Below are 71259 nucleotides of genomic sequence, written 5' to 3'. Positions count from 1 at the left end.
AGAGCCCTCCTAGCAAAGCTAAATTCCACTGCCAGCTGACATTTGTTTCTTTTTATCTATACATTTGTCTAATTAAGAAGATATAATGCTGTTTTAATTTTCATATAAACTCTTAGCTTCAATGGGGATCCATTCTGCAAACCAAACAAGGATTTATTAAGACAATAAAGCAAGCACTTCATAAAAATTTAAATGCCTGCTACGAGCATCTTTTTCGTGGAACTGAGAGGCTGAGAAAATCTTTTCAACTGGGGGAGGGATCTGCAGTAGTAAACAGCTTGAGCAAGCCCATGCCCCAGCGCATGTGTGAAGTTCATGTGTGCAGGGGTGGCTTCCCATATCTGAGGCCACTCACCCCCCCAACACTGAGACTTCAGCAGGATCTTAGCTGTGTGCCAGCTTTGCACCTTTTCGAGCACAGGGGTGCACTGGTTGAAATTAATTGATTCATTTACAAGGACCTGGGCTAGGGGGGAAAGCATATTAGTTTCCCTTGCTTGTGCTGCATCGTCTGTTTGTAACAACATAGTTAATCAAAGGAAGGGGAGATGAACATCTTTTTTTGCCGGTGTGGCAGGAAAGACCGTGAAGCTTTAATTGACCCCTCGAGAGAAAAAGTGAAAAGCTTGTGGAATGAGTTAAATTTTTAACACAAAGGCACGTTTTCCTATCAGTTCTGCTCTGGAGACTAAAAGAAAGGGTCGCGCTCCCAGCTCCCGGCCATCTGGGGTGCAGCTGCTGTACCACCTCCTTACCTGAACCATTTCAGAAGCAATGCAGATATTAATACCTCAGGGTAATGACTCACAATAATCCCTTAAACCCCATAATTGAAAAAAATGGCCACTGCTGACTAATGATTTTGGTGGCTGGGGAATAATGAATTGAGTTCTGCATAAGATGCCTGAGGATTGTACAGTGATCAGTAGCTCTGCCTTACTTGTCTGGGCTATGCAAGGTGTTCCCAAAAGCAACACATCCTGGGGCAGCCGGGCAAAATGTATCCAGGTCCTCCAAGACCAGGACTGCGAGGGACCAAGGGTGCTGTCCCAGAAGCCACCTCCTCCATGTCCTCCCCGTACATGGAGACACCAAGGTGGATTTAGCAGTCACAGCACTGCAGCAGGCTCCCAGCAGGGTGGGTGAGGAGGGATGACGGCCCTTGTGGCTGAAGGAAAATTCTATAAAATGGAAGAGATTGAGAGAAGGGAGAGTATCTCACACCTTTTTTTTTTTTTTTTTTTTTTCGAGGAGGAGGTAAAAATTCCAAATGCAGCATTTAGAATGGTTGGGGAAGGGGAAAGAATTCTCAGAAATACTCAAAATGTGATGAAAGTTCCTGCAGAGACCTGGTGAAGTACTCCTGCTCTCTTTTAGATTCCATAGGCTTTTACCTGACAAACTGTTCCAGTTATCTCTATCAAATCAGATTTTCCACCCTCCTCTTTAGTTCTGGGGGAGAGAGAAAGACCAAGAGACTGAAAATATATGTTACAGCACAGGCCAGAAAAGGACAAGTTTCCTACTCACTCCTCCTCCCCTGGCCATGACCTACAGCAAGATTGCATAAAACTGAGGACAGGCAGAGATTAGCTGGCTGGCCAGATGAGGAAAATGTGCTCAGGGGTTGTTCGTGATAGCAAGACTTGATAATGTTTGCCCTACATAAAGTGTGCTGCCACATCTGGAAGGATGGACATCAGGTTCCAGTGGCGAGGGTTGCTGAGGATTGCTACAGTTTGCTCCCAATGCTGCACGTGAGCTCTGCATCTCCTGTCTTTCCTCTCTCCCGGTAAACCTGAAGCACACACACAGCAGTTTCCTTAGAGGACCTGGTAGTCAATAGGTTCCCACAAGTCCCAGTCAATAATCAGTGGTTTAACACGTGGAATTTCCTGGAGGACATAAGCCTACAGCTTACAAACGCTGTAGTGAACAATTCTTCTAGCCAAAAAAGCAGATTATACGCTTGCAACTTGCATGATCACTCCCCAGGTGTGGACACCTATGTGGCAACAATGAAAAAAGGGTTTTTAGGTAGTGGCTATAGCTTTTGTTACAACTAAAAGCTATTACTTCTCCGTACAAAAATCATTTTGCCCTTCTCCTTATACCGCTGCAGCTCCAACGTGCTGTCATAAATAATGAACATACTTGACCGTGTAGCAAGAAAATCTAAACACCACCATAGCTGCTACTCACTTAACTTAAAATATTCTAGTCGGATTTCCTCTCTGCTGTAACAAACATTATGTTTTCCCTCTTCTTCTCAAACAACTGTGACACTCACGACTAGATTGCAAGAAAGTTCCCTGCAAGCCCCCAGCATTATGCAGCCTCATTAGCAGCTTTGATTATTTATTTGGCACATCTCCAGCTTGCCCGAGTGGCTGTAAGACTGTCAGTCCTGCGCACTGATTCTTATTGCTAGTGGTTAATACAGTTCAAGTGCCAAAGGCAAGCCAAAGGGCAAAGCCAAAAATAGGTAGTAGCATCAGCTGGGAGAAGCAACCAATTCACATAATGTCAGTGACCCCGTGATGACCCTGTTGAGCTGGTGTTTAATAGAAGGCATTGAAAACAAAGACTTCATGCCTAAGGACATACTGATAACCTCATGGAAATGACCATAACCCAGCACTGTTCTTCCGTGAGTCGTTTTTTTAATGATTGCTAATCTTGTTTAAGAGAAGAAAAACTGCGGTTTACTTGAATGTTCTGGGTCTACAGGGAGGTTTCATTTCATTCTTCCTTTCCTTTCTCTGAAGCACCAGATGCTAGACAGGATTAGAGAGCAGTTTGAACTAGAATGCAAAAAAATAGCCTTAAGAAACATTTGCATTGCCTTAAAAATTCTGGAACCAGACATCCAGATCCTGGTCCTCATTTGAACCAGCTTTTTTTTCCTTCACTGCAGTAGTATTAAGGAGGTTGACCGAAAGTTAGCAAAGTTGTCTTACATATAATGCCACCGGGACGACTGAGCAACGGCCCATTGACCATCTCCAGTTTTTAGTCAGCAGGGCAGGAACATACCTCCAGTATTGTCTGAAGATGCCCAGTTCTGACCTCTTTATCTTATACTGGAGGAAAAAGCCATCCCAAACTTCTCTTCATTTTGTGGGAATCAGTTTCTTTAGAAGCGTTTCCTCTGAAGCGTTTCCTCTGACTTTCCAAATGAAATTGTCACCTAGAAATTATTCACATCACTATACCAAAATGCAAGTGATGAGTATTATTGCCAAAGGAAGCAACGTCTGAATAAAAAGTAGCTTTATTTTTAACTTATCCCTTAAAAGGCGTAATGACCCCAGAGCTGTCCCACAGGAGTTATCCTTTATCACCACTGGATGAATAGAGATTTTTCTGGTTCGCAAAGCCCAAATCATACATATTCATGCCAAACACATAGAGTTCCTGTCAAAAAGGCTTTAATCAGACACAAGGCAGAATGTAGGTTACTCTTGCACCAATAGCTCCTGATACGGTGATCTACAAAGTGTCATAGCAACCAGTCCTGCAATGGGCTGAATTTTCCCTGAGTCATGCCAACAACTCAAACCACATCTTGGGATGCAGGACAGAGCGAGGAACCAGCCCCAGGGACTGCCAGCACCCTCCTCTACAAGCTGCCAAGTTCCTGGGTTGACTTATATGAAGAAAAAAAGATATGACATGAAAAAACAGAAGGAATTTGGACTGCAAAACGTTCTTTCCACTGGAATTAAGCAGTACACAGAAGTTGAAGCATTATGTTCAAGAGCCAACCATTGAGAAGGCAGGTTCTCCACTCCATGGAAGTTGCTGGGATGGGATCTGGCTCCAGACATGACATTCTTCTTAGCTGTCAGTCTTGCCAGCAGCCTTAGAGAATAGCTGGCTGTGCTGTGACCTTCACAGCATACTGGCTTGTAACAGGAGAGATACATCTAGCCTCAGCTACACTCCTCCAGCCCACCAAAGCTCGTGAGGGACCAGCACTAGAGAACTCTGCACCCTGGAGGGTCATGACCTGGACATTTCGGGAGCACTAGAAATGCTTGTGCTGCTTGTAACTCATACAGCACAGCGTGGCCATGACGTGGCCTCAGACACGGAAGCCCAGATGTTGTCCAGCCACAAAGCATCCCACCGCAAGGCACAGTGTTATGGCTCCCACCATGTCTTCAGAGACCACTCTGGGACTCCACTGCCCTACGGCAGGCAGCTCCAGCAGCCAGGTAAAGCATCTTTTCCCAAATTGTTTTACCCTGTGTTTCCTCCCAATTCTACCATTCACGCTGCAATCAGCCTCCAGACACCCCTCATCTCCTTGAGACTCACATTCCCATCCCTTCACATGCACACCATGTGCTTCTGGTACTCTGCTGGGGACAAGGAGAAAAGGGGAAGGGGTCATATCCCCCTTCAGGAAATGCTGATTGGATTATTTCAACCTGCTCCCTTCAAAATGTACCGTTATGGACCAACAAATAGCACAGCCAGAGGTGACATTCCCCAAATAAACGATTACTTAAGGATTAGTCACGCAGCTGTACTGAAGGCGTACGGCTGGCTTTGCAGGAAGGATTATTGCAGCGAAGATGAATACAGATGACTGAAGCAGCCGGGGCAGGGAGCTGTCCTTCCACCTCGGCTGGGCAGAAAGCTTCTGGCTCAAGGTCTGTCTACCCCTATTTGGTGTCTCCTAGACGCAGCGCTGCATTTGGTAATCAGGAAAGGAAGGAAATCCTTTGCAAAAAGAACAGAGTGACGAACACAAACAAGTGTCTGATTTCCCAAAAAAAATCTTGATCGATGCACTAAAAAGTCTTCCCCCTCCAGCTGCCGGTTTCTGAAGGACAGCAGAAAGACAGGAACTTTCTGAAGCACTTTCAGTTGCAGAATCCATAGGGGTACCCAGGGAGCTCTTGGCGCAGCGCGAGCACGCAGCCGTCGTGCTGCACCGCAAGCGCAGACACTCAGCAGGCTCCCCTCCAAAGGGCCACTGCCTGCCAGCGAGCTGAGGCCAGGGAGTTCGTGTCTTTCAAACCCAGGAGCTGCGCTCGCTTTGAGGAAAACTGTTCTCTGCAAGGCCCTAATCCAAATTTTAGCCCTGATAAGGGTGAAAAAAATGCTACAGCTGACTTCACTCAAGTTTCAAATCAACCCTGTTGTCTGTTACATTAATAATTGCAGCTTTTAGCATACTGGAGCCCAGCAGTTTCTTAGGAAGTAGCAGATGCCCTTTGGTTGCTCTGCTTTTTTCCTATTGCTAATTCATTACCCTCATGACTCTGTCAAGAAAAATCCATGGGGCGTTTCTTTCTTTTTGGAGGGAGAAGACAGAGGAGGGGGTGACACTCACTGCCTAATGCTGAGTCACCAGCATATGTAGAGGCATATGATGTCCCCCAAGAAAAGAGACCAAACTCCTGCTCTCACCTAAAACCACACTGTCGTGGTTTAGCCCCAGCCAGCAGCTAAGCACCACGCAGCCGCTCGCTCACCCCCCTGCCCCGATGGGATGGGGGAGAGAATCGGAGGAGTAAGAGTGAGAAACACTCCTGGGGTGAGATAAGAACAGTTTAAGAATTGAAAGAAAGTAAAATAGTAATGGTAATAATAACAATATAATAATGATAATAATAATAACAATATACAAAGCAAGGGATGCACAATGCAATTGCTCACCACCCGCCCACTGATACTCAGACAGTTCCCGAGCAGCGATCGCTGCTCCCCAGCCAACCCCCCCCAGTTTCTATACTGAGCATGACGTCATATGGTATGGAATAGCCCTTTGGGCAGTTTGGGTCAGCTGTCCTGGCTGTGCCCCCTCCCAGTTTCTTGTGTACCTGGCAGAGCATTGGAAGCTGAAAAGTCCTTGACTAGCATAAGCAGTACTCAGCAACAACTAAATCAGTGTGTTATCAACATTCTTCTCCTACTAAATCCAAACCACAGCACTGTGCCTGCTACTAGGAAGAAAATTAACTCTATCCCAGCCGAAACCAGGACACACACATAATCACCCCCTATTTGTGTATTAGTGCCCACAAAATCACGAACAAGACTATCACAGAACAAGTCTGGTAGCAACGGGCCTTAATTTTATGAAGGCTCCTCTACCTTCAGAATTTCAAATGCTTGTCAGCAGGACAAAAGTGCCAAGCAAACCAGAGGTGACCGGAAAGCCGTGATTATTCTCTTCTTCCTTTTTTTCTGCGCCCCCCCCCCCCCCCAATCTTTTTCCCTTTAGCCATAGCTGTTTTCCACCCCGCCTCCGCACGGCGGGGAGCGGGCGGGCCACGCTGGGTCCCTGCAAAGCTCCCGACACGTTGCACCGCCCTTGACTACCAGCGGGCTTGCCCAGTGGCCACCGCGGGGGGGGGGGGGGCCGGCTCGTCTGACAGCTCCCCGCCCAGCCTGCTGGCTCTGTTGGCTCCTGTCACCCCCTTTTGTAGCGTGACTGAGCCCGAGCTTGGAGGCCTTTCTGGGAGGCGCGGGCGGGCCGGGCCGCGGGGCCGCACCCCCGCCCAGGCAGCGCTGTCCCCGCCGCGGGGTCCCTCTGCCGATGGCAAGCGGCGGCGGCGAGCGGCCAGGGGCTGCTCCCGCCCGTTCCCGACGGAGCACTCGCCGCCCGGCGACCCCCGCCGGGCCCGGCCCCCGGGGCGCCCCGCCCGGCCCCAGCGCCCTTCCCCGGGCCGCCCCCCACCGCCGCCCGGCCGGCGGGGAGCCGGGCAGGGGCACCCCCGCAGGGGAGCGGGCCCGTGGCGGTGCGCGGCCGGCAGCCGGCAAACCCCGCGGCGGGGCCCGGGCTCCTCGCCCCTGCAGCAGCGCGGGGGCCCGGCACCCCGGGACCCCCCCCCGGGCTTCAGCCCCCGCCGGCGGCCAGGAGTGGAGGAGCAGGAGCAGGAGCAGGAGCGAGAAACACCCCTGGGTTGAGATACGGACAGTTTAATAATTGAAAGAAAGTAAAACAGTACTAATAACAGTATAATAATAATAGTAATAACAATATACAAAGCAAGGGATGCACAATGCAATTGCTCACCACCTGCCCACCGATACCCAGACAGCTCCCGAGCAGCGATCGCTGCTCCCCAGCCAACCCCCCCAGTTTCTATACTGGGCACGACACCATATGGTATGAAATAGCCCTTTGGGCAGTTTGGGTCAACTATTCTGGCTGTGCCCCCTCCCAGTTTCTTGTGCACCTGGCAGAGCATGGGAAGCTGAAAAGTCCTTGACTAGCATAAGCAGTACTCAGCAACAACTAAAAACATCAGTGTGTTATCAACATTCTTCTCCTACTAAATCCAAAACACAGCACTATGCGAGCTACTAGGAAGAAAATTAACTCTATCCCAGCCGCAACCAGGCCACGTCCACCTCAGGGCAGGGAGAGGGTCGGCAGGTCACATCCAAATGGCAAAATGAGGCACGGCCTGCACCCAGGGTTTTTTCAGACTGCCAGATATTCTGTCTTTTAAGAGAGTCAGAACTCCTATGAACAAGAAATACTATTCCTCCCTGGGCTTAAGGAAATGAATCAGTAGTCCCTCCCCTCAACATGGAAAGCAGGGACACAGTCACATAGCCCAAACTCCCACATGTGCAGCATTTTGGGGAGAAAAGGCAGAACAGGGACAGGATGGATGATCTTAGTGCAATGGGCAGAGGATGGACCAAAAGTGGGTTTTTTTCTGACCACTGCAGTTGAGCAGCTAGTACCCAATGAATTGGCTTCAAATACCTTTCTCACAAATCACCTACAGCATGTTCCCACTGCTGTAGTCCAAAATAATGAAATCTGCTTTAGAAATTGAAATCCAGCCACTATTTGTATTCCAAGTGTCCCAAACCACTAGACTGAAGATATGGCTGATTCACCATCTCTAATGACCTGCCAAACCTGGGGGAAGGGGGCCAGATCCATAGAGGTTTTTCTAGGGCCCCCTGGGCTCAGGTGAAACCATAGCAGCTCTGCTAAGTGGAAAATAATGTGATGCTGGTCCCAGTCCTCCTTTCACACCCATTTAACCAGATGTGATGCTGTCAATAGCGGTGGCAATGCATTACTTTAACACTGGTGTAATTTAGCAGAGGGTCATGTCTGCTTTTTTCCCTAAAGAGCCTTTAAAAAAAGCAATCTGCCAGATCTTCCTATTCAGGTCATTCCCAAGTCATGTTCTGCAATACAGTCATAGAGAAAAATGCAGAGTGTTTTCACTTTAAAGTGTGATGATAAAAGAATACCTGGTAGCCAACAGGAATTTCAAGGGGTGAGAGCAGTCCTTCCAACTCCTCTGGGGGTCTGACATTATGTACTCCTCAGGCAAGTAAGTTATTAACTTGCTTCATTCATGCCCTTCAGCGGGAAGCCGAACTAAGTGCAAATCCAAGTCCTAACTATTGCAAATTTCGTGCCTAGTTTGGAATCTTAGTTTTTCCAGCTCTCATAAGTGGGTGTTTATCATCTGAGAAGCTCAGCTTTAATGGATGAAGAACAGATTGCCTCTTAGTCCTCCTGTTTGCAGAATGCAGGTGTTTCCAGCTGCACCCTTCCAGAGGGCAGTGTGCGAGCTTTCTGCCAGTGCTACGAGGCGGTAGCAAGGTGGCTTATAAAGCAGTGCGGATGGTGGCTCAGCAATCTCAGCTGGAGCATCTCTCGTTCAGACCACACAAAGGGACCTGCTTGTGTTTCAGCGCTGACGCACTCTAGGAAGGTCCTGTCTGAATATCCCGGATGGTGGCAATGCTCCCTCTTTCTCACTGGCACCTGGACTCTCGAAGAGCTCAGTCTTGTCACCTGATGCGGGACTGGGTACTTTTGCTCCACGACAGCTATTTTCAGTATGTTCATAGCTAACAGGCAGAGCTGGCCTCATGACCAAGCATCTCAGTCTGCTGCAGAACACGGCCATCTCATCCTACGAGCAGTTTTCTTTGCAAAGGCACTCACACACTCCATATGCCATTTCTAGTCTAACAGCGAGGAGTTACAGGTGCCATCCAGCAAATGCTTTGCTCTTCTTATTACTTACCAGGAGAAGGTATTACTGCAGTCTTAGAGCTCTGTTGCCCATTCAGTGCGCTCGTGCTTAGTGCTTCCTCTGCCTGGAAAAAGAGCATTAAGAAGAAACTTCATGCTGCAATTTATTCCTGTTTTACTTTCTTCACATTAAAACTGCATCCAGTCCTGCTTATAATGATAGCCTTATTCCCTAGCAAGGCAATCCCCATGCCTGCAGAGATGCCCTTCCCTCCACAATTCTCATAGTTAGTAATGAAACCCTCCGCCTGCTTGGCACCGTTAACCACCAAGCACTTTGGAGGAGCCAGCCAGTGCCACTGAAGCAGACAGACAGACAGACTGACTTTGATTCTGATGGGTTTGAATTAGGCTACAGGTTCAGCCCCAAACTGTGTAGCTCCATCTGCGATGGACCCAGGCTCCTTGCCTGATTTGCAGAGGACAAAAGCATCCACACAGCTTCTTGCAAGAAGATTTGAAGATCTAAGTGTGAAATCAGTATTATGGACTGACACCAGCTTTTACCCAACAGTGTTTTAATTGCCCGTTCTCCCTCCTCCCAGTCCTGGCTGGGAAAGAAGAACTGAAGTTTGTTTCACAAGCACTGCCATGCCAAAGCTGCAGCAGCATTTCAGAAGCTGTCTGGCAGCTTTGGTGCTACCAAGAAACTTTGAGGGACACGTTCACCAAGTTCAGCACATCACAATGTGTTGCACAAGAAGCTGTAAACTTTTCTGCATCTGACTCAGACAAGCAAAACATTTGATCCATACCCCTTTCAGATCCACCAAAATTCTCCTATTAGCCTAGCTGTGGTTTGAGTTGGGCCCAGAGACAATTTGCTGAAGAGTCAGCTAGCTTTTGCCAAGGTCCAGCAGGTAAGGAGGTGAGGTGTTTGTTTCTGCTTTGAGGATTTAAGACGTGCCTGTTGTATAAATAACAGCGACATCCACCCTTGTGATTTCCAATTGCCAGGAGTGGGAGGACATGGCTGGAAGGGAGGGGAGCAGTGGCTGGATGCGTCTCTCCACCCAAATGGCAGACAGATCTCGCCACCCCCTGGCCCTGCCAGCCAGCTGGTGAAGCTCCTTTGTGGCACCCAGGTAAAGGTCAAGCGTTGCAAAGTCGCACCCTACTATAGCTCTTGGAGGATGATTTTTCCCATACACATGGAGGAAGACAATATGCCCAAAACAAAAATTAGGATATAAATATATGAAGTGTGAAGCTGAAGGCTTATGGTACCTTTATGATGCCTCAAACTCCATTAACAAGTTGGTTTGTTTTCCATAAGTGTTCAACCCTGTTTCACACTTAGGGAAAGGGGCGGGGGGGGGTCGGGGGGACGACACACACACGTTCACAGCACTTCAGGTTTCCTTGAGAAACCTCTGTCTTTCTCTCCCCATGGGAAGCAAAGGCAGGCAAGGACTCCCACCTCTCCAGCACAGACGGATGAATTGGTGCCCAGGTGCCCAGAGATGGCATTTACACAGTTTGTCACCTTTGGGTCTGAAAAGAGTAAAATTTGACCCTGCCTAATTTTGGCAGAGTGGTGGGGGGATACTCATCCTGTCCAAAAAAAACAAATATAGCTGTGAGCACACCAGGACATCCCAGACTAAGCACACCCATGGCAGGCAAAATTAGTGGGTAGTGCACAATATTAATTCGGCTCCTTATCCATGTGCACCAGGATGCTGCTTTTAATTAAATTAGCATAAGCTATCTCTTTGACATTCTGATTTAATGTTATAGACTTGAGGTTTTATCCCAGTAAATGCATAAAATGCAAAGGCATCCGAGAGTAATTTTTTCATGTTTCTCTGTACACTCACTGTTTCTATTGTCTTAATGATCTAGTTTGTCTTTGCCAGATGGGGGGGTGTGTTACAGACCAAGCCAATGTTTGGTTCTCAAAAGGGGAGAGCAAATCACTGCAGCGGCTTCTTTATTGCCGGGTTGTGGGGGCTCCCCAGTGAGACAGAGGAGCCTTACGGCTGTCATCTTCCCAAAAGTCATCCTGAGCCTGGGGGACAGGTGTTAATTGAAAGCAATTTGTGCTGGGCTTGAATCTGCTCCCGCCCCATTCACCAGGGCAGAGCTCGCGTAGGTCCCTTGACTGTTCTCCAGCAAACGAGGAAGGCTGTGGCAAGGCTCTTCTCCCTGGGCTGCTTCCTGTCTTTTATAAGCACTTTCTCACTGTCAAGTGGTGTGAAAATGTCACAGATAGCTGAGAGTCTTATTCAGTGTGCAATGTACAGAGCAGGGATAGATCGTGCTGCCTTGCTCGTGCAAGGAGCACCCTTGCGCTCTCGTTGGGTAGCATTTGTTTCAGGCCTCTTGCACATGAAGTCTCCAGACCACACTGACCCACCTGGCCAGGATCTCATGCCCCACTCACTGCCCACCGCCAGCCGTAGGTCTCCCTCCTTGCTGGGTTTCTGCCACCCAGGTAGCTGAGTGCCAGCCCAAAACCCATCCTGGATGCCCCACTGGTACCAGCACTTTTGCTTCAGACTATGTTCTCTGCCCCTGGGCACAGAAGGCTTGCTGGGAGGTGGTGAACCCAGGGAAACCAAGGAACCACACTGGGTCTGCAGCACATGGTTTCTCTGCCTCTATCCGGCCTTCACATTTGCATGTTCCTGAATTACTCACTTTAAATTAACGCTTGGTGATTTTCTCATGTCAATAAATGCACTAAATGCAAAACAATATCATCCTTACAGTGACTATTTCTAGCTCTACAGCAGATTAAAACTAAATTTGCTGATGTTTCAAAACTGGCAAAATCATGCATCTGCGGTACAATTTTTAACGCTAGGCAGACTGTTATTAATGGTGGGATGGCTTATGTTAAAAACTCTAAGATTATGAATTGCACTTTTAAATGCTCCACTGTAGCAGCATAAAGCTCACTTGCTTTGTTCTTTAAAAGTGATGGGAACCTGCTCTACTACAGGGTCATTATTGGGTTAGTTGTGACTGCTGCTTTTCTGGCGCCACTGCATGTCTTCTCTTGATTCAGCAGCTGGATCTGTTCTGGATTTTTACAATTCTTCCACCCTACTTTGGGACCCCATCCTCTTCCCCTGCTGTAGGTCTAACTCTGTCCCAGGTATTTCAACCTACAAAGACTACCTGACTTGTGAACAAGAGAGTGCTGTCCCTCTGCACACAGAGCACTGAATAAATGGAGCCAGAATGCCTTTTTCTAGAGAGCCTCCTCCATACTGTTATTCGTACTTTTCTGCCCTTGCAGAAAAGTCTCCCACTTTTTCAGGAGCTTTAACCATTTATCCAGATCATGCACAACAGCCTGTGATCACACACGTTACAGCGTAACTCTGTATCTTCGGGCTCAGGGGAAGATGGGTGTCCCTGCTCTTCGTAAGAGGGCTCACACCACTCGGGAGGAAGACTACAGGTGGGCGAGCCCTGCCCTGGAGCCCGTCCTCCACCCCAGGCCAGGAGTGCTTGTACCACATTGATACCAGTAGGGTTGTTCCTGGGCAAGGCTGTTTCATGGGGACCGCCCGCACTTTGACGCTGCCAACATCCCTCGCTAGAGTGTTGGATTCACATAACCTCCATCTTTCAGCCCACGTCGCGTTTAATGAGCCAGACAGGCATTACACCATCCTCTTCAAGGCAGAAGCAGAGCGCAGTGCGCTCAGCCAATAATTAAAGCAAGGTTCGTGTGATTTTACAGCTAGGCCTGGTAGGATTCAAGGTTTATTTTTACTGAGAGTTGACAGTTAAAAAGCAACATTAATTTATGGTTGTCAGCTTTTACTGTCACTTACCGTTCCTGCTCTCCACCCCTGCCTCGGGGCCTGCAGTGCCCCCTCTTTAAAGCCGGCACCTCCCTGGTGCTCAGCTGGGGTTGCTCGCAGAATCCAGAGTTGATAAGAAATTATAACCGGTGCTGCAGGAGCGAGAGGCAGCACGCAAAAAAAGCTGTTTCTGTTGATATTTCACAATTAAAAATTGAGTCCTACTGAGCCTCCTTGTAGCTATGCCGAGCCTTTAATATAAAATGGGTTCGCAGCTTTTGGTGGGAAGACCCTGTGAGGAAGGGCGAGGGAGCTGGGTGTCTCTCCATCAGGCTGCTCACACTATCACAGCAATGCTTTCAGGGGAGCTTTTTGCAGGAGACATTACATCTCAGCCTGGCTTCACAAGGGGCTGGTTATCCCACAGTAGAGGCAGTCTTACCTATTGCTTCCTGCCCAGGAAGGAGCTTGTGTCGCTGACTCGCTGGTTGCTGCGAGGCAAACACATGATGTTTGCATTACGGTGATATGGAAACAGTCAACTTTGCTCCTGTGGTAATACTAAAAAGCATCTTTAAAGAGTGCTTTTGTGGAAAGGGGCTATTTTTGAAGCAACAGCCCAGGCCCCTGCATCCTGTCTCCTTTGCTCTGCGGCAGAAGCAGGGCGATGCCATCTGACTAGCGAGCAGCGAGGAGCACTTAACTCCACGAGACACCCTTATCACATGCCCTGCACTGCAAGGTGCGCGGGTACCGTTACTCACAGCCTTCAGCGAAGGAAATGCAAAAGCATCAATGCCCAGGGTTATTTGCTTTGCCAAGTGGAAACCCTTGTTCTCATTCCCCTGGGGGAAACCCAGAGATGGTAGCTGCACCCGACATCTCTGCCCCAGGTGGTGAGCCCTTTTGAACTGCCTTGCCGTGATCTAGACAAGAGGTTGGAATAAACACGTGTTACAGCTCGGCTGTGGGTAGCAGAGGTGGGATGCAGTTTGCTCGCTAGTCTGTACTGGTGTATGGTGCTGCCTGCCCCCGGATGCCACGGCAAGTCTCCGCATCAGCGAGGATGCCCAAATGGCCACTAGCCACGAGTGTCATCCACCAAGCTGCTCAGCCCATGCTTACCGTGGCATTGCTCATCCAGCTGTGTTCAAAATCTGTTTGATTCAGAGCTGCCCAGTGCCATCATTTTGTATTTGAAACATTTTTTAAATCTGAATAGTTGAGAACTTCGGAAGCGATAACACAGCATCGCTCCCAGAGGGGTGTTGGTGAAGGTCTTCCGTGGGAAGCATTGCCCAAAGTGAAGGAGAGGTCTGCACGTCAGTCCCGAGTCTTGTCACTTGAACACAGGTTTATTTATTCCACCTTGCTGTAACCACGTGCCTGAGATGGCCGAGAGAGAAGCCTTGTCTGCTTGTCAAGTCAATGGAGAAGGCAATAACCCCAAAAGGACGCCAGAACTCACAAGTATGCCGCCTCATTTCTGGGGTTACCTATCTCTCTCCGCAGACTACGGAAAGCAAACACAAGGTATTAGCTCTGTTTGATAGGATGAACACACAGCTCCATGCGTCTTAGCTGCTACTCCTGTTTCTTGGGAGTAGTGTAATCGCTGCAGCAGGAATTTTTCAGCAAAATGTTTGACTTTGGGTTTTTTTTATGGTTTTGTGTTTCTTATCTGGAAAATTCAAGTTCTTCAAAATTCAGCCTGCACAGGGGATTAGGGCCAGGTTTCATGAGGTTTATGTCAAAAAATATTTTAATACAGTTTCAAAAAATTGTCAGACTGCCTTGTTCCAACAAGTTCTAAATGGAAAACTCCCAGCTTCTACTTAATTTTTTTTTTTTTTCTTTAAAAATTAATCCAATCTTTTAAGTTTAATTAGAATTGCCAGTATTTACAAAACATCTTTGAAAAAAATGAAAACTAAATGGTTTGATGGATGTCACTTTTCTGGCTCAATAGTTTTTCCCTGCTTTTGGTTAGCAAAACTTTTCACGGTCTTGTCATGGCCTTATCATCTCACCCTAGAATAGAATAACCCTACCAAATATTTTCACAAGGCAGAAAAAAAATTTCTTCTTTGTCTCTTGTTTTGACCAACTCAAATTGCAGTGATTGCTGCAGTGTTGAGCTCCCACAGGCGCTCAAGCTCCTGAAGGGAGAAAGGGAATGTTAATTCCATTGTTGGCTTTACTTAATTAAATAAAAAGAATATTTGGGCAAATAAAATAGAATTCTTCCCAGACCCTGCCCTGATCAAGCTGTGCTCAGAAACATGCGATCTGATTATCCTCATTTTAGCAAACTGACTGTCAGTCTTTGCGACTCAGCAGGAAGACGGGCTATTAACAAGTCAGGTATTTATAGCACAGATGTCAATAATTTGGAGTATTTAATCACAGCATACTTCAATTTGTCCACAGCTCAGACAAATGAGCTGGCTGTGCCAAGGGTCATGGATGTGTATGGAGCTGGTCCGGGTCTATCTAATATCATTAGATGTCTCCTCGTTCTTGTATAAAAAAAGAAGTAATGGACCCAACCTCTCATCAAGCCGTGCTGGATTATCCCATCTCCAGCCAAGGCCAGATCCTGTACATCTACTAAGGCTCAGCTCTGTGTGGCCTTAAAGAAGCTGTGGGTGGGGATGGGGAAGATTTGCTTTTCCTCGCTAATGGCATGGCATATATTTTGCTTGCAAAAGGCCTCTCAGATATGAAATTTCACAAATCTTATGAAAAGGTCTTTTCTGAGTGCCCAGAGAAGGTGCACAAGCTAATCCTGTAGCACTGAGATGATAAAAGCACACCCTGAAGGAATGAATAATTGAAGCCTAGCCCTAAATATTAATAGCATACAAGGGGAAGAGGATACTTTCCTCAACTTTGCACTTACCAAGCTGCCTGTTTGGATTTGAGCAGAGATATTCTCACCACCACTCCAAGCTCCTTAAACCCCCTCCTAGAAGACTGTGGCGCTCCGAACTAAGGCTACCTTCGTCTGAAATTCCCCAGCTCGTTTTGTATTTAAACCTCAAGAGGAACATGGTGGTACTTATCGGAAGATGTGCTCCAAATGCAAATGGAAATGAAGGACGCTCGCCGAGTGCCCTGCCACGGCCGAGGGGGGAGCAGCATCTGCGGCGGGGGCGAGGATGCACAGAGGGATGGTGCACAGCGAGCCGGGGCTTGCTCCAGCTCCGGAGGTGCCCAGCCAGGGCTGCCCGGCACGATACTGGGGTGACGGGGGGTACTCAAGGCTTATGGTAGATCCTCTACAGTTGGTTAATGCTCCGTTTTGGGAGATGTTTACAACAACGCTGGCCCCAGCCTGGTTTTTAAGCAGCTGTCCAATGTAGCTCTGTGCGTGGCAGCCACAGGGACCAGGCTCTGCGTTCGCCAGGTTGCCAGCCCATACAAACAATGGGCTCAAGCTGCGCCAGGGGAGGTTTAGACTGGAAATTAGGAAAAATTTCTTTACAGAAAGGGTGGTCAAGCATTGGAACAGGCTGCCCAGAGAGGTGGTGGAGTCACCATCCCTGGAAGTGTTCAAAAAACGGGTAGATGTGGCACTTCGGGATATGGTTTAGTCTAGTCTACCCTTGATTGGTTTAGAGTAGACTTGGTAGTGTAGGTTAATGGTTGGAGACTGGATGATCTTAAAGGTCTTTTCCAACCTAGACGATTCTATGATTCTATGATTCTAAACGCCCCGGAGACTGCTGCGAGAAAGGGCTCACAGCTGAGCGTGCACACGGGAGGCCACCCACCTTCGGGCTCTGCAGCAAAAGGCTCCCGTGACACCAGGAGCCAGAGCAAGCCACTGGCAGGTACATGAAAAATGGATGGGATCGCATTTTTTTTTTTTTCTTCAAATGCCATCTGGGTGTGGAAATTGCTCTGCAGATGGTGCATCACGGGAGCAGGGCAGCAACCCGCGCCAGGAGCCTGCGCTCCCAGGAGAGCTGGCGATGGGCAGCCCCGAGGGACCAAACTCCCCCGTAGCCTTCACCAGCCCTCAGGCCAGTAGAATATAAGCAATTTAAATTAAAAAAAAAAGGGGTTCTCTCGTTGATACTACTTAGGCTGCTCTCTACTGGCTCTGCGTGCTCCCTGTGTGTTTGTGGTCAGGATCGCTGTCAGTGTTACGTGCGCTAATGCTCACCCCCGGATCAAGCCCTGGGATGGGAGTGGGGATGGATGGGTTGGATGAAATGGTAGGACCGGACAGGCTTACCCCAGCAAGCACCAGCGTAAGAGAGGCTGTATAAGGAGCAGAAATGTGTTTTGCAGCATGATCTAAAACTATGAGACACCCACTGGGTTAAAAATACTGCAAAACTGAACGGCTTGAAAATAGACCATGAAGCGTCTTGTTATTGAAAATGCCCCTTCCCACAACAACAACCAAAAAAGCCTCTATGGAATTTTTTTTTTTTTTAATCAAATAAAATCACACTTTTCACTTGAACAGCATAATTTTATGGTCATTTTTGTGGATGGCATGCATACAAAAATAAAACCCAAACCTGACAGGAACTTGGTTTCCGTCCATTCTTTTCCTTGCTCCTCTCTTCCTTCACTTTTTCCTCCCACCAGGAGATGGGAAGGGAGAGACCACCCAGGGAAAGCAGTCACTGATGGAATAAATCAAAACCTGGAAGAAGAAGAAAAAAAAAAAAGAGCCAAGTTTAATTTCCCTTGGAAACCTGAAGCTCAGACAAGAAAGTATATAAAATGTAGTTGTATTTTCAAGAACAGGGAAAGAGACAAATGCCTTAGAGTTAGGAATGCGTGTCAGCCAGCCACGCCCTGCAAGACACCCCGTCTCCCTCTGCCGAGATGCCGAATCCAAGAAAGGGGTAAAGATCTCCAAGCCGTGACCAAGACGTGGTGCCAGAGTCCCTGCAACAAAAGCCCACAGGCTCGAGTGGCATGGAGGGATGACCTGGGGAGTGAAGGGCAGGAGGCATCTGCTGAGGCTCCCTGGGCTGGTGCCTGGAGAAGACAAGTCTGGATTGCCCCACCTCCGGCCCTCTGCACTGGAGGGGACTTTGGGAAAGAGCCATGAATTTCTGGGATCTGGGTGGGAATGGCCCCAGGTTGGCATCTGACTGTAAAGAGGGAATCGAGGTGGGGAAAAGGTCTAATAAGGCCATTCAAACCTTGCAAATTGCTTTCAGTGCCGTGTGCCCCCTCCTCACCGAGGTGCCTGAGCCACCCACAGTGGCTTCGGGTCAAGAGGACGAAAGCTCCCCTGGCTGTTGTGTTTCACCATTTGGTAGAAATCCTCCTCTTCTCTCTTCCCGTGGGAAACACTTGCTCTTGAGTTTGAGGAGAGACCTTCGCAGGCTGGGTCTTTGCCAGGACATCCGGGACGCCGTTCCTGGGAACATCTGTGGTCAGCAGCGCAGCCCCGCTGCGGGTCTACGCCGAACAGCAGTCGCCTGCTCGAACTCCCACCATCGCCCTGGAGAGCAGCTGCCTTCCAGCCTCAGAGGTCTCCCACCCGGCCGGGGGAGGCTGCCGCGGTCGGCCGACAGCCCCCGATCGTTCAGCCTCACCGCACGCACATCGGTTTTGCTGGGAAAGTCCCGATTTGTCACAGCACAACCACAGAGGTCCCTCGCTTGTCCTTTGATCCACTCAGTCCCTAGAGAGGCAACAGGCACCTTTGGCAGAAGTGTTTTCCCCGATCTGCTTTAGCTGGTCGCACATGCTCACGAGGCACCGTGGACTGGGTGATGCGTGAGCCGGGTTTCCCATAGGCACAGCTGAGACGAAAGCTAATACTTCCAGGTGGTGGGAAACCACTTGGATATTTGTGCTGCTTTTGGCTGGGGTAGAGTTAGCTTTCTTCACAGTAGCTAGTACAGGGCTGTGTTTTGGATTTGCACCGGAAACAGTGTTGATAACTCAGGGATGTTTTAGTTCCTGCTGAGCAGTGCTCACACAGAGCCAAGGCCTTTTCTGCTCCTCACCCCACCCACCAGCGAGCGGGCTGGGGGTGCACAAGAAGTCGGGAGGGGACACAGCTGACCCCAGCTGACCCAAGGGATATTCCACACCTTATGATGCCATGCTCAGCATATAAAGCCAGGGGAAGAAGGAAGCGGGGGACGCTTGGAATGATGGCATTTTTCTTCCCAAGTAACCATTACACGCGATGGAGCCCTGCTTTCCTGGAGACGGCTGAACCCCTGCCTGCCCATGGGAAGGAGCAAATGAAGTCCTTGGTTTGCTTTGCTTGCGTGCGCAGCTTTTGCTTTACCTATTAAACTGCCTTTATTTCAACCCACAACTTTTCTCACTTTTACTCTTCCGATTCTCTCCCCCATCCCACCGGGGGGGGCAGCGAGCGAGCAGCTGTGTGGGGCTTGGTTTCTGGCTGGGGTTAAACCACAACAATATTTAAATACCTATACCTATCTGCAGAGGCTGGGGTGTGAAAATGACCTTCTAAAGCACTTACTGCACTTTTGTTTTATCACCTTCTTGGATAACACAGCTATGAGGCCAGGCAACTTTGTTTCTCTTCCCAGTCCTTTTCTGTTTGGCCACATGATACTGCTTCCAATTTCCAGAACTCGAGGGAAATACTAATTTCATGCCATTTAACAGAGACTAATATTTCCCTCTCAGAATTTCTTGGCAGGGGAGAGAATAAAATTATGTATACGAACATTTCCATTTGCATAGAACATTTCTTTAAAAATCAGGAATTTGAGTTGCTGTTACCCGATTGCTCTTTTTAGATCTAATATTGAACTTGAGTTTGATCAAAACACTTTCAGTGTAAATGTTAAGAATTACTTCTTCTTTTAGTAATCACATTCTTACCCTTTCGTGTAACATTATGGACAATGCTTTGATGCACCTGCGCACAGTGATTTTCAGAAGACCGCAGAGCAGAGAACTCCCGCTCCGGGGTGGGAAGCTCTCGTACCCGTGTTTGACTTGCAGTAGCTTGCTTCAACACTAGATGTCTTTGTGCACTGCCCGGCAATCCAGAGCACGGTTCCTGGTGGCCAAGGCCAGGCTGATTTTGAACCAAAGTTGCAAAGGCCTTCTTTTGTCCATTGTATGCATTATTTTTTTAACTTCGTAATTGCTTTGTGTCCAGGAAGAGCTGTAACTCCATGATGCTGCCCACGCATCCTGCACTGCCAAGGACTACACAAGTACTCAGTAAGTCACAACAATAGACAGAAGGAGTGCTGGCCTGGGTGCTCTGCACACATAAACCTCTGCCGAGTGTCAGCGCATCCCTTCCACCATCTGTCACAAGGCGCAGGCAGAACTGACTGCTCCTGTCAGGCCTCTCCATAACATCTGCCCAGCGCCTAGCACGGGGCAGCCCTATACATATTTCTTCACTGTCTGAGCTGGATGCACACATAAAGGTGGAATTATCTGGTTCTTGCCCTTCTTCAAGCTGTCAAACCCAACACGTCACTGACTGCAAGAGAAGGCAGACAGAGCAAACAGCGGGTTGGAAATCTTTTATTCAGTAATCAGTCCTGCTGTGTGGGTAGCATCTTAGCAACTGGAACCCAAGTGTGCAAAAATACTGAGTTTTCACAGTGAAAAAACAGACAGTATAAAATATTCCAGTATTGCCTCTTAGAACCATTATTTCAGTAAGACCCCTGTTTCAAAGGCAACATGCTTACTTATTTTGTTCATTTTCTATTCTCCCCCCCACCCCCAAAAAAAAAAAAATTGTTCAGACAGTAACCATCCTTACCCCCACATTACCCGCACATGTTGCGGGGAGAGAAACACTACATGAAATCCCCTCCTGATTTCCAAAGGCTTATTGAAGAACGTTCTCCCAGTGGTGTCAAGGGCCAAGAAGATGTAGATTACTGTGACACCGAGCGGTCCTGATGTTCTACACAGCACAGACAACTGTGGTGCTACTGAACTCTGATGAGAGGCTCCGTCTCCTGGATGAGCCACCGAAGAGCTTCGTGACGGCCTTGCCTCTCCAGTTCTGCCCCAATTACTTCCCTGCACTTCCGATGGTAGTCGTTCACCCAGTTACACTAGAGAAAGGGAGGGGGTATGACATTCAGTATAAACGCAGAAGAGTTGATGCCCTTACAAGTTGTGTACAGCAAAAGACATTTGTAGGCCCTTGTGCTCCTTGGGATTGAGCTGTTAGGCTGGGATGGGATCCTGTCCCAAAGGGACAGACCTCTAATATATGGAAGTGACTTGTAAAATTGATGAGGGTAGGAACTGAAGTAATTCGTCCCGGGTTTTCACCGAAGCCAAGGTTCAGTTCAGCTGACAAGCATTTAAAGTCTCTGCAAATCACCATCTCCAGCAAGTCAGAATAGCTACCTTGGCACAGTCTAGTAAATAGCTTTGCAAATTTGTAACTGAACAATGCAGTCCTGAGACACAAGTTGCCCTACTGATCTGAACAGGTAACCTGACAGCAGATTTTGGTACTCTTCACAGTCCTCTTCAGAAAAAGGAAGTGCAAATAGGATTATCATTCAGAAAAAGAGGATGAGTTGAGGCAACATGAAGAGTATGGTAGAAGAACAGGATGAAACACATCACGGTGAAGGTAGTGGAAAATGTAAACAGAAAGTTTAGAATATGATTTAGAGCAGGTATCATTAGTTTCTACTCAGAGTCCATGCGTACTGCAGAATGCAGTGCGGCTGAATGGGATTGGTCATGAGTTGATGCAGACAGCAACATGGGACAGTCATTAGTATAAGTCTCTGGGGAGACAGCATGATAGTCTGACAGAAGGAAATTAAAGGCAGGAGTAGGAAAAGAGAAGAGATCATAGCAGCAAGTATCACTTCAAGAGAACTACCAAAACAACATCATCGGAGGGGTCCTCCCTGCCTTCGTCACAGAGTAATTTAGATTGGAAGGACCTCTGGAGAGCTCGCCTAGTCCACCCTCCCGCTCAAAGCTAGATCAAGTTTAAAATTAAGTCAGATTGCTCAGGATTGCTGAAATGGAACAGAGGCTAGTGGTTCTTGTAAACAGAACAGAACAAGCTGATTCTAGTGCAAAGGCAGCAATGCAAACCTACTGTTTCACTTACCTCTTTTTCTGTCAGCAAATTAACATCAATCATTTTCGTCTGGATTGGAACCAGGGTTAAGGGTTCAAAAGTCAGGCTCCCTCTGTTTTTGAAATTGTACTGCAGCAGAAAGACAAACAGGATTGTAAATTTTGAGAAACAGCTCTAGCCAGATCACACTTACTCCCAGGTTCATGTCATCACTACAGAACAATCCATGTAGCATTCAGATGAGAGGGCAGCAACTAATATTATTCTTATAGTTCAAGCAAAGAATCTCAATATAAACCTTAGTTATTTCTTTCAATGGTCACTTTTTAAAGGCCATGTCCCAGGTCACAACTGTACAGGACTCAGCTTGATGACTATATGGGCATTTGCAGTTTGGCATTTCTAAAAGCATAGCCCAGCCAGACTGGCAATTATAATGTCAAAATCTGTCTGTAGTTTTGTTTCTACTGCCACTGAGGACTCTCTATCAGAGAAGAAAATCCTGATGATTTTCTTTGAAAAGATCAACCAACTTTACAGCAATGACTCCAAGGGGCTGAATAAAGATGCTTCTGGTCTTTGACATGCAGACAGAAAACATTTTAAAACAACTCTCACATACACATTTCAACCTATGGAAACTCTGCAGAAGCAGAACTGTATTCTGTGCCCCCATTAGCAAAGGAGACTTAGAATCAGTCTTCACCAAAGCAGGGTTTTGGAGACCAGGAGTATCGAGTAGGATTCAACTGTCTGCAGCACGGTCCCACCTCAAGTTTCAGTACTTTTAAGTTTTACAGCCAGTGAGTCACAGAGAAAGGTGCATCTTGAGCACATCACTCACCTTGGTTTCAGCAGGGATCACAAGGACAACATTTTCTATTCGGATCCCAAAGGACCCATCTTCATAATACCCAGGCTCTGCAGAAACAGACAGTAATTAACTAAGCCACATAGTTGCACTGTGCAAATCCTTATTCCCTATGGCCAAACTTCCCCTCCATGGTTTTAGTCTACTGAAGTCACTAAGCAATCTTGACATCAGGCATCCACAGAGGCAAACAAATCTCTGCCTCTACTTAATCTGCACAGAAGCCCCAAGCAAGGTGACAGCAAAAGTTCTCAAAGAGAGGAGAAACAAGACAGACAGCCCTCGAGCTCAGAGAGTCTCCTTGCAAGTCAAGAGAGAGCACAGACTACATGTGTTCCAAACACCAGAAACTCTGAAAATATTAATGTCTTTATGAAAGGCAGGTCGGTAACCCCTTCCCCAAAACACTTATTTTAAAGAGTGCTCCCCTGACTCCCTAAGAGGACTTTGCAGCCCTGAAGGAACGTAAGTCTCAGCAAACCCCAGCAGGCTGTTAATTTACTACTGGAAGAATAAGGCACATAAAGATTTAACAGCTGCCTCAAATAGCCCATAGCAAAGACAGGATTAGCTCCTGAAAGCTTGGTGGCCACCTCGTACTGTAGCCAGCTCTTCCACTGCAGAATGGGAGGCAGCATGCCAGAGCTGGGCTGGTCAGCAGCACAGCTCTGCTGAGGTTTGCACTGTAGACAGCAGGATGCAGGCCTGCAGCATCTGACTGTAAAGATGCTTTATGGAAGGTGAAAGAGCTAAAATGAGGGCCTTTACCCCGAGAGCTTAAATGACAATTAAAATAACAAACTGAAGAGACAGGACCAGAGCCTTATGATCCCACCTTTCCTTTACACTGTTGTCAGATTTATCCCCTCTGCATCTTAAAGACCTTGGTCCCTCCCTCAGCAACCAGAGAGAATCACCAATGCTAAATACCATCAGAGACGATCATGCCAGCCTCCAAGGGCTCGTCTGCAAAGGTTTTGTAGCTAATGCCACAAGGACCCTCATGTACATTTAGGAAAGAGCCAACTCCATGTCCTGTCCCGTGCAGGTAATCCAAGCCACAGTCCCACAAGGCAGAGCGGGCAAAGGAATCTAGAAGGTGACCTGCAGGCCAAGGGGAAGAGACAGACATGGAGAGAGAATTTGATCAAGTCAGGTTCCATCAGAGACACTGATAATCACACTGAAGGCTCAAACCTGGAAAACATGAAAAAAAACCCCAAACAAACAACTGCCCCTGTGCTCCCCCCAACCCCGCCCCTGAAAAAACCCACCACCAACCCAAACAAAGCACTGGCGCTTGCTCCACTGGGGTTTTCGGAAAAAAATCTAGTGGTTAAATGTCCCGCAGAGAATTCAGTACCTTTCTTAAAGGTAGCTGCACTATGTGAACTCAAAGGAGAAGACCTGCCAATTGTATTTGGTGAACTAATCAGCCAGACTTCTTGCCTGGATGGCCAGTCATTGCAGATTGTTTCAACCAGAATGCAGAGAATTTCTGTTGCCTGCATGTGAACACCAAGCCCATATGTCCAAGTTCAGATAGCCTTCAATTTCAGTTGGAGTTTCTCATACCACTACACAGCTGCTTTTTCCTCACCTACCCAAGAATGTAAACTGGAGAAAACTCTAAGAAGAGGCATCTTTGTGTAAAGTGTCTAATCAGGAAGAAAATAGCTCTGCGAGAAATTCACCAGGGGTGGATGTATGTCACAGCTTCTCCTGCACAAAATCAAGACAGCTCCTTTGCATGTAATTTTCCCATGCTGCTCACTGATAAAAGAGATTCCACATTAACTGGAAGAGAATTAGCCAGTCCTTTTGAAGCTGGAAAGTGACCTTTCACTTTGACAGGGCCATGAGTAAAGCATGAAGACAACCTCCAAGCACAGAAAGGCCACAGATGTGTTAGAGTGCCACTGACTGATGAAAGTCACTATCACCCTAGAACCAGAGCACTTTGAACACCCTTCAACTTTCCCCCTCAGAATTTTCAGCACTGGTTGATGACGAGAGAGAAGGCATCAGTAATCCAGAATCCAAAATGTTGTGATGGAAACAGAAACAGACAGTTACATCAACATCTGCCTAGCACATCTGGACCTGTCTACCATAACGTTGCTCTCAGACCCCATAATGACTTTTCAGAGGTCACTGCTGTGGTCAAAACACTCCAACTCACTCCAACTCACCAACCTACCTTTGGTTCCGTTTGGGAAGATGGCTGCACTCACAGCTATATGTCCCTTCAGGACATAGGTGAAGCATTCCTGTCAAAGAAATGTGTGCCATAAGTAAACAGGGAGAGGCAAAACTTTGGCTTCCCCGGGAATGGAAAGAAAGACTGCATCTTGTAGCAAATTGCAGAGGATCTGGAAAGACTTGCCCATGCTCTCCTATGGCTGGCAATGCCAAAGCAAACCATGAGCAGGAAGAGTTTAAATTACTCTGAAGATCTTTCTCCGCTAATTATGGAGAGTGTGTCACAAAGTCAGACTGCAGGTTTAGCAGCAGGATTCGCCTGACTTACATGACTGATTTTCTTTGTGGCTGTAGTTTTACTTCCTGAGCATACCCTACAGCGTATTTTCATCACTGAGTGAACTATAATGATGAAATTAGTTTTAATTAAAGAAGCAATTTAAAATAAACAAAATTACATTGCTGAATTTCCAGCACGGACCTTCTCAGTAAGTCTGAGACTGGTTTTTGATACGGTACACTAGACACAAACCACTACTGCAGCCTTGCATTAGACACTGAGCTTTACACTAAATCAAACCCCCCTAACTCCCATGCTGGACAAGCCAGTTACGTTTATCCTCAGCCTGCCGATTTTATTATTTCTTAGAGGAGACATGTCACTTTGCTGATGAGAGGTGTGCATTTTAAGATAGAAAGGTGTCGTTCTCTAAATCACTTAGTTTATATTTTGGAAGTCTGAAGTCTGACAGCCTCCTTTTCCATCTTTATCAAAATGCTGTCACATATTAAATAAATGATACTTGATAGAGCACTTTGACTACATAGCAATAGGGCACATTAGTAATTTATTTAAGTATCTCTAATAACAAGGGTCAGATCGCAAACCACACTGAGACGCCAATTTACCTTTTCATAGGCTGACGGTGTGCCAAAATGCATTGTCCTGGTCACATCTGTTGTACCATCTCTTCAGAGGCAAACAAAGATGCAGGAAGCAAAGGGATGGGGAAAAAAGAAAGATCAAAGTGAGAATGCACAGAAAATCCAGTCACACTGCAGCAAACCAACCAAACTCATAACTGGGTAAAGTCATCTGCTCTGTGCTATACAAGACTCATGATGTAACAGTTCCTAATCTCAAAAATTCCTGAACACACATGTCCCAGATGTAGCAATAATGATTTACAATTCAAAATGTTATCTTTCATCCATAAGCATCCCAAAGCTCTTTGCAAATTAAAATCTAAACTACTCATAAAAATGATGCTAATTTGAGGTTTAGCAACTGGTACCTCCCATTGAGAGCAGAATAGAGAAGGCCAAATTTAGTCTATTTGTATGGCAGATGATTCATTAGCAGCTTAAAAATATATACTTATGCACAAATGACAGCTACCAGCTCAGGAAAGGGAAGTGTGAGGTGGTATAGTGTCCCTTTCATCCTCAGGATGTCTTCTGCTAAGATTTCTAGAAATTATCCAGCATTTGGATAGGGGTTAGTCTGAGACTTCTGAAACTAGCTCTAAGTTCCTTCTACAAATACCATTTTGAGCCTGCTGTCAAAAACACAGAAGCTCTTGAAATAATGAGTTCCCTTTGAAACACTCACTCATGTGCCTATGCTTTCCCCCAGCACACACAGGCCATGGTCACAAAGAACTCACAGTTTAACTTCTCAGCAGGGACAAGAGGAGCATCCCTGTCACAATGCTGTGGTAAGTGCCATTGATGTCCAGCTTACATTGTATTCAAAGGGCTGCTTTTCATAGTGGCGCTAAGGAAATCGTTAATTAGGCCATCAGAGGGAAGGAAAAAAAATCTCCTTGTAAAAATCTTATCAAAGGATGTCTGTATGGTTCTTTTTCAAAGCTCTTCCTGACTGATATAACAAAAAGGCACAGCTCTAAAGACAAAGCTCATCTCAAAGAGGCAGTCAGGCCTGTCCTGCATCTTTCTGAACAAGCCTCTTCTCATCTATTTACACCGGTTAAAAACATCACTTCTTTCATTTTCCATGGAGTCAGAGTTCCACAGTGAACAGCTGTAGAGATTGAGGCCACTGAATGGCACTGTCAAAACAGCACTGAGTCAGTCAACAGACATGACGCCTTCCCAAAAACACACCTGAGACCCAAGTGGGCTCTGGGATGAGAAACCCTGCCTTTGAGTCTCTCTCTGGAAAGGCAGAGAACACCACAGGGCAGTGCTGTCCTGCTCTTTGCCCCACCTTGTTGTGACCTCAGCATCAGTCAGATCTGCCCACAGGGCAGATCCTGGCAAGGTAGGTGCCTCACTCAGCTGTGCAGGCTGCCATGTAGGCAGCCCAAGGCTAGACCAGGGCAGTCGGGCCTGCTCCCTGTTCCCTGCAGCTCTAACACCATTGCGCCAGGTGAGCTGAGCTGCAACAGACAGAAACATACACCACCAGCTAGAGCACAGACACCACCACAATGGTAATGGGACTCAGACGGGAACTGTGCTTTTAGATCTTATCCCCTACCCCAGACAAGGCTTGTCAGCAGCCCTAGTCTGCTGTCCTGAGCCTAGCTCAGGGCCTCCTGTCACGGATCAGTCACCCACTGACTGATGCACTTGCCTATATTCAGAACCCCGTAAACTCCCTCCCGAGGGGGTACAATGAGCAGGCTCTCTGAAATGGCACTGCACTCAAAACTACGCATTGCCATGCTTGCTGCAGCAACTGTGAGCTGACACTGCAGGTGGTCACTGGGAGCAGAAAACATAGCGGTTCAGCACCATTCATCCCACTCACTTGTACTGTGCTCCTGAGTCCAGGAGGAAGATCTCGTTCACAGACAGCGTTCTGTTGGTCTCAGGAACTGGCCTGTTCAGTTAAACACAAAGTTTTTTGTTACGCGGTTTTAAGGTCTCCATCCCACGTCTGCAGTCTAGAAACCATATTAAGTGCAAGCTTGGATGTGTCGGCTCTGATTTCTTGTGGCAGTGGTGGAAATCCCACACATGCTGAGCCAGGGATCATACTGAGGAGTGTATTTATCTACAGTAAATAGCACTACAGTACAGAGAATAGCTTTGTTGCTTCCAGCAGAACCCTCAACATCTGTTCCTGGACATATTTCAGAACAGTTTGCACTTCATACTCGTCCATCCCAAACTTCTACCCCCAAAACAGCCCTTTTCTATGGCCCCTGAGCCGATCAGCATCGTAATACATGTATGCTGCCAGCAGGGAGAGATCTTTATTTACTAAGTGTGGAAGCTCTGGTGGAATAAAGCAGGATGGCAATCAACAGTGACTACATCTCCCTGGAGTACTCTGTTGTGACTCCACAAAGAAGCTACACAGCTCATTTCAACTATGTTTGCTGAAGGATGAAAGGAGAAGCCGTGTTTCTCTTACTTGTAGTGGATGATGGCTCCATTTGGACCTGTGCTTGATATGGTAGCAAAGCTCAATTCAACAAAGTCTTTCTGTTGGCTGAAAGAAAAGATTGTTATCACTACAGCACAAGCAAGAGGAGCACACCAGGCACCTGGGGCACCTGGAGTGCCCCATCCTCAATTTGACATCACCTCAGCCTTCCCTTTAGCCTTGAAAACCATCTGGGCAAGCACACACAGGCAGGAGAATTGTACAGATCGAAGCCCTATCATCCCAACCATGTGGAAACCTGCTTTCCATCCCTACCCTTTCCTTATGAGCAGAAAATTCACCACCCAGACCACCCAGGGAAGAGATGTCCTGAACAACTTCTTTGTTACTTATTTACTCAGAGGCATTTTTAGAGGTCCTGATGATGTACACATGGGAGTATCTCTCAATACAAATGGTGCTCATTCTCCATCAGAAGAGGAGGAAATCTAACTCTTACATCAATTCCTCTGTGGTAAGAAAGCAACCGTCTCGTATTTAAGTATCCTAACCTGCGGCACTCCTCATTGCTATCTCAAAAGGAAAGTGGGTAGGATCCAGTGGGCTGGGACTTCTATCTCCCAAGACACCCAACTCTTCCCCAAGTCTTTCAAGTGTTCAAAGAAATCCTGTAGTAATGGTTTGTCCTCAGGTAAAATATATCTGCGAGTGAGCTGGATTTCTAAAGAATAAAATAAAAACAAAGGATAAAAATGCCACCCAGAAAACATGCTCACAGGGGATTTACTTTTTACCTGCGAAACTCCTCTGCTTTGTCTGCAGCAATTATTTCTGTTACTGTTCCCTTTGGAACCTAGTGGACAAAGATGTACGTTGAATTAGTACACCAACAAGCAAAGAAAATGCTATATGCTTAAGCACTGGGCCTCGTCTGTGCGTTATGAAACCCAGTCTTGAAGTGGCCTCTTTCCAGGTTTTCTGTCCTCATTCCACTAATGACAAACAAAAACCTAGCAATATTGTGCAGGGCATGTGAGAAGCAGGAAGCAGAGGCAGTCACAGCAGGATTGCTGAACCCTGACTAGGGAGCAGTTAGTGTGGTACTAACTTCACTGAGATACGTACAGAGGTAACATCTCACAAGCCAACATCTCTTCACAGACAGGTTACACTAAGCTTAAACAGTTCTCTCCAATAGCCCATGGTATTAGCAGAATTTTTATGCTTCTAAATCAGAAATGGAAGCAACTGCAGGAAAAGCAAAGGACATTACATTTTACTTTAGGCATTTGATAAATTAAAACCTGTTACACAACTTCCCCAGGACTGGACAACAGGCAAAGGTGACCAAGAGTTAGGTTTCATAACAGACTTCCTGAGGTACTCAGACATGTAAAAAGGCACCTTCTGGAAATCATCAAGCCATCTCCATAGGTAAAGTCAATGGACTAAGACATGCAGTAGCACAGGAGCACAGCTTAGAAAGTTGCTGTGTTAACACCTGGCACTCTGCACCTTCACTGTGTACTTCTAACCCAGAGAAAACATGAGTAATTTGTCTTTATCCCACTGTCACTGCACATGGGCATGACTGCACTTCTCCATTCATACATGCCAAATCTGTCCATACTGCCAGACAAGACTGATTAACATGAGGGTAATTCCAAAGTATTGCACCAAACTGGATGTAACTTCATGATTTACACTACCAAACCAGCACAAGACAGTATTAACACTGTATTAAGACTGTGCAGGTCATTTCTCACCTGCTCTGGATTGAAATCCCCCCCAAAAACACATAAAACCCCAACTGTTTCCCCACTTTTAGCAAAGGCACTATAAAGACTATCACAAAGTTTATGCTAATGAAGAATTTTACATAGCAATAAAATCTCCAAGTTAAAAAAAATCCATACACTACCTCTTTCTCCAGCCAGTTAAAGAGCTCACAAAGGGCAACAGCATCTTTAATCTACATTAAAATAGGCACAAGAAAAAGCAATTGAGAAAAAAAAGAATTTATCAAGCCTCAGTATAAACAGTTTTTGATGCAAAAGAATTTGACCTGCAAGTTTCAGAAACACAAACTAAGAGATGATCTAAGAGGTCTTTCCAGGTTCTGCATCCCGTAATTAATACAAGTACTGGAAACGTATCTGGGCAATTAAGTAAATGTTAATGAAGGTTTACTGCTGGGAAGTATCTTACTGTGAAGAATTACCAAGTACTCGGCAAACACTGGTTTTACCCCACACATGACTTTCAAGTCTCTTTTGCTTCAACACACAAGATCTTGCATTTCAGATCATGGAAGGTAACCACACAACACATCTGGTGATGCAACAGGGGAACATGCCCTTTGGGCACACGGGCACCGCACAGTCTCTGTCACACGGCTTCTGGCTTCTCTCTTGCCTCATGGCCCCCATTTTTCTTCCTTTTTTTCCACATGCTTGGAGCATGAAAGGGCAAGAAGCAGGAGACAAGCGTACAAGAGGCAAGGCACAATTTTGTCCTCAGGTGGCAGGTGACAAAGCATCTCTGCTTAGTAGAAGTGTTTTTACTTCCCCTTAACTAACAGGGAAAGAAAAGCACTGACATAGAAAGTAGCAGTTCCCAAGAAGCTAGCAGAAAATATGGGACAAGTCCAGAATTGCCAGCCCTGCTTTAACTGGCACATTTCTCCTGTTGTGAAAACTGCTGCTTGAAAATTAACAGGAAATAAACAGGATAAAACTTCAGCCCCACCATGAACCTGTTTCACAGGCAGCTTCTTTGCTTGGAAATATGAAGCTTCCTGGGCCATCAGCCTCATTTCCAGAGTGTCATGATGATGACACAAAACCAGAGTGCTTTCAGGACACTGGCTGCTTCTGAACATCTTGCCCTGTGTTTTGCACCATGCGTCAAAGCATTTCTCTGTGTTCTTTAGGCTGTGTTTATTCAAGTGACAATAATTTGAAGACTCCACTGAGAAAGACAACAGAACTAGCAAAGGGGAAAGAACATCCCTTTGAGGGCCCATACTCTAAACAACATTTCTCAAGTCTGCACGGTCTTCCAACAGAGCAAAGTTGGTTCCTCACACGGTTACAAATGTTGTTCTTCACTCCAAGGGAATGCTAAACAAGCAAAAAAACTGCTTCAACAGCAGTAAATGTCTGACAGAAAACCATTTTTATCCTGCCATCCAAATTCCTATTTGCTCCTTAATCCAAGACTGAAAGGAAAATAGAATTTCTTTCCCTAAATGTAAAGCAAACCTTTTGCCATGTGCAAGGAGGCTCTCAAGGCTTCACTTACATGTGCTCTTCTCATGCCTTCTGTTTCCGATGCGTTCTTCACAGCTTTTGCAATGCAGATGGGGGTATATGGGGTGAGGTATCGGTAAGCCTGCAGCAGAAGGACAGGGATTACTTGTGGATTAGTCAGACTACATAATCCTACAGGTCTAATAACACAGCCTGGCCACAATTTGTACTTTGGCGGTCTCTCTCAACCTTCAGTGCTGTGAGATACTGGTTGCCAGCTAAGTGCACTGGGGAATGAAGAGGAAAAACAGACCCTGACTGAAGATGGACAGCCACAGGGAAATCCAAGGAACTAAAGGGTCAACAGCTTGTCATGAAGCAGGGTGAAGATCTGGATATCCTAAATACCATATATATCAATGTCTGAGCCATGGGTTTCCTGTTGCTGATGTACACACTAAAAGCCTAGAGACAGCCAATGAGAAACACCAATCCCAGGGACTAAGGTGGAACTTAGGCTTTGCAAACAGACCTAAAAAGTTGTCTTGACTTGTTACCTGACTGTCTCCCTCAAGTAGCAGGGAGCAAAGGGTACCCAGCCCAGGTACTGAGCACTGGAGTTGAACCTGGCAGGCCCCTCAACGCTCTGGCTCCTCCAGCAGTGACCATCACCACTTTTAATGATCAGCAGCTCTGACAAACACATCAAGGCCTCAAGAAACATGAAAGGCCTTTGCAAAGCTGACCTTTACATGCTGTCCACTTCTGAAAGGAGCTTACACCAGCAGTTTCAGACAAAGCCTTCCTGTGCCTGGACAGGGTGGCCCTGCATTAAGAATTAGTAACTGATCCCTTTCCACTGTGCACTTCCCCAAACATCAGCTGTCCTTAGATTAGCAGGAATGCTTGGCTGGTTCTAGGCACATCTTCAGAAATTCACCAATTGAGGTGACTTACCCAAGCTTCATCACACTTGGCATCAGAAGAAGGAATAAAACCAAAGTCTTTTGCCCCACAGTTCTCTGCTCTACCCATTATATATTAGGAGATGCGATGAGCACCTACACAAGCACAACCCAAGCAACATGCTGTTTTCCTGTTCTCAGGGCACCAGCATACAAATAAACACCAGTCAAATTCATGGGAAAGGCCTGGTAGACCCCCAGCAAAGACCAATTTCACACAAATCCTACAGGCTTACAGTTTCCAGATTCTTAAAAATAGCAAGACAATTACACTACATTATGCAGGAACTAAAGTACTGAAGAAGCCACAAGAAAGTCAGGGAATTCCTTTTATCAGAGTCAGGACAAAACTTCTCAACAGTCAGATGATTAAATTGGCTTGCCTTTTACAGATACTGGTAGGTTCTATTAAACTTCTGTGAAAAGCATATTTACATGCAGCTGTAGGCAAATCTATAAAGGGTTTGCAGATCTGTGTTTAATAATGGACTGGATTTCTTCCAGTGTCAATATTTGGCTTTGATGGAGACAGACAATAGATGGACTTCTAGCACTGGGGTTCTTGAAAGCACCCTAGGCCAGTTGCTCAGCTGGTGTAAAGTGGTGTAGAGCTGGAGGAAAACGCCCAGCATGAGGAACTGGGAAACCTTTGGCTCTTTCAGCGACTCTCTAAGTGGCTTTTCATCAAGACGTTTCAGTCCTTCCTCTCCTGCTCTCCTGCTTTCTATTGCACAGAGTTCCTTGAGGCAGGGACTCTCCTATTGCATACAGAGGGCACGTAGCACTGTAATGACTCAGTATCAGCCAAAACTTCCAGTGCTAACGGGGTAAATAATGTCACTACAACTCATTACATTCCTTAATCTAGGCCAGACCTGCTGTACTTCTCCATATGCATGCTCTGCATAAATCATCTACAGCAACTTAACTCAAACTGGGGTTAGTCCATTGACTCCAACTACAGCAAGCAACATTCTACTCTGAAGTCAAAAGAGCAACAACAATTTATTCTGAACGCTCCGTAGAATCTATCCTTTCTGCTACCCTGAATGAAGGAGAGTGGGCAAAGTGTCAGTATTCTGTATTAAGAGGCCATTTGCACCTAAAAATGGATTGACAGTGTCAGAAGATTTAACCCTGAGCAGGGGCAAAAAGCTGTCTATCTTGCTCATGTAGATGTCGTTTTGGTTTTTAAAACACAAGAAACCCACACAAGGCAAACCGCACATTTCCCTCAAGTCAGTGCAAAGGGACAGAGTGCCACATCCTGTGTTAAAGGGATACATTGAAGGCAACAAAACTTTCCAGACATGTTTGTTTTTACCATCTGTCCTGATGCACCAAGTGCAATGAAGCTATTCAGGTGTATAAGTGAATCTCATCACTGGAGAAAAATAATGCATGGTTCCTGCTATTTTGGCCATGAGAGCTGGAGAGTTTAAGCAGAGATTTGTGCTGGTATCAAACTGTGGCAGCCTGGGGATACACAAACAGACCCTGCTCTTGGGATTTTGTCTTTTGGAAGACACAAAGCTGAGACCACTCTTAAAATTCCTGTATACAGAAAAAGCCTTCAGGCCCCATGAGTTAGCTCTGTTGTCATGGGTATGGCTGCATCATACGCACACCTGCAGCACAACCATGCAGTACCTGAAACAGGCAGGAGGTATCTGCCTGCCTGGTGAAGGCAGAAACCTGGTGGTGGGTGAATGTAGACTTGCAGCCAAACGCTTTTTGCAATTTAGTTCTTCCTTCAGCGACCCCTTCACCTGAGCCCTGCAATTCTCAGGCAGGAAGGCTGGACTGTTTAGTAACCCAGCAAAAGCACAGATTTAGTTCAGCGGCTTTGGTCTTCCAAGGCAACATCAGGAAAATACCCACTGGTCCCTGACTCCCAGCCATATTTACTCACAGTATCTGTTAGGTACTGCATATCTCTGTAAACTGGATGGCATTCCAGAGAATGTGATCTCTAGCAAACAAGAGATGTACACAAGATGCATGGAAACCAGCTTATTTGTCCATAGTCGCTGCTGTGTCCTTCCCCAGGTATCACCTTTCAGGACTATTGGAATATTAGGTGGACTGCAGGACTCTCAGACAACCAAGTTCAAGTACAAGGGTAAGATACAGCAAGTACAGCTGTACAGAAATTATTCTGATGCTACAACTGTCCCTCAGCAGATGCACTCACTGTATGGACAACCAGTGCCTGCAGGTTATATGTGTCCTCACAAGGTTCTCTGCTGCAACAACTCTGTTGCCCTGTCCCTCCTGTCTGTGGTACAAGACATCACATATTGCCTGATATCCTCAAGCCACTGAAATAATTATGAGGAACCATCTTCAGACACTCAGATCAAGCCCAATGCCCCCTCCCAAAAGTCCTGCTCAACTTTCCTGCTTCAGTTTCTGCAAGTTCCCAGCTCTTACTGCTGGTCCACATAAGGCTGATGCTCCAGCCATGGGCAGAATGACCCGAGTTCACCCTGCTCCCTCTATCCCTCCCCTCTCTCACCGTACTTGTCTTATCTTAAGCTGACAATTCTTTAGGTAAATCGGCTTAGCATGTTGGAAGGGCAGCTCCAGCAAGAGCAACCCCAGGATTAACAACCCCTCGATACCTCAGCATGGCTGGATCCCTTCTGCGCAAGCTCCAGCCTGCATCACGCTTTGCAGAGCGGAAGCTGAGGCCAGCTGCCCTCATTAATACTGTTCCTGACCACGCTGAGCAGAGAGGAGAAAAGCATTTTCCCTTGCAAGGGCCACTAACCTTGGGAATAGCCTCAGTCAGAGCATAGCTGGCTTTGTCACTGAGCCACACTTTCTCCTTGGGTGAGAGGCCTGCACCAATAGCCTGCAGCTCTGACAGGATAGATCCGTAGGGCATCACCTGGATTTTAAACTCAGGCTCCAGCGTGGAGTCGAGTTGTAAGTGCTCCCTCACAGCTGGGTCCATCATCCGGTCACCATCAATGAAGAGCCTGAGAAACAAATCGGACAGAGCAGATAGGTGGGACCACATCTGACAGTGGTTGGAGTAAATGAGGGAAGGAAAAACCATTCTGGTGACATTTCAGGGAGAAAGGAGTTCATTAATTATGTGCTATACTTCATCCTATATTGTTCTAACCACTGGCCTTCACACAGCTTAAATCCTGCTTTGAAATTAAGAGGTACCACCCTGCTGAGAGGAAAAGAGCTGACAGAATTTTTGTTTGTATGACACATTCAAAATGGCTGCATCCCATCACTGCGCTTCAAGCAGGAGAGAATAACAGAGGCAAATAATGGCCATTCTCTAATTTTTAAGGGCAACATCTAGAAATGGAAAAGCTACAAAGTACCACACTGTTCTCACTTTCACTGAATTGGAAAGTTCAGCTCAACTTTCACATACAACCTGTACTCACCCAGCCAGGTTTTACCTCAGATGCATGTAGCTAGCAGCTTGGAGGTGCCTCTAAAAGACTTGTGCTTGCTGAGGCTTATTATACGGCGCAGTCACAGAAAAGAAGCCTTCTGTCATAAGCCAGCCCTGAAACTTTTCTACACGTGTCTGCAGTTTTGAAGTGACTCATCAATGACATTAGAGAAAAGTTTTCCAATGTCCAGGCCAGCATTGGCTCTTACCCACATTTCACCCAGGGCTCCAGGGGCCCTCCGTGTTATCTCAGGGTGACAGACAGAGGGGTGAGCCATCACGCCCAAGACCACCCAGTAAGTCAGCCAAGGTGCTGAGGAGTGCAGCAGAGCTCTAGCTCTGATCAGGGGAGGAGAGTAATTAACATTGAAGACAAAAGTGCTCAGAAAGGACATTAAAGCACCCGAGCGTAGGCATTTTGAAAAGACAAATGCTTTGCTAGAACAGCTCTCCCACAGAAAAATGCATCTTGGGGGACAGAAGAAGGGAATACAAGCACCTGATTGTGTTCATTCCTATGACGGCATATGCAAAAACCACAGGATTGTACTCAACATCAGAGCCTCGGAGGTTGAAAAGCCCTGGAAAATAAGAATGCCAAGAATCACAGTCCTGGTTCATCTTTTGCAACATTAGAGAAAGCCAAAAATAATCTCAGCAAAACACAGTCAAGCAATGAGTCGTCACAGGTGCAGGCCATGGGTCTAGCTCCCATCAGCTGTCCCACCTCCTGCTACTTTTCTGGCAATCCTAAGTTTTTGCCAGGAGATGGCACCAGAACTGCAGTTTAAACATACCCATCGGGCCAGGAAATTGAGGTTTAACTTCTAAAGGAGGGCTGGCTTGGAAAAAAGCAGGTACAGGCAAAAAAGACAAGGACACATGCAAAAAAAAAAAAAAAAAAAAAAGTAGCGTTTGCCCTTTCTGGTCTGTGCACAGCAATAAAAGCTCACTTCTCACAGCCAGAAGACTTCAAAGTTACAAGTTACCATTTCATTCCAATCCTTCTTTTGATACTTGAGGGAGACACAATAGGCAAGACTAAAATACTCCAAAAAGGCCTCTCGTTTGGGTGCCTCCAACATCTCAGATTCAGACTGCATAGTCCGAGGTTTTTTTCACAGAGATTTCATTCCACACAACTCCAGGCAAAGTCAAGAGGAGAAGCAGACGTTAAGCATCTCCAAATTCCTAATTTTAGGGTCAAATAAAAACCCCAGGGTATCCAATTAGCTGAAATGAGTTACTCAAGGCAATAAGGCCAGCCAGCAGGACATCTGGGAAAAGAACCAACATGTCCTAAATCACAACCCAGCACTGTATTCATCGAGCTGTGCAAATTCTGCCACAAAAGTAAAAATAGAGTTTGATTCTCCCCAGGGAAGGAGTAGGTCACTTGAAAGCAGGAAAGAGCCACAAAGAACTCTTTAACTTCCTCGCTCAGCCAACTCCCAAAGCAGTAAGGAGGCAATAGCCTCCTCTGTGGCTCTTTCTCTGTCCCCAGAAACTTGTCTAGAGTTTAATACAGTGAATTGAGTTAGATAAATTAAAGACAACTTCTCCTCCTTCCCCCTTTAGGATAGGAAATCAAACAGGCACCCGGCAATAAGCATCTCTCATGACCTCCTCTGGTCCATCTTAAAACCCTTGATTCATAACCAAGCTTGGCTTTGCTGGAGACATTTAATCTGAAACCATCTCAGGGCACCAATTTATCGTTAATTTAATTGGAGATGCGCCTGAAAAGGTGAGACACACAATCTCTGCTCATGCAGGCCTCCCCAGGGAGGAGTCATATTCACCACTCTCAGAAGTACTTCTTTCATGAAACAAGCTCTTTGCTCAGTGTCCCAGATGCAGGAGAGCCCACAGACCTCAGCAAGCTGGCTTCACCCAGCGCCAGAGACATTGCACTGGCAGTGCTGGAGCCAGGAACACACCACCTTCATTTCTACCTTTTCAGATCAGACACGGGGCGCAGGCATTAGCAGCACTCACACCCTGGCAGCACTACGTTGCCAATGCACCAGTCTGTGCACTGGTGATTTCTGCAAAAAGGATACACAGCGCTAGTAACAACAGTCCCAGGGAAACCACTGCTGTTTCTGGCCATTCTCCCTTCCTACACACTGGGCTGGGAGCCAGGGTGTGGAGACCTAGTCATCCTGGGGCCCCAAACACGGAGGGGACTCTCTAGTGGGACCCTGGGTTGAAATTATCTGGAAATACAAGTCGAGCCCTGACTTACTTGTTTTAACCAAAGCATTTGCCAAACACTGGAGAGGTAAAGACCGACTTAAAAAGTCATGACAATTAGGAAGATTACTGTGAATTACCGTGTACCCCACCCTTGCCTTATGTATACAAAGCCACATGTTGCATTGCTTTGTTTATAGCCCAGCCTCCACAGCAGAAAACAGTCTCCATCTTCCCATAGGGTGAGGCAGCATCAGGATATTTTACAGCCAGAAAATCTCACAAGTCTTTTTTTTCCCTTCAGACTGCCTCAGGCTTTATATATAACCTTCCTTTCCCTTTGCATGGGCTGTTTTTCAAAGGCGGTGATTTGCTGCGTTTCCTGGGCCAAAAATGTTCTCAGGAGCTGCACTGGTGTAATAAGGTGCTGTGTAGAAATACAGGCTTGCTGTTAGTGACCTGTTATGGCCACTGCACTTGATACAAGTTAATTGACCTCTAACAAACATATTGGCTGTCGTAAGTGCCTCTCACCCTGGCAGGGTTCTTCCTTTCCAAGGCAGGAAGGACAATTATTCTGTAGGAAAAAGTGAGAAAGAAGATGCAAAGACTTACATGCTACTTCATCCAAGGCTGTTACCACAAACCACAGGACCTTCCTCTCAGCCATTTTTGAACGGAGGGCTACAATTTTGTCTCTCCAGCTGACCCCTGCAAAACACAATATGAAAAGCTACAGTTGCCAACTTTACTGGGGATGATGACATAAACACGGACCAACGTACTGGATTTTGGAGGTACCCAAAACACACTGTGCTTGTGCTCCTCACTCCTTTTTAATAACTGATATGAACTATCTCACACAAGCTGCCCTCCAGACATCCATGGATTTGTTTTGAAGTTATCTAGCCTCTAGCAAATGGTTATTTGAAGTGTTGAGGACAAAGGGGTCATTAGCTGAGGTCTGATCACCTTCTTGACCTATTCATAGTGGATCATACTGCACTGCAGTAGTGTTTTTCTCAGTAGTTTGTAAGAGGAAAGCAAAGGGGGATAAGGCAGTAGAAACAGTCCCTGTCTATTGGGAGTTAAGGTTCTCACCTGTGTAACTCAGGTCAAGCGTGATGAGAGGCTTGCAGGGGCGCTGAGGACAGTCTGTCCAGATTTTATCGATCAGGTTTTCTTTGACAGGCACAAGGTCATGGCCAGCACTTCTCAAGGCTTTGGACATCCTCTTCCACTGGTCTGCCAAAGGGAAAAGAGTCAAGAGTGATGGTTTTAAAGAACACACACTGGTTCAACAGCAGCCCCATTCACAGGGGGCAAACTCAAGAATCTGAGTCTCCTCCTTTCTTTCCAGCCTCTCCTTCTTCCCATTCCCTTAAAAAACAAAGCAAAAGCTATTGCAATTACAGTTCCACAAATGCAGCCACTACAGCCAGCAGCAGGTACAGAACATTTGCAGCCCTGGAGTCTCATGCTTGAGCTGAAGAAGAACTGCTCCAGCCAGGAGACAGAAGGTGGCAGCCCAGAGGCTGCCGTAAGGGTGTCCTCTACCCCAGTGCAGAGCCATGCTAGATCTAAGCTAGATGAGATATGAGATGGGCTTCCACACAGCCACGAAACTGATCCTTAGCCCATCTGAATCAAGCAAATGTCTCCCCTCGCCTCTGGTGACCTCTGAATTGGGCCCCATGCTCTGAAGCATGAGTAGATGGATACTTGTTCACCTGATATAAATGGTACCTCTCCAGGAATGTGCTTCCTACAGGGAAAGCTGCAGAGACACTAAGACCACCAAGAAGGAGTAGCAGCCTCAGTTTTGCCTGGGTGTTCTGGCTCACATGCTGGCCAAGGCATTCAGCAGCTTTGTACTGAAGTGCCCGTGACAAGCCACAGCACAGACAAAAGGAGGTGGATCAGGACTCTGCTTTTCAGGTAAGGTCACCGCAAGCCCAGAGAGTAGTTCTCATCCCTTGTGTTTTGGAGTCAATGCACTGCTGTGGAGCTCTTGTGATACTTGCCTAAAACCAAAATCCAAGCTGTTTTGCATAACAGTTTAACCCACCACCCCATCTGGGCTGGAATATGGTTACCTACATACCATTACACAACAGCTTAGCCAGAGAAGCAAGGAAGCAAAATCTAGTTGCCCAACCCAGAATTATAAAATAAAGTAAAACCAACCAGCTGGAATAATGAAAGGGTCCACTCCCACCTTCGAGCCTTCTGGGAGGACACTCACTAGCCAATCCTCCTGAGTCGGTGTATCTTTCAGACCTCCATGGATTAAAAAAAAAAAAAAGAAAAAAAGAGGTTCAAAGAAGCAGTCATACTGAAGCACTCCCACACTACCCAAAAAGTCCAAGGTAATGCATCAGATACATCTACCACTGAATGTGTAGACCCATGGGCAAGAAGTGTCACAGGACACTAAAGCAGGAGCAGCAGTGTATCCAAGATGTCCCTAAGCCCCTGCATGACGGGGTATCCCTACAGCCCAAGCTGTAACATGTGTGAAGTGACCAAATAGCCTGTGACTGTTCTCTGTTTATCAGTGGAGCAGTATCCCAGCCTCCTGCATACCCATTTTCATGAGTGTCCAGTTGTTATCCATTTGATGTGCAGCTTGCAGGAAGTAGCGTCCATCTGTCCACATGGCTGCATGCTGTTCAGTTATTATGGCAGTACCTAGGCAGGAAGGCAGAAAAATGTGGTGGTTTAGAGGTGGGCAGCCACCATGCAGAGACACAGACAGCAGGGGGAGTGTTTGAAATGCACCCCAATTCCCCAAAAGGCAGGTCTGTTCACTGTTCAAAAGTTAATCCAGTTTCAGTGGAGATAGTCACTGTTTCCCCTGCACTACAACCTTCCAAATCCCATCAGAGCCAGTATGCACAAGGATGCAGCTTCATGAATTGCCTCAGATGAATTCAACTTAAGCGTATCTCAGCCAGTCAGTGGAACTGGGCAAATGGGGCTTTCCAAACCTTCTGTAACAGAGACTGTGGTCTCCACTTGGCTGTTGTCACAGTGACTCATACTGTACATCCCCAGACTCCATCCCATCTTCTTACAGGGAAGTAGCCTGGACTCTGGCCATCCACAAGAAACAGCCGTTACTAGGCTAGCAGACGTGGGTACCACCCCAGCTGTCAGCTGCACCCCTTTCCCAAATGTTACAGCTCTAGCAGAGATGGCTGAACAGGAAATACAAACATAAACTTCTGCTGGTTTCAGCAACAGTCCCGTTCCACTGACTCCAGATGGAGGGATGCAAGCAGACAGCTGAGGGGCAGTGACGTCTCAGCAAAGCACTCTAGCTGTCCTGCCCTTGGCCATTCAAAAAAAAAAAAAAACAAACACGGCACAAACAGAAACTGAATCCAAGTCTTCTGAGTATCTGCATCCTGACCATACTCTCTGTCACCAGAAACCGAAGCCCAGATTAGCAGAGCAGAGCTTCCAAATATGAATTCATTGTCTTCCAGCAAACTCCCCCAACACAAACCCCATTTTAAGCTGCTTCAGCCTGAAAAGATGAAGCAAGAAACACAGATGAGCCCCTGTGTGAGACCTCAGTGATTTGATGAGTACTAGGCTGGGAACACAGACCTTCCAGGTACATAACAAGCGTGCAAAATAGAGAGGAAGGTTATGAAGAGGCCATGCAGAAGGCGTGAAATTAATACACGATTCATGTTATCCATTAACAGCAGCCCGCAGCCCTGGATTTATCACCTTCCACATGAGGTCCCAGAGTAGTTCATAGGAACTGATGAATGGACCCTCCAAACATATAGGTAGCAGTATTTATTAAACCAATTTACAATTAGCAGGGGGAAAAGACCTCAATAGACTAAAGTGACTTTCCAACAAACACACAGCACAGAAAGTTGCAGAGCTTAGGGTACAGCTAGGGTAAAAACTAGGTCTCCTGAAACACAGGCCTATCCTACGGCCAAGAAAACATCCTGTCTCTGCAAGATAAGCAAACTTTTCCACAGCATTCAGCTTCCAAATGCAGTGTTTCTGGCCCTGGCTCCGTTTAAACAGAAAAGCCAGCTAAAGTCCATCTACTATTCACCCAGCCCAAACGGGCAATGTAAAAATCTGTTCATACTGGCAGCACATCAAAAGAAATGACCATAGGTTACAAGCACCACATTAAAGAGTTAACAGGATTTTGCTTTATTAGAGGTTCACTCAGGGGTCAAACATTTTCTGAAAACTTGTTATTGCACTGATATTACATAATTCCAGCGGGTAGCCAAGGTGTAATTCTGCAAATGCTGAAATGGGAAGAAAACAGTCCAAACAAGCTGGATAGGTCTCCTTTCCCATCCTGCCTCTATGCCATGAACGAGACTATTTCTTTACAGGGGAATCATGTACATTAGCAAGAACCCAAGTTCTGGAAAGGTACCTGCAGAGCCATCAAATCCAGAGATGAACGCCCGTCTGCAATCACAGGGTGCAATGTACTCGCTCTAGAAAACAAAAGAGGCAGCAACTATTTATAGCAGCAGGGAAAAAAAAAAAAAATCAGCTAATAACAAATACTTTGATAAGCTTTTTCTCCTAAAGGATGCCACAGAGAGAATGAAATGAGTTAAAAAATCCTGGGCTCTACTCCACTGGAACATTTAATCATCTGTGATTATATTGTATTTATGTCCAACTGTTGGTTTTTTTTTTTTTTAAGCTGCAGCACTTTTCTCCCACAAACGTCTGTAAACACTGAAGTGCTTCAGAGTTTGCAGATGTTTATTTCACACTCAGCCTCCCCTTTGGGCAACAAACAAATGCTGCCTTTGAAGCTGCAATGTGAAAGGAAGAGAAACCAGAAGCGCCCCTTGATCTTGCAGACCAGAGTAATCAGCGCATAAAATCTGTAAAATTCACTATCTCCAGTGAAGTCCCCTCACTGGCATTTATAAGAATTCCTTTAAGACTTTCTTTTCCACAACAATGACATTGAAAGAAAATCATCAAGGTAGTAAAACCATAAAAACTTTAACCCTTAGGACCTTTCATAATTAAATGCTGATCCTCTCATTTCTTGCCTACTCAAAACCTGACTACACCAGACACCACCAGACCATAGTTTGGCGGGTGAGAAGGAATCAAAGACTACTGGTCCATCCTCATCCCAAACCCATCACAACCTCTGTTTGTGGACACATCTGTTGGCAGCATTACAGAAGAGCCTGAGAATGCACAGATACCCAACATCCACAGGAGCTGCCAAAATTAAAAGAACAACTGTACCTTGGAATGGCCCACGCACCTTTTTCATGGGATCCCATTCTCGGAAGTTCGGAGGTCAGAACTGCTAAGTAGGCCTGTTAAATAACTAGCGCAACTCAGCAAATCAGCTTAATCCAGGCTGACAGCGCCAATGTTTGAGCTGCAAAACCCCTGGATTTGTACCTTACAAATAGTCTGAAACCAAAGTCTGTTTCTCTGCCCATAAAGTTTCTCTGCACCCAGCTGTGCAAAAGAAACATTTTAGGGACTGAGCTGAGAAATCACAGCCTGATTCTCAGGTGGTTTTAGTTGCTACTGTGATAGATACTGCATTTCCCTGTCTCTGGCCAGGGCTATTTTTAAATCACCCGATTGTTAGAAAATACTCCCTTCAAATCCGTTACTCTTCACTGTTCTAAAGAAGGAAGGGTTCAAACAGGAGTGAGTGAGAAGCACAAATCACAGCACCTGGGACCAACTCTTTATTTCCGCTCTTAATCACCCTGCAGTCAAAACCCCTCCAGAACAGCTACGTCTCTCCCCTCCTGGGAGATGCCCTAGACAGCAGCTACCAACCATTCACCACTAACATTTTGAAACTGAGCCTTGGGACAGCAAAACCCATGGCCCAAAAGAGGATCTGGCTGAGTAGCTTTTGCTCCCAATTGCCCGGGAAGATTCCTGGGATATGCTCCCAAGAAATCCTCTATTTTATCCAGCCACTAATGGAAGTTGGCAGATAATGGGGCAGGTATTGAGACCATGGGTGCCCTCATCTCTGAGTCAGCCCAGTTCCCTGTGCATCTTCCTGTCCATCCCCACAGACCTGTGACATACGCTCAGCAGCTGTGGGGAGGACAGGGGTCAGGATACCCACCTCGGGAAGGGACAACAGCCCTCTGCACACCCCTAGCTGACGGGGTGGATCCACCTCAGCCCACCACAGCACCACCATCCCCACTAACCCCCTTTAAAATAACGACAGAGGCATCGGCAGATAGAGAGAACAAAGTTGTCCAGGGAACAGAATCAAGCAGCCGTTTCCCCAGCTGCCCGTCTCATAGCAGCAGGACAGAACATGGAGGCAGAGTGATGATGGACCTGAGAAGGATTCCCCGTTTCAACATTTCCTAACAACTATTCAGCTTGTTGACTGCTATGACTCCCCCTCTCCTACACTTCTCAGCTCAAAGCTGGGACACCATCTCCCAGGGTCGGATGCCTAAAGGGGATGCTGGAAATTTCCCATTGTGGATCGTATCGCTAAGCACATGTCAAATCAGAGCAGCGATTTCTCTTCCCTTTCCCTTGACTAATGCAGCAGAGACTACAGGCTAGTTTGCTTGTGCAGACAAGCAATCTCACATTCACAGGAAGGGTTAACACTAAGTTAGCTGCATTAACAGCACAGAATGGTGAAATGGGTTAAAGCAATTTAAAAAAAAAAATCTAAAAGGGAAAAAAGAAGTCTATCAGTTTTAGATCTGGTAAAAGCTGACCTAAACTAACAAAGCCCCTGACTGCATGGGAAATACCTCATACTGTCCTATTCACAGACAAATCCAGGGAATGTTTTAAGAGTTTACAATGAGGCAGATGGGCTTTAAAAGGGAGTATGAGGGATCTGGAGGGGAAGGTGGTTCATTCATCTGTCAGTCTGAATGCTTGCACACCCACCTGTTCTGTTCCATGCAGCAACCCCCACTGCGCAAAGATGAGCCCATGTTTTGCACAAGCTAAAATTACAAGGGGAACACCTGCGTACGCCACACAAAATACAGGCCACAGCACAGTCAGAACAAGGTATTTCCCTGGGGCTTGTCTTTCAGCTCCAATGGCCTTCAACCTGGCCCTCCTCAGGGCTATCATGTCTGCTTTCCACCACACCTGTCAGTCCTTGACACGCAGACAAAACTGGGGGCTGCATCACAGAAACCCTCAGCTAAGCCAGGAATAACCCCAAAAAATCAGTGGTGCTTATCACCAGAGCCTGCACAGTTGGGCCATTAACATGTTAAAGCTTATTCTATCCTAACGTCAATGAAGATCAGCAATGAAAAGTGCAGCTCGCTGCCCTTGGAGCTACAACACTGATGCCATTAAAGAACAAACACTGCTGCATACTCGGAGGGAGGTCGGTATTCACTGCCAAAAACCTAACTGCATTGGTAAGATCTGGAACAGGTCAGTGCAACCTGTGCACAAGCCATCTCTTGCTTTGCAACTCTGCCGATTCCTCCGCTCAGAACAAGTGTGTGTCAGAGGAGCCAGCCCTGAGCAGAAGACAGTGTCTCTGCCAACCCAAACATGGGGCCCTGAGCTGGGCAGGTGCTTCCTTGATGTGGAAGACCAGCCAGATCTCACCAAATTTGTTTTCACTGAGTCAAGGCCTGGGGGTGAAAGCCAGCCCCAGTTAAGCTGTGACTGGCTCCAAACCCAAGCTCTAATCCAAACATCATTCCCTCCCATTAAGAAGACAGCTCCTCCAATCTCTGAATATTCCCATATGGGCAAACTCCAGAGTCAATGTAAACTGGGTGACTCAACGTAACAATGGATCCTGCATTTACCACTGCAACACCCCAAAAGCTCAGACAGGCATTTTATAACTGAACCACAAAGGTCTTAGGTGCCTTATTCCCAAAAGCATGACATTTCACCCTTTCATGATCCTTTGACACCTCCAGCCAGAAGATCCACCCAGCACTCATGAAAGGAAGCAAGGCTCTTTGTATGGACTTCAGCACACTTTTGGCTGGCACTGCCTTCCTTTCTCACCAGCCTTTGGACCACCAAGGTCCCCAAGGAAACAGTCCATTTCTTTTGACTTTGTATCACCAGCATCAAAAGTTTCAAAAATCAAAGCAGCCAACATTCAGGGCTGGCTGCAGGAGCCACAAATCCAAGGTATTAGCAGCCTTGGTTAAGCCAGAGTCAGAGCCAGCTGTGTTTGAGAAGCTCTGCAAGTCTTTCAGCTCCTTACACAACTAAGCATGGAAAGCAAAGGATACAACTGGTGGCAAGCCTCCTGGTGGCAAGCCTCCTGGCAGTCTTATAACCTAAGCCTTCTAGCCTTGGCAGGAAAACCAATATTAAAAGCATCACAGAACTCAGAGTTCAAACATTCCCAGTGTTACAAAGATAAATCAGTCATCAAGTTGCAGCATCGGGGTGTATCAGCACCAGTCCAGTCCAGGGGTTCCTTTGCAACCTAGAAGGGAATAAAGTTTCCCCCAATCTAAACCCTGTGTCAACACCACAGGAGGGAAAGCCCTCTTTGTTGACAAGTTCTCTGATGTGGATCCCAGGACAGCCTCAGAACAGCTGAGAGAGGCAAGGACAGCAATAAGTAGCTTGGGCTGTAGGGAGGAAATAGCTCAAGCCACCAAAAGCTGGGGTATCATTAAACCGCAGTCTTCTGAGTCATGGAGAGAGCTGCCTAAGAACAACATCTGACTGCAGGGCTGTAAAGTTCTTATTTGCACACAGGAAACAAACCCTTGCTTGGAACGTGGGGAAGCTGCAAATGTCAGCTCATCACAATTTACCCGGAATCAAGTAAGCCTGTTCTGGGATCAACAGGTTTCTACCAATGCCTAAAATTGCACCAATTCCCAAACCTCACAGACAAAATCCTGCACTAGCTAGTCAGGAGGCGCCAGAATCAGCAGCTTTTAGTTTCCATTCAGATAGATTTGCTCTGCAGAGAAACCTGACCAACTCGCCCGGCAGGAAATAGCAACAAGGGGTTCTCTGCCTAACTGCACTCTGTCAAGGAAAAGAAAGCAACAGAAAAACCCATAAGTCCTGAGGGTCACATTCTTCAACTCACATGACAGCATTTAACGTCTAGTGAAATGAAACCAGAGTTATATATGGAGAGAGGCAGCTTGAGGCAGGAATGCAGCAGACAATAGCAGCTGCAGAAAACGCCTTCCCTCTACCTGCCCAAGTTTGGATCTCCCTAAGAGGAAACACGATGCTGCACATACGGTCCCAGGGCACAGGCAAGTCTGGACCCAGCTCACCCCAGTGCCAAGTCAAGGGCAAAGGTTCCAATTCAGTTGCATTTTGCTCTCATGCACCCTAGGGTAAAAGGGAGCTCTGGGTGTGAGCCAGGAAAGCTTCAGGTCTTTTATTTCCTGAAAACGGCTGAGGACGGAAAAACCCTTGGCAGTTCTTGGGTCTCCTAACAGAGCGAACAGAAGAGTGAAACTAGCATATGAGCAGGCAGGGGAGGTAAAAGGCAGTTCAGCAATTTAACATTAATGTCACAGACATCTTAACGGTGGAAGGAATACACAGCACAGCTACTGCCACGGGTTACCACCCTGGACCCAGACTTCCCTCCTGTCTTTAGTGCACAGAACAAGCTGATGCAGAGCAGCACTGAACAGGAAGTGTCGCTGTGGCCTGTTCCTTCCCTACCTCTCCAAAGGCCCCTCTGTGTGGGATCTGAAGGGCTTTAGCATAAGGCAGTAAATTCCAGCAAGAACTGGATCTAGCAAAGGGAAAGCTCTGCACCTAATCCTTCACCACCTTGCTTAAGAGTATGTGTTGATCAGGAGGTGCTAATGGGGAAACTAAAGCCCAGATAATGCCTTTTCCTCCCCCAGTAAATCCATTCTTCCCAACAGCCAGGATGGGGACAGCAAGTGCTCTGGCAAGCTCCCTTTTTTGCAGCATGAGCTCCCTGGAGACAATCTGACGAGAAGTTGCTGGTGGAACATCCATGCTGATCTGTTACAAGAACATAAAAACCTCAGTCTCCTGAATAGACTCCAGAAACTTTTTCCAACATGATTTTTCTCAGGTTATCCAGGCTTTTATGCTAGAACCATTAAAGCGAGTGAACAAAGAATGATTTTAGTTATCCCTGGCTTTTACTTTTTGCAGGGAAGTGCAATCATTCCCATAATCGATCCATCCATACCTGGTGGGCATCTCCAGAGGGCACTATGTAGGCTTGGACAGGCTCCTGGACATACTTGGGACTCTTCATCACCTGCCGCAGTTGCTTCAGCAGCTCTGTTGTAATTTTTGGACTCATCTTCCTACCTGCAACTAAAACAAAGCACAAAACGTCAGAGCTTCTCCAGCCATCCTGGGCAACTCGCATGCACAGGCTGGAGGCCGCCACCACTGGAAACTCCCCTTGAGGACAACTGCCAATGTCACCCCTGTCAGCCCAGAACTTCTCCTGTCTTGTCACTTCACTCATGTTCCTTGAGAATGAGGGATCAGGTTGAGGCCGGACAGTCAAAGCTGGTCTGTCCTGTAAAGGACCCTTCCCACCTTGTGTAGGGCTGGCATGCCCAGTGGTGGTACACATGAGCTTAACACGCCAACCCTTCTTGCATGCGAACAGCACCAGGAACCAGAGCACCTCAGACACACCCTATGACAGCCAGGAAAGGTCTTGGCATCTGCTCTTGATGGTCCCAAGTACTCGCAGACCAGAAATAGCCCCACCTGTCATGTGCACAGAGAGAAACTTTCAGTCTTTTCACTCTGGGGGCAGAGATACCGTGGCTTATATGCCACAGGAGCACCAGCTGCTGGGAGAGCAAGCCGTGCATGTCAGGAACTCAGAAATGGACCTCTTAAGAATGCAATTTTTAGAAGTTTCACTGTAGCCCAGGGTTTCATAGTGGACTGGTGACCGGATTAACTCAGACAAAAGAAATCTGTTCCCAAGGACGTACACAGGGATGCATTCACCGGCCATATTTACCTCTGGGTCGCATGTTAGTTCACCTAGCAAGAACACAACTATAACAGGAGGAACAGCCTGTTGAGCTCACACAAGTGACTGCCAGGGGACAGCTAGGGAAGCTTAAAGGAACCTTCTCTAAAGACCTTTGGCAAATGTTCTGCAGGTCTCAGCTGGTCTCAGGCAAGCAGGGGTAGGGCACAGGCTGCATGGAAGACAGCAATCAGAGGGGAAAAGAAGGGCACGGGCTAATCACCCTCCCTTGCTGTGGTTCTGCAATGCATGTGGGCCTGCTGGGAGCACCACGCACAGAGACGCGTCAGGCCATGCTGCTGTGCTGGCACGAGTGAAGGCTGCAGTGGAAGGCACCAGCTGACTGCAGAGGTTGTTCAAGCTGTGGGGGAGGCCTGGCCTGAAAGCCTATGAAATCAAGTAACCTGAACCTCTTCAGAGGTTGTCTCCATCTTTTCTTCATTCACATCTCCAAAGGGTACCCAAAGTGAGATAATCCCCTTCCCAGTTCTCTACCCATTCCTTTCACATTTTTAAGAATGTGCTGCCACCTTACAACTTTAATGCTGTCACTTTCCAGGGCAAGGTGGGTAGGCTCTGTGCTGCTTGAATGCCATGCTATGCAGTATTTTATTCCGACCAGTTCATTTCACAGCTTATTTCACAGCCATGTCCACAAACAGATCATAGCAAGTAGCATGGAAGTCTCAAACATCTTTAGCTTATCCAGGCACTTATTCTCTTTACACCTCAGTAACTACCAGGAGCTCCAAGCAACATTACGGTTGTATGCCAAAACACAATAAGGCACAGTCCCTGCCCTGTGATGTTTGCCATTTAAATGGGAAGGCAGAAAAGCTACCTCCATTTCACAAGCCATAGGAAGACATGATTTGATCAAGGTCACACAGCAGTGCTGTGACTAAGTCAGGGACTGAACCAAGATCTGATGCATTTGGGTGCAAAAATCTCAACCCAAGACCACCAGTCACCCATCTCATCACAGGAAGTTTAGAGCACACCAGACTTGTGTGTGACTGACTGTCTGCCCATGAGTACACTGTGTTTTAAAACCCAGACCACAAGAAGCAAATCAAGCTCAAAAGGCACCACACAGTAAATCCTCAAATTGGTGTCTTGACTCCAGCGCCTTCACTGGGATTAGAGTACACCTCAGATTTACTTCCAGGACAAATTTCATAGTTTTATACAATGTTTGCAAGCTACACTGAACTTTATTATACTGTGATTGTTTCTGTCTGTCCTCTGTAACGAGCTGATGTAACATTCTATAACATTGCTGCTGACTTATGTTCAGACAGGGGAAAAACAGGAACGAGAGCAAGCAACAACATAGCGACTAGCCAGCAGAAAAGAATCTCTTTCTACAAACTCATAATGACACAGCTTCCTTTCCTGACCTATGCTTTGTCTCCAGGAGCCTGAAAGTCTCATTTAGATAGGCAAGGAATGACAAGGCTTTGCTTTTTAATAAAGCTCCTTGCTGACAAGCCACAGTTTTCTTAGCAAGCAAGAGACTCTCTCAAGGGCAAAAAAAAAAAAATTATTTAAAAAGTACTCTCACTGTTGAAAGATTTGCTTGCAATATTAAAAACATAACTAAGCTAAAGTAGCAACAAAACCCATATTAAGGAGGACATCTATTTTAGATAACCCCTATGGTATAAGAAATCACTTTAAAAAAATCCTCCACAAACTTTCCAATAAAATTGTCTTCGATTTCCAGAGAAAGAGGATCTATTTTCTCCCAGCTCTTTGGTAGTCATTTACTCTGGTCCCCCTATAATTTTTAACAGGTGACCTTTCCTTTCTTGACCATAATTATAAGCCTCTACAAAGTTAAAACAGGTTCTCTATCATTATTTAATCACTCCAGTGATTAAAACCAAACACGGCTGAAATGAAGGTAGTGGATTTAGCAGTGCAAGAAACAGTCCCATTCCCTGTCCTAACTTCTTCAAAAACATCAGACTGCGGTGTTACCTGCCTCTGTAGTTCCCCACGTCTGGACGCCTCTTGCCTCTGCTCACACAAAATACCATTCAGCTCTTTGCTTGGCCTTCATAAGCTCCACTGTGCCTGAAGAAGCAAAGGGCAAAACTGAAATGGCTAACAAACTTTGCCCCCCATAAAACATTCTTATCCCCCAGCAAAGAGCTGAAAATGCATTAATACTACGTTCCATTGGCAAGATTAGAGATGCACTGAGGGTGAACCAGGGGGGATCAGGGAATGTCAAGGGCCAGGCATTTCCTTGTCAAGATATGATTAAATTTTGCAGGCATGTGCTCTTTTATGCCAATTTGTTTTCACAATCATTCTGCCAGAGGCCACTCCCCATTTTACAGATGGGGAAACTAAGGCAGAGCAGAAGTTACACGCAAAATATCACTGCAGCATGATGGTAGCCAGAGCTGGATCCCAATATCTGTTACTGTCTAGACATACGTTATCTACACCTCACTCAGACCACAGGAGTCAGCTCTCCAAGAGCCCAGGCCAGAGCCTGCCTGGACAGCACCTCCATCAGACACATGGGGCGAAGAGCGACCACGAAAATGCTGCCGGAGGAGCCAGACACCTGCTCCTGCCTCCCACAGGCACACAGAGCCATGGGCTGCTGCAACGCCAGGTGCCAGCGATGGTGAGGGCTGGGGACACCGGGCCCGCTGTGTCAGGGTGTGCCCCAGTGCCACGGCGGGGAAGGGAGGGGAGGCCAGGGCCTGCCTGTGGCTGCCGTGTTAGACCACCCCGAGTGTTTATGTGCCATGTGCTTTAGATACGCTCATCCTTCTGATAATTGCCTCTTCGTTTTCTTTTTTATGAATAAACTTGTTCAAAATTAGCATGCAAGCTTGCAATATCAGGAACCAGTGACACCACCTCAAAAGCAGGCCTCCCTGGCCTGGGCCGGCTGCGTGCAGAGCTGCCCAAGCACTCGCAGCCATGCACTGAGGCACAAACCCCACCGCTTGCCCGCCAGTACCCACCCGCACCCCAAACTCACCGAGACCCCCAGCCCAGCCCTCCTCCCTGAGCCAAGAGCCTCCCCCAGCCCCGCAGAGGGCTGGCAGGGCCCCTTGGGCCTGGACAGCGCGGCTGGGCCTGGCTGGCAGGGCCTGGACAGGCTGACAGGGTCCGGCTCCCCGGCCTGGCTCCCCGGCCTGGCTCCCCGGGCCTGGATCCCCGGCCTGGCTCCCCGGCCTGGCTCCCCGGCCTGGATCCCCGGGCCTGGCTCCCCGGGCCTGGCTCCCCGGGCCTGGCTCCCCGGCCTGGCTCCCCGGGCCTGGCTCCCCGGCCTGGCTCCCGGGCCTGGCTCCCCGGGCCTGGCTCCCCGGCCTGGCTCCCCGGCCTGGATCCCCGGGCCTGGATCCCCGGCCCGGCTCCCCGGCCCGGCTCCCGGGCCTGGCTCCCCGGCCGCGCCCCGCTCCCTGCCATTAACCCCGAAGCACCCACCCGGGCCTGCCCCCGCCCCGGCCCCCGCCCCGCCGCTCCTCACCTGCCGCCGTCCCGCCCGCCGTCCGCCGCCGCGACGTCAGCGCCCACGTGGGCCGCCGCCGCCGCTGCTGACGTCGCGACGCACGTCATGGGGGAGCTGGCGGCGCGAGGCGGGGGGCGCGCGGAGCGGGATGAGGAGCGGGAGCGGGGCCGGGAGCGCCACCGCCCGCCGCGCCGGCACCGGGCCCCGCGACAGCCGCGCTGCCCGGCGTGGCCGCCGGCCTGAGCCCTGCGGGCGCCCGCCCCGCCCCGCCCCGCCCCGCCCCCGGCGTGCGCCCTCCTCCCGCCCCGGCGGCCCCGGCCCGGTGCTGGGGGAGCCCGGCCCGGGCTCTGCGGGCGGGGGGTCCGCCTTCCGGGGGAGGCCGGCCAGAGAGCCGGTGTGAAGCCCGGGGCAGGCCGAGCGTGCTGCAGCCGGGGGGGAGCGTCGGCGTTTGGCGGCTGCCGGTGCCTCCCCCAGGGGGAAAAAAAACCGGAGCGGAGCGAATTCGTCTGGCACCGCCTCAGGGCCGCGTCCCCAAAACCGGGGCCTGCCCGCGGCTCCGTGACCCGCTTCGCCCCTAAACTTCGGCACCCGCTGTCTGGAGGGGGACGCGGGGCTGTGCGGGGCGGCCTGGGGCGGGGCCGCGGGGGGCTCACGGCCCCCCCCCCGCTGAACTGGGGGGCTTTGGGTGCCCGCGGCGTGCTTTCTGGTGCTGAGCACGGCTCCAGGAAAATGCCGGCATCCCATTACTTTGCTTAAGGCCTCAGCAGAAAAGGTATCGTCTGCTTTGCAAGATAAATTACCGCCGGTTTTCTGCTCGGAAGGGAGGAGGGTCGTGTTTATAACAACAGCGAGTGCAACTGTTGTAAAACCTGGCCGTTTGCCATGCCTGCTCCCTAATGAAAATACCTTCCGCCGCTCTCCTCTGCCCCTGGCAGTTTTTTACAGGTGGGCTATAAGTCAACCCTGTTGACAAACCCAGGAGGCTGTTACAGAAATGCAGAAATGAGAAGATCACCAGCAAGAAAGGCGGCAACAAAAGCCAAAAATCTGCTTGGTAACTGCATCCAGGCTGGAGGGGGTTTGCTTGCCACAGATGGTACCCTGGGGACCCTCCAGCCCCCACGCTTTGGCAGTGCTGCAGCCACCCCTCTTCCATGGGGTTCATCACTGCACCCAGCATGACCGTGACTCTGCAGAGGATGAAGAGAGGAGGAAAACGTGGTGCTCAGTGGGACCCGTCTTAGTTCAGGGCCTCCAGCACATCCCGGGGACTCAGGAGGACAGGAGATGCTCGGCTGGCTGCATGGTGCTCAGGACGGGGCCCGTAAAGATGCACAGGCTGAGTGCTGCACCCAGCACCCCACTGGTAAAGGAGAAGTGTGTGGGTGCATGGCCAGCTCGTGAAACCGGTCCCTGGGCCTTAGTCTGTATGCATTTTTCCAGAGGAGAAAAAGTGCAGCCAGCAGCTATTCTGCCCTTCCTCCTTCCTCTCCCTCAGTCCATACCAATGCTGTAGCCCACAGAGCTTTACCCACAAACTGCCAAACATTTGCTGCTGCATCTAGCAAGCCAACATGAGCCAGCTTTTACTAAACGACCTGGGTCTCCCCAACTATTCATGTATTCCCAGGGGAAGCATGAAGCAAAAATAGGATGAGAGAAATGTAGAATAATTCAGGGGGGAAGAGGCTTTTGGAAGTCTCTAGTCCAACCCCCTGCTAAAAGCAAGGCCAGCTTCAAAGCGCAAGCAGGTTGCTTGGGACTGTCCTGCTGGGTTTTGAGTATTCCCAAGAAAAAATCAGCACAGCCTCCCTGGGCAGCCCGTGCCAGTGCTGACTGCCCTAGAGTAAAAAGGTTTATTCCTGATATCCAAACAGAATTTCCTCATTGCAGCTTGCCCCTTGCCCTTTTGCTGTGCACATCTGGAAAGGGTCTGGCTCCCTCTTCTCTCTGAGCGTTCTCCAGGCTGAGCAATTCCAGCTCCCCTGCAGCCCCAAATCCCGCAGCCAGCTCTCACCAGCAACCGCTGCCCTCTGCGGCTCTCTTCACGTTGCAGAGCTCGTCTAACATCTCTGGAGTAAAATCTAGGGCATAAAACATCACAGCAAAACTTGCAATCTGACAGAAAAGAATAAAAATTCTGTCCTGCAACCAGCATCCCGGCATCGGGAAGGGTCATCGGATGGGGCCGGGGCTGCAGGCTGTCCCTGAGGAGGGACAGGCAAGAGGGGAGGGGGAGGCTGGTGACCACGACTGTTATAGCAGGAAGAGTTTTCTTTCCCTGTTAATCTCCTTGGGTGAAGCTAATTGCTGTTTCCCGATTATTCTCACCCCATCTTCCAGCCTTGCCCACAAGGGACTTACACAATCCCAGCAGTCTGGGCCGGAAAGGCCCATTTAGATCATCGCATCAGTGTCCCCCGCAGGGTAAACTACAGCCATGTTTTGCATTTGTGTTACAGACCACGTTATGCTCACCCTGCAGAATATTTGCTGAGAAGATTCATTTCTTGGACCCCTTCCAGAATCCAGCGATGCTCATACTAAAGCACATGTCAGGACATTTTAAAAGCACTGCAACATTGGCACGATGATCACGGAAATCATTTGCCGATGGCGAACTCTGCAGCTGAATCCAATCAGGGTTGTGAAATGGTCCTTTCAGCCTCCTCTGACTCATAATAATAATACGGAGTTAGATTTTGCATTTGGCTGCAGCTCTTAATAGAGGGTTGTGGAGAGCTGCACCTGCCAAAGCTCTGCGCCGGCCCAGGGAAGGGGGATGGATCAGCCCGAAACATTTCAAATGCTCATCACGTGCCTTTCCAGCCCACCAAGTAGTTCTGCACTGCAGGGATGCCTTTTCCTCCCCTGTGCTTCCCGGCTTGTGCACGTTGCACCCATGGGAACAGGAGACTTTGACCCCCCCTTGGCATGGTCCACATGCTCCCCGCTTGCTTCCCAGGGGCAGAGCTAAGGGTGTCTGGCTTCTCCCCTTCCTGCTCTGCCAAGCTTTCGGTTTGGCTGAATTTAGGACAGTGGCTAAACACAAGGTAACCTTAACACCTGTGCCAGTGAAATTGTTTGATTATTTTTTTGCCAATGAATCATTATTAAATCAGTTTGGGTTAGCTAACAGACCGTGGGAGCAGCGGCAATCAAATACAGGGAGAAAAGAAAATAAATCTCCTATGTGGGAGTGCGATTTGGGGAGTGTCCATGGCATGAAATAACCAGGCTGCTCACAGAGCCCGGCGCACCAGGAAAGGACAGGGCAGGGGAAAGCTCAGCATCTCCATTGAACTTGCCTCATTAATTTCTCCAGGTCTGGAGATGCCATCCTGCCTGTCCGCAGCCAGTCTGAGGAGAGCAGCTACAGCATGAGAGCAGATCTGTCCTGCCTCCTCTAGCTACCCTACAGCCCCGGAGTGGGAGGGGAGCAAACCAGGATTTAATTTGATTAACTTTCTCTAGTTTGGTCCCAGCTCAGGGCAGAAATAACAAGCAGACAGACAATTAATGTGATATTGATGTCTCTCTCTAATTTAAAATGAAATAAATTAAGCCACCACTGAAAACACCTTACTGCATTGTTTGGTGACCAAAATGTGTCCCCATTCTGTCTTCCTGATCAAGATCTTGATATAATAAAGGTAAAAAAAAATTCTGCACTCCCATCTCCTAAAAACGTGCTAAAGAAAGCAGAAAATAGAAGGAAAAATATTGATGTCTGCAAGAGCTTCTTAGTTGCTACTGAGCACCTGGTATTGCAGAGCCATGTTGTGAAGGCTTCTGTACCCAGAGGTGACTTCTAACTGGTTCTGACTCATTGAGCACAAAAATTTAGACTAATTTCCTTCCCTTCCTGGTAGAATTAATAATGACAAACTGTTGAGTGTTCTGCATAGGAACCTCTTTCCAGAAGAGGCATGGTCTTGTAAGAAAAGATGTATTCAGGCCAGAAAGCATTTTGCAGTCTCCTGATTATGTTTGTGACAAGTCCTCTGCAGCAAAAAGCCGTTTTACAGGTGGAGATGTGACTGTGCCATGTGGGCTGGTGTCCTGCCTGTCTGCAGAGACTGAGGTCTAAACACTGCGAGCATCCCAGTACCACCAGTGGGGTGACCCAGCAGGAGCAGCGTTAAGCCCATGGATGAGCCCTGGGGGGCTCTGGGGTGCACGGGGGGCTGGTGCTGAGGCATGGCCCACGGGCAGGCTGGTGGATGCCCAGGCTGAATGAGCCAGCAGATTGCCTCTAAAGGCTTTGCCTGGCTGAGCGCAGGAGGCAGCACTATTTATTTCGTTTGAATAATACATGACTAGTAAGTTAAATAAGAGAAAGCGGAATGAGCTTTCCGGATAAACCAAAATGTTTGGTGCTTGCTTCCTGGGCATTTTGGGTCTCTGGGAAACTTTGAAGTGGCCCTAATGAACTTGCCAATGTAGATAATGTAAAATACTTTAATAATTAATTTATCGGGCAGTGCTGGCTATGATATATAATCTGAAATGTTTAAAGAGATGAAATTGTCCTTTCTAAGCGGCTGTTTGATCTCAACTAAAATGGTGCAAGTTCTGTTGCAAAGGTGGTTTATGAAAGCACTTCTATCTACCTTGCTTTTAATTAAATTGTCCTAATTGGGCTATCTTTTATGTTCTTATAATGCTGTATTTGCATCAGATTACAAAAGGGAGGGGAGAGGGAGAAAGACCTGACAAGCAGCAACCAAAATTGCCTGAAACCAACCTCACCAAGTGACAGAGCCATTAACTCCATTGTAATCTTGATCTGTATCAAGTGATCAAGGCCAGGAAATAAGCCATAAAAGAACTCTCTTTATCTTATCAACTCTGCTATACCCATGATACCTTTATTATGGCTGTAACTTTCATTTTATTCACCTTCTCCTGTTGGGCACCTGTGAAATTTAGACTCCTGTTTTGCAATCTAACCTCCCGAGATGACCCCTGCGCACCTCGAGCAAGCACACAGCCTCTTCATGGCAGGAGCTGTTTGGCGCATTAGTGAGACCGTGGTGTCGGAGGCTGGCAGTCTGCAACTGGGACAGATCTCTTTTTCCCCTCAAAGCACCGGTCGCGGTGCAGGATGCTGTGGGAGACAGCATTAGCAAGCGGGGATTTGTAGCAGGGGGCTGAGCATCTGCACAGGTCTCACCGAGACAGGGGATGCTACAGCTCAGCTCAGCTGAGCCTGGCTTTTGGACTGAGGCGTCCTGCCAGTGACTGGGGACATCTCCTGTGCACCAGACAGGCAAAAAGATGCTCCCAGCCCCACTTCCCCGCCGTGGCGGGGGAGCCACCAGCACCATGGTGCTCTCCCATTGCCATGGTCCCACAGCGCCGCAGCCTCGGCACCGCTTCCAAGCCAGGAGACATCTTAGGAGACCCGCAGAGGGTTGGAGGTGGAGGGGAGAATCGCTTTCACCCCCCCACCAACGCGGGGCCAAAACACGCTTTAACGAGGTTGCACACATGGCCAAGCAGCCTCTCCCATCCGCGTGACAGCGCTGGGATTGCCCAGACAATAACCAACCCACTTGTATTTGTGTTTCGCAGGGGCTGTCCTGCAAACCGTCACGTGCAAGTTGTTTTACTCACAAAAGCCCCGCAGTGAGTTTGGTCGCATTGATGCCTCTGCGCTGGCTCAGCAAGGCCACAGCCTCCCAGCCCGGAGGCACACCTGTGGCCGTGCGGGAGAGAGCAAGTATTTTAAGTCTGTTTTTCTTCCTATTTCCACCCTAGAAAATTACCTATCAACAATTAATGCCAGTGTTTTGGTAGTATATAACAGCAGCGCTTTAATGTGCGAAGGCAAGGGAGGGCCTGAGAACGGTTCAGCAGAAAATTGCTTGTATTTTAAGCTCTCAGCTCTGAGTTAAATGGAGGTTTCAAATATGTGCACAAGTCCTTTTGGGTCACGTTTAAAATAGATTTTGTATGTTTGGAAACAGTGAAACTAGAAACTGCAACAACAAATGGCGTGTTTGGGGAAAAGATAGCAGGGAGAGAAGAAACAAGCCTATCTAGAGATCTTATCTTACTTTTTCTCGGGAGGACAATTTATCCAGCCAGCACTGGAAGTTGATCATGGTTGGGTGGTTCCCAGCAGCTGCATTTGGAAAGGAAAGGGAGGCAGCAGCAGGCCAGGTAGATATCCGAGTACTTCCACGTCTGCTCTTTTCGCTTAAATACCAGATGTTAGGACTTTGCTTGTAAACCTTTAACGACAAGGATGAAAATGAAATGTTTGCTGAGTTCTCTGCCTGGCTGTGTTTCAACACCAAACAGTGCACACACATCCCGGCTCACCTGCACTCGCCTGTTTTCAAGTGAAATGTGAGCCTTGTGGCCATTTCCAGGACTTTGTAGTTTTCCCTTGTCTGTTCTAGCAGGAAAAAAGATGGGAAAGCTAGATCTAATGCACGCAAAAGAGAGCATGGTGGTCACTGGTGCCCTGTTAAGTGCCTTAGGAGATCATTTGTTCCGCTTGCCTAGAACTCCATGCTCCTAAGGAAGTATATCCTGATGAATTGAATATATTTGTGGGTGTATTCTGTATTTAAATATGAAAATCATACTTATTGCACAACAGAGACTTTTATTCAGTTCATATGACACCATTCTTCCTCAAAGTCTTCACTAGCACAAATATTAACAGGGTGCAGTGACCTGCCTGTGTTTTGGCCTGACACCTGGGAAGCATTTTTATTACACAAGCTTTCCTTGTCTGCTCTGGTAATAAAACTGATGGAGCCAGGTGTCTTTGCCTTCTGTAACGCTGCTAGGTCCCGCTCCTCTCCCCGTCTGCTCGGGGGGCAAGCAGGAGCCCTCCTGCGAGCTCCTGCCAGGGCCTGGGCTAGTGGCACGTCTCCTCCGGGCAACGCTAACCCCAGCCTCTGGCATCTGGGATTGTCAGTGAGGGACCAGACATGGATTTCCTTTCCAATTAACACTTGCAGTATAGTAGAAATTTATTTGTAAATATTTATATAAAGGCCACATTTTACAAGCCCCAACTCCCACTCGAAGTCACCACCTTTGTGAGTGAGGCCCACTCACCTGCCGAAAAACCCCTTGGGCCTGAACGTGTTGAAATAATTTGGTGTCCCGTGCTGTGCACTATATTAAACAAATCACAGTACAAGAAACAGATGTTTATTCCAGTGGGTGCAGGAATCCAGACACAGAGTATTGGGTTACTGTCTGTCTCAGATAACGGGACAAAGCGGAAAAGTTGGGATTAAACATTCTACATGTGTCCCACGTAGAAACTGTAAACCTTAAAAGTGTAGCCCAGGTCCTGTAACTGGCCTTACGGGAGCAAACCTTGCAGTTGCCGTGCAGCAGTCCCAGGCTGCGATCAGCACTCGGGCTCAAACCTGGGCGCTGGCACATGCCCCGCACATTACACCCAACTCTGAGGGCTGTTTGGGTGCTTTAGTTCAGTGCCTGGCCACAATTTTTAACTCCCAAGCCCAAGGGATGGTGATCCGTAGCCGATATCCATGAGAGGTTTGGGACCACCTGAGACCCCATCTATGATATTTCAGGTCTTTGGACACTGGCGTCCTGAGGTCTAACTGCAGAACTGAGCCCTGGGCTTTTCAAATGAGCTGTTTTCCTTAAAACAAAGGCTCATTATATTTGATTAGGTTTTTTTATCTGTGAAACAAGAAGTCTAGATTAGGAGTCAGAAAAATTGAGCTGATGTTTTTTTCCAAATGAAACATGAAATGTGAGGAGCTCCAGAGAACTTTGGGGGCTGGAGCATCCCTGTCAGGTCGGCTGCTTGGCTCTTAGCAACTCAGTACAGTGAATGTTTACTCAAAACTCTGTGCAGGAGAAAGCATGAGCCTGAAAAAGCAAATGAAGCAATGAAAAGGGTCCCTGTAGAAAGACGGTGGATATGCAGGGATGCTCCTTGCCTGCAACTTTTCTGCCATGCACTAATTCTGTTATCATCAGCAGGAAATCACTGCCCACATGGGTCCTGTTTGGGGTCATTTCTAAAAGACCTGTGGGTCCAAGCAGTGCTCTGTGCTTGGGGGCCTCTGGCCCCGCAGGGTGGCAGTCACTGGAAAGCAGCATGAGACCAGACCTCCGGCCGCTCCTGCCACCTGCAACCACTGTCCTTCGGCTGTCAGCAACTGTGGAAAATGAAAAGCACAGTTTTTACATTTTAAAATCTGTCTAAATAAACAGACCTTCGCTCAGACAGAGCTCTGCCTCCTCCTGCATCTTGCCAAGTGCCGGATCACCGCCAGTGCTTCCTGGCTGCAGAAGCTGAGCTTCACTCATAAAGGAGGAAAAGATCTGCTGCTTCTTTCCTGTTCCTGTTTGCATCCCTCACCATGCTTGAAATGTGCTGTATCCTGAGTTATTCTTAAACAAGCCTTCCCATTGTTCGGGTTGTGGGTTATGAATTCTGTCCCTTTGAAGAAATATGACCCGTGCTATGGAAAAGTGAGAATGATGTTAAGTCTGCACGAGATACTCATGGCTGTGACATACAGGAAAAGGATGAGTGCTTTCCACTGTCCTCATGAATGAAGCCACAGGAAGAAGGTGTGACAGGGCAGCAGGTGAGCTGCTGGGAAATTTCCACGGTTCCTGACGCTGCACTGGCTCAATTTACACCCTCACCCTGCATCTCCATTGACTGAAAATGTTCCTCATAAAGGCCTCCTCTGGCACTGAAAGCCTTGTCTCTGCTAAGAGGTATTTTTTTAATACCTAACACCAGTGATTCAGACCTAATTTGTGACACTTGTGTCGTGACAACCTGTGCTGAGCAGGGCTGGATGACACAAGGACAATCATCGGTCCCTTGCATGTCTCTCCACACTAGCATGGCTCCTTTATTCTCACCAGTAATGCCAGCTGAGTATTTGCAAGAGTGGGAGAAAACACTTGTGCTGATAGAGACCAAAAGTGCTTCTCTGATGCGTGCAGTCTCCTCCCCAGGATGCAGTTACCAGCCATGCAGGGTGCATTTTGCTGGAGCAGGGTAAAAATCAAAATGCCGCAGCCAAAGGCCTGATGCAGGCAGGCGCTGGGCATCACCGGGTGCAGCCTGCAGCCTGGAGCGTTTGGGGTTTGCTACTGGGGCTCTGTGCCCCGCCTTGTCCCTGCGGTCACTCGGCCTTTTGTTCTCCCAGCCCCGCTCTTGGCACTGGCAGCAGCCACGCTCGCCGCCGTGGGTTGCGCTGCCCATTGCCGAGCTCCTTCCCGCGCCTCGGCTCCTCGCTCCCGGAGGCGGCTTTCGTGGGCAAAACGGAGAAGGCGGCAAAACAAGCACGGCCAGGATTCACATAACACTGCTGCTGCTCTGCCAGGAAACAGACTGTAAAAGTTCCTGTATTTAAAGCCGGGAGATGAGTTTTATTGTTAGTAGTTGTTATAGCAACCTGAGGTGCTAGAGAGTAATACATGCTCGGCGCGTTGCAACAGAATCTGACAAGTTCAAGGCTGTTGCCTTGCTGCTAAATCTTGTTGCCAAGGCAATGCAACATAAGGCAAGAGCCTAGAGAAATGAATACTGCTGACAGCTCGTGCCAGCAGGCTTGGTCTGATTAAAAGGGAACTTATGAAAGTAATATTAACTTAAACAGCGCAGCAGCAGAAGGGAAAGGGGAGCACGGAGATGGAGGAGAGAATCCAGAGGAGCAGTGGGTTAATGTCAAGCAACAGGTAACAGAAAGCATTCAATTAAAAAGCAACGTGGTTGAATAGGATGTCTTAGCCTGTAATGCAAGAAATGCACCACATTTTTGGAGGGAGTGAAAAAAAATTCACAAAATTCTAATATTTTACATTTGTTTAACTTCGGCAGTACTGCTGCAACTTGAATGAGAACTTTGGGTTTTTCCCAATGGTGTTGACAGCAAAAATCATTTTCTCAGTAAATTTGTTTAGTGATGCGGGTGCTGTTGCTGTTGTAGTAAAAGCCATGAAGTAGCTCAGTTAACTTTCAATTTTATGTTCATTTCCAGCCTTTTTAAACATGCTTCACGGCAAAATGTTAGCTGGAAAAGAGATGAGACTGCCAGTTGATTATTCTCTCCTGACTATGATTCACTGTTAATGTTGACAGTATGCTCTGAGTTGAAGGAAGAGTACTACCCCAAGGACCACAGAGTCAAAATAGATGATCAATGCCAAAGAAGGCACTGATCAGGTAATTAAGTTAATTTCAACTACCGATAAAATATTTTGACATGTGCTATGGCATACTGGGTACCAAAATGCAAGTACTACTGAAGCACCTCAAATAGATACACAACGATCTCAGATGAACTTGTTGACTTGTCTATTGATTTGTGAGTAAAAGCATAATATTTCTTAAACAATTACCATAGCAATATTCTGATCTACTTCTACTTACGTCCCATGCATTTTACATTTTCTTGGACTATCGATAGCTAAAAATGACCTCACGTTTTCCTATTCAGGGACTATTTCATCATGTGCATCTTGCAGTACAGCAGCAGTGTACCGTAGTATGCCTGAGACCACCAAATGCCCCATGGGGCAGTTTGTTCTCCTGGCACCTGTTGTGGATTGTGGAAAAGTCAGGTCTGCAAGTACTTTGTACTATTTAAAAATGGGAAACTAAGACACAGGAAGTGATTTGCCAATTGCACTGGAAATTTTTTATGTGCAATCATGGGCAGAGCCATCTCTTTTGACCTTCATAAAAGTAAGGCTTTTAATTAACTGTGAAATATTTTTGTACTAATTTGAAGTTCTTAAGCCATCAGCCAGGAAGCAGGCAGGTGACTGGTCATATGCTTGTAACCATCATTTGTTTTTCAGCAGCTAAATTATATTCAAAGAAGCCAGCAATGTGTTACTTGCAACCTTACTACTGTTACTGACATTTTTCCACAGTCACCATAGCTAGCTGTGAGATATTATATGATCAGAAAGAAGAGAAAACCTGGTTCAGGCAATTGCGAAGGGAACATGACATTGCCCCAGAGGATGCTTTTATTTGAAGACTGTCCATTAGATAAAGAGAGGTGAGAATCCTAGAACTGGGCATTAGCATGTTTTTGAATAAGAAAGCAAAAGGAAACTATTTCTAGTCTTAGCTGAATTTCTCTGCTGGTGATTCCACACATGGTGTTATTTCTTAATATATCCAGGAGAAGGTTTCAAAGCCCTCCAGAATATCCTTGTTTTTTCTGAAGAGATGCATACACAGAAGTCTGGCTAGTAAAAAGGCAAAACCATACGGGCAGGTCACGCAGCAACACCGACGCTTGCTTGATCTGCAGGATCCCAGAGCATTTCCAAGACCTGGCTCTCCTGTCTGCAGGCCCCATCTGCCCTTGACGCCTGTGACAGTAGGACCCTCTTGGAAGGTTTCTAGACCGTCTTTACCACCCTGATCGTGTTGTGTGATGTCTCCTCCAGGACAGATGGGATGCATAGGGGAAGCTCAGACCCCTCCAGAGGAAACCACTGCTGAATCGCACTGCAGCTAAATGCACCTTGGCACACGCTCCAAAATATGGAGGCACAGCCCAGGGGCATCCCCCTCTGCTTTCTTCTGCCTCCTACCCCTCTCCCCTGCTGCGCCCCTATTTAGCTGCTCAAGAGCCAACCCCAGAGAGCAGGGAAGCAACCTGTAGCTGGAACAGCGTGTCATCAAGAATAGCTACTCATAGCAGAGTAGACAGAGCTATTTCCAGAATGATTAATACTATTAGCACATGCTGAAGCTTAAGGCTGAACATAAGCTTTAGAAGAATGGATTTTGATGTAAAAAGTGAATAAATGAGACAACTGTCAGAACAATGAGTGGTGAACCAAGTAAAGATCCTTAGCGTAGGAGATGCAAAGCACTGCCTGCTGGCCTGTTTTCACTGAAGCTGCTGGTAAAATTCCCGTTGCCCTTCAGGCTGGTGAAATAGCCCAGCAATAGCATGTGGCACAGAGGTAACCCAACTAGTATGCATCAAGGCTACTCCCACAACTAATTAGCCGCACGGCATTTTAGCAGGGGCACAGCGATGGTAACACCCCAGGATCCAAGGCACTGCTCCCCTCCACACCACTGCTCCTGGAGCCTGTTCGGGGGATCTTTGTACTGCCCTTTACTGTACATACCTTGAGTGCTTGCAAGAATACCAGTCTGAGGGCTCGTCCTGTTGCTGAATAAACACCATCTCTTAAAAGGGTCATCTGATTTATATTATCTTCTCATAATCCCCACTCTGGAGGTCTCAAATGCCATAACTGAAAACCCGCTGTTCATCTTCTGAAAGTCAGGTTTAACCTACTGTAGGCAGCTCCCAGGACAGTATTTTGCATAATCGGTTACATTGCAGGGAATATGTTTAGCATTTTTCTGGTTTTATTCTCCTGACACTTTTCACGCAGGTGAGCAGGCAAACAAAATCTGCTCGTAGCTGTGCAATATTCTCTTCCCCAATTCCTTTTTTTTAACCCCAGTCATCAAAGCTACTTGTTTTCCTAAGAATATCGCATTGTATGGGCAGTTTTTAATTTCTTTTTTGGAAATCTATTCCTCTCTTTCTTACATGAGATCTCTTGACAATAGATGTCTTGAATGGATTCACCAAAATCTGGTGGGTTTTGTTACCTTAGATCTGTGTCTGCAAAGAAGTCGTATGCTTGGGGTGTTTCTCTGGAGTAGCTAATTCAGCTTGGACTGAGCCACATGATCCCCTTTTCCAGTCTTGCCTTATGGCCTCTGAGGAATGTTGCATTGGCTGCGAGGGAATTACTAGGTCTTGGCAAGACATGTTAATATCCTCGCAAAGACTTGTTAGGGACCAAGACTTCAGCCTCCAACTATTTCCTCTGATAAAGCAGAGTATTCACAGCAGTTCATTAGTCTTGAATCACCAGTTTGACTTTCTTTGGGAGAAATGAAAGTTCCCCACAAACCAGAGGGACTCTGCAAGTAAAACTGGCTGGTGTTGCCTGCCTGCTAACAGGCTTCAGAACAGAATCACAAAGTGTCAGATCCAAATAGAGAAATCAGTGGCTCAGGACACTTCAGTCAAGGGTTAGGAAAATTAACACCCAGGTGGAAGACAGGTTATGAATTATGGCAACACCTGCTGCACTGGGATTTGAAAGACCATCCGTCAGGACATCTGAAAAATTAGACTCTCATATGTGGGGGTGCAAATTTGATGTTTTCTCCTGAAGACCTGCCCATGTTCATACACCAAGTTCATAGCAGCGACAGAAATACAGTCCCATTTTATTACAGCTGTTGTTTTGAGGCTTTTTTAACACTCAGTGTTATCTTTCCATTAGTGTCCAAAATTACACTGATAATCCTTGAAAGCACCAGAGTGTGAGCATCATATCTGCAGCTGGATCTCTCTGCTAGGAAGCTGGTTACACAGCACGGAAAGTATTTTTGCTATCTCATTTTGAATCATTGATAACAACATCACAAGTGAAGGGACCGTATTGTTTGTCCATGAGATGGGGAGGAAGCACTCCCATGGTCCCAGCACGTCACCGTCCCAAGCACCCGCTTGCAAGGCAGAGAGGCAAGGTCCGAGTTACACGTTGTGTAAACCAGGAGCAGCTTTCTCAAAGCATGGGTGGCACAGCACCAGTGCAAGTGACAGGGGGTGGATCACAAAACAGGTCACTCCATGCCAGCTTCCCAAAGCACTCGTATCACTGAGCTGAGCTTCAGAGCACAGCACAGAGGACGCTGTAAGGGAACCTGAGAGCTGGCCCCCAGCAGCAGCAGCCAGCCCCAGCAGCTGGAGCACTCGGTCCGAGTAAGGGTATCAGTCAGATGCTCAGAAACTCCCAGCTGACTCACAGCCATTTCTTGGCTGTGTGCTGGCCTCTTTACACCTCTGGTGTTGGAAAAGGAAGTGAAACAGCTGGTTCTCATGTATGTGTTCAACAGCTTTGAAAAGCCCCCCGATTGTAGAAAAATGGAGCAGAGCTGCAAGGTCTGGAGCTGGTTTCCTACCCGAAAGCCAGGCAGGATGCCGGATCCATAGCTGCAGTTTGGCTTGACAGAGGGCCAACTCCAACACCGCCATTCTCATCTGCTTTAATGTCAGCTGAACATTTGTGTGCCATTTTCCCATCCGGCACCATCCAAGCTTGTGCCAAAGACTGAAGCCCGCAAAACTTTTCGAGGAGCGGTGGTACAAATTGCGACCTTGTACAGTGCCCTTAGCTGTCACCCAATTCATATTTTTGACACTGGGATCCAAATCAGGACCCCAGTTCAGCAGCTACACAAGGTTGTGTCCCATTCCAGCCTCCCTTGGGCTGTGCATATCCTTAGTTAGGCACATGTTTAAATAACTCACTACAGTCATGCTTAAGCCTTGAGAAAAAGTAACCCAGCAAGAAGGACAGAGGATCGGCTCAATCAACCATACACAGCGAGATGTGTTCAGGCCAGCTAAAGGGTAATCCTGTGTGTACGTACCAGAAATCCACAACATAACTCACTGTTCTGCTTGGCAGAAGAGTGTTATTGCCTCTTGGGAAACAAGCATTCCTGATCAAAGACTATCCTTGTAGAATAAATAATCAAACCAAACTAATGCATGTACATGTGTGTATATTATATATATAGAGAGAGTTCACATGGATTTATATGAGATGTCGCATATGCTAATGTCAGTCCATATGAGGGGGTAGAAACTGATGGGGAAGTTGTAGCTACATGGAAAGAACGTGAATTTTCCAGTGAACCTCAGCATGGCAGAGAGACTGTTCTCAGAGGTCGTAAAAGACTTCTGCAGCCTGCTAATTATACGCTAGCCAAATCTTATTACAAACAAGTAATAAGTATAGGCATGTTTGTTGTGTTTTCTAATGACATTAATGTCTTTTTTTGATGATTTGCAGAGCTACAGGGGGCCAGAGACTCAATTTGTACTGATGTATCTCCCACTGGTGAAGCCTAGGGAACTCTGTTGTTGATGTTTGACATCTTTTCACCATCTATCTTTAGGCAATTCAAGGTCTGTTCTCTGCACAGCGGTTCGAGCTGCTGCTTCTGCTGTGTAACATACACATTCAGAACTCAGACAGTGGATCTGTGTATTATTTTCTAGTATATAAGTGATGGTACGTAGAATTACACATTACTGTTGCTAAAGGGAATTTGTGCTTTTACTCCTCCACAGTTTCCTTATCTCCCTTAGCAAAACAGCTGTGGCACTGTCTGCTGTGTAGGTTCATTTACCTTTCCCCTGTGGAGAACTGGAGAGTTCAGATACCCTGGTTAAAACCACTGACTTTGCAATTTAGGGTAAGTCATCAGCAGGGAAAGAGACAGACTTGCAGCTGGTTAAAACACATTCTGAAGAATTACCAGGATTTGCCGGGCAAAGACAAGCAAAGGTTTTTCTCTCGCACACTACCCACATACCTCTGCGACTGAGTTGTTTTGAGTTTCCGGTGTCTGTTTGCACAGACCTGATCATCAGTCCCGCTGCCCTTCTCTGCTTCCTGTCTGAGAACAAACCGAGACAGTCAGCAGAAGCAATCTCACGTCCTTTAGTATGAAAACCACTGAACACAGTTTGTCCCGCCAGGGAAATCGGTGCTTTAAGTATGTGAGTAATCCACTGACTTCATAGGAATATCTCCGAATGGATTTTTGAAGCGCGCTCGCGAGGGCTGCAGCGACAGAAGGACGCTGCGCTGAGCACATGCTTGCACGCTGCAGGCGAGTGCCAGGGAGCGTCGCGTAGGCGCTGCTGGCCTGTGCAGCTCTTCGGGGAGCCCCGCCGCGCTGGGCAGCGAGCTCCTGCCCCCGGCTTTCGATCCAGCCGTTCCTAGCATTACGCATCCCTGGGAATACACTCAGAAACTACAGATGAGGTCATTCCCAAGAGTCTGCTAAGGTATTTGGGGCCCTTGACACTGAGAGGAGCTAAAATCTTATACTGTATGAATGGTTTTTAAAGGGAAAGTGGAACTCTTTTTATAGTACATTAGCAGTTTGTTAATCTTGAATTGGTAAATTATTAATTCCTCTACAATTTGTTTATCCTTACCATTAGAGATTGCGCTAACATGTGTTTTGCCATCTTATTTGCTTCAAAAGAGGCTTTGGGAGTAACAGTTACCTATGCAGAACCCAAAATCAAACATTATTTGTGAATTAATATCGTTTATGCTTACTAACAAATTTGAGGCTGATTTCATCTCTGTGCTGTCCTTTCAGGTGATCCATCAAATATGAAAAGCAACAGTTTGCCCAGAAGGCCTTGAATTTGACTTGATGCTCTAAACTTCAAAACTTTTGTCCAGGAAATTACGCCACATGCTCCTCTGCGGGTCTAGAGTCAGAACAACAAGCACAGTGTGCAAAGATAACATCACCACTGAGGGCAGGGGGTGACTCTAGCTTTGTCCTATGTCCAGTTTGTCTTGGGATAATAAAGAAGAAAGCGGACACCTACCCTGGAGTCCAGGATAGGTACAGAAAGCCTTTTTCAGAGCTACTGAATCAACACTCACATCCCCCAGCCCATGACCTTACGCTCCCGTACTTCCATGCTCCTCTCCCCCGGGCAGTGGTACAGGGCTTCCCACCAGGTGTGGGTCTGGCAACAGCACACCCCTGTCAGAGGTGGCAGTTCAGCTTCAAGTCACAGTTAATGTGCTGACAAAGAATTTCCAACTTGTTGTTCAACCAACATAAACCTTTTGCCCGAGCGTAGATGGTGCTGAGACGACAGACGTGGGTTTCTTGGTGCAAAAGGATGTGCTGTGCTCCAAATACATCATCAGAATCACAGATTAGAGATGTCTTTTTAAAAATGTGCTCTGAACATGAGGTTTTGTTTCCAAAAATAACTTGTATTTTGCTCATATTAGAAGAGCAGGATGTTCTTTCCTGTCCTGAAGGGATAAGGAGGAAATGAGAACTGTGGGGTTTTTATATGATATGAGCTACTATTCTTCTGGACTAGTGCTGTGAATCTTGATTTTTTTTTCCCCTAGCCTTAGCATTTTATTCCCCATGGACCTCATTTTACTTCCATTCATGCTGATATTACCCCAGTGAAGCTCTCTTTGATTTCAAAGCAATTCCTCCATATTTACAACCTTTCCCATCCTGAGGCAGTAGGCATTAGAAGGGAGGCAACCTGCTGAAGACAGTAAATGCTGAATGCCTCAAATCCCTTTTCAAATGAGATGAAGTCAGTTGAGAGACACAAGTGGGGGCAGAAAGCATCCTTTCCTGTCCTCTGTGTTTGAAGGAAAGAGACGGAGGAGGAAATGTGAACGTAATGGACTGTACATTTGTGTCCCATTGTACTGAGGTCTGACAGGAAACACTTGGGGTTCGATTCAGGAAAAAGTAAATAGTATTCCTTTATAATACTCTCATAACCCCGGTTATCCTGCAGTATTTGACTACATCCCTGTCTTTAATGTATATATTCTCACAGCTCTCTCCAGAAGACCAGAAGGAAATCTGGCCACTGGGGAGCGGGGGAGGCATGAGAAGAGATTGTGCAGCAATTTCCAGCCGATGGCTCTTCTAAGTGACAGAAAAAGTCCAGCGGCTCTCTCCCTTTTGAACCAAAGGGACCCTGGAGCAGCTGCCATTATTGACTGCCACCATGGCAGTTCCTTACGGCAGGGGACCTGCAAATACCGAACTTTGGGTAATTTCTGAGCAGCCTCCACCAAGCCCACGAGAGCGCTTTCTCGCCGTAATTTATAGAGGGCTGCGGCAAGGTGTTGCGTGCACGGAGCCGCAGACCCCTCAGCAGGCACTGGGGAATCCCTTGGCCAGAGGTTCACCCTGCAGCCGTGTGGAAAAGGCTCCAGCCCTCAGCATTTAGAAACTTTGTTTCTTATACAGCCAGCTGAAGCTGAAGTGGTGTGCAGGATCAGTGCTGGACCCTGGAAATGCCTTTCACCGCTCCCGAGGGAGTCTGCCTCCCTGAGTGGGGTCAGGGAGCTGTCACGGTCCTTCTTCTGTGGGGAGCATGCAGTACCACCAGTGTCTGGCATTTTGCTGCATGGCTTTTGAAGCTGCAAAGATTGCAAAAGAAACCAACCCCCCCTCCACATAGCCCAGAAGAGATGGATTGAGGACATAATGCCCTTGATTGAAAAAGGAGGCACCCAGGAAACCTAGTGGTATATATACTTTTTTTAACTAGAGCTAAAGTAATTTGGCATGCACATCCCCTGAGCTGCTTCCTAAACCACAGCTGCATGAGGAATTATCTAGCTCTTAGCTGAAGAAACTCCTCAAAAAAAACCCCCAACATGTAGGTCATTAAAGTGCTAATAAAAAAATGTTGATGAATCTCTGAGCAGTGCTCTGATTATCTCTCTGTAGGGAATGAAGAACTCATTAACATGAGCTCCATGCCACTCCCTCCTCCTTTCTCAGAGTTTGGCATAAAGCAAGGAAACAAATGTTTGTGGTTTGGCCAAGTTTCTAATGAGTAGCTCAGCTAGGTCCACTGATTAGACGCATGGCTTTACGGAGGGTGAAAAGGCTGCAGTACCATGTATATCAGCAAAGCGTTTCTGCCAGATTGGGTCCCCAAAAAGGAAATGCTTTACCTGTTGTGTGGACTTTTTGCAATGTATTTAGCAGGAAATGTACAGGGAGAGGGTTTCATTGACATGGCATGCAC

At 47.4% G+C, this 71259-nt stretch overlaps 1 protein-coding gene across 4 annotated transcripts; it reads right to left on the bottom strand.

The window, feature by feature from the left end:
* Nucleotides 1-20236: 20236 nt before the first annotated feature.
* XPNPEP1 (X-prolyl aminopeptidase 1) lies at nucleotides 20237-52626 on the bottom strand. 4 transcript variants are annotated; one of them, XR_012831434.1, is made up of 22 exons: nucleotides 52613-52626; nucleotides 51097-51192; nucleotides 48301-48431; nucleotides 42544-42607; nucleotides 40704-40808; nucleotides 40305-40397; nucleotides 39219-39362; nucleotides 38733-38828; nucleotides 36421-36502; nucleotides 35271-35481; nucleotides 31585-31674; nucleotides 30203-30253; nucleotides 29076-29134; nucleotides 28309-28386; nucleotides 27700-27771; nucleotides 25833-25893; nucleotides 24922-24991; nucleotides 23652-23825; nucleotides 22695-22771; nucleotides 21881-21979; nucleotides 20552-20852; nucleotides 20237-20263 (listed from the first exon to the last, which is right to left on the bottom strand). XR_012831434.1 is itself a non-coding variant. In XM_075717510.1 (21 exons), exons 3-21 carry the CDS (start codon nucleotides 48415-48417, stop codon nucleotides 20724-20726), a joined length of 1872 nt encoding a protein of 623 aa, XP_075573625.1. In that variant the 5' UTR covers nucleotides 48418-48431; nucleotides 51097-51192; nucleotides 52613-52626; the 3' UTR covers nucleotides 20305-20723. The 4 variants fall into 4 exon arrangements, 3 of the variants coding, with proteins under 3 accessions (XP_075573625.1, XP_075573628.1, XP_075573626.1); XM_075717510.1 differs by lacking the exon at nucleotides 20237-20263 and having other exon boundaries at nucleotides 20305-20852; XM_075717513.1 differs by lacking the exons at nucleotides 20237-20263; nucleotides 30203-30253 and having other exon boundaries at nucleotides 20305-20852.
* Nucleotides 52627-71259: the final 18633 nt, after the last annotated feature.

This window comes from Pelecanus crispus, chromosome 10 (genome assembly GCF_030463565.1).
Source record: "Pelecanus crispus isolate bPelCri1 chromosome 10, bPelCri1.pri, whole genome shotgun sequence".
Classification (NCBI taxonomy): Eukaryota; Metazoa; Chordata; class Aves; order Pelecaniformes; family Pelecanidae; genus Pelecanus; species Pelecanus crispus.
This window is presented reverse-complemented; position numbering and strand designations above follow the sequence as displayed.

What these genes read in the sequence shown, in the direction of transcription:
- XPNPEP1 (XM_075717510.1), bottom strand. Translation starts at nt 48,417, where the DNA reads ATGAGTCCAAAAATTACAACAGAGCTGCTGAAGCAACTGCGGCAGGTG. An exon ending in GCTTGACCTGAGTTACACAG is followed by an intron (nt 38,829 to 39,218) that starts GTGAGAACCTTA and finishes TGTGTTTTGCAG; the next exon opens with GGGTCAGCTGGAGAGACAAA. An exon ending in TGATCCCTGCTGAAACCAAG is followed by an intron (nt 21,980 to 22,694) that starts GTGAGTGATGTG and finishes TTTCTGCTGCAG; the next exon opens with TACAATTTCAAAAACAGAGG.